General features: G+C 43.0%; 2 protein-coding genes and 2 pseudogenes across 8 annotated transcripts in view; 1 reads left to right on the top strand and 3 right to left on the bottom strand.

Annotated features, from left to right (window-relative positions):
- The first annotated feature begins 261 nt into the window (after positions 1–261).
- Positions 262–19963, top strand: LOC311117140 (F-box only protein 5-like; annotated as a pseudogene). Its single transcript has 5 exons — positions 262–453; positions 18008–18683; positions 18812–18899; positions 19161–19359; positions 19552–19963. The product of its transcript is annotated as an F-box only protein 5-like (transcript).
- Positions 19964–28494: 8531 nt separating this feature from the next.
- On the bottom strand, positions 28495–30524 carry LOC311117142 (solute carrier family 35 member E3-like; annotated as a pseudogene). Its single transcript has 2 exons — positions 29974–30524; positions 28495–28790 (listed from the first exon to the last, which is right to left on the bottom strand). The product of its transcript is annotated as a solute carrier family 35 member E3-like (transcript).
- A 282-nt stretch (positions 30525–30806) lies between these two features.
- Positions 30807–57129, bottom strand: LOC311117139 (uncharacterized protein). 5 transcript variants are annotated; one of them, XM_084192124.1, is made up of 12 exons: positions 57043–57129; positions 54092–54231; positions 53816–53869; positions 52348–52437; positions 52153–52227; positions 45192–45269; positions 44313–44390; positions 43433–43510; positions 42424–42474; positions 42152–42320; positions 41977–42042; positions 30808–31035 (listed from the first exon to the last, which is right to left on the bottom strand). In XM_084192124.1, exons 2-12 carry the CDS (start codon positions 54116–54118, stop codon positions 31019–31021), a joined length of 783 nt encoding a protein of 260 aa, XP_084048250.1. In that variant the 5' UTR covers positions 54119–54231; positions 57043–57129; the 3' UTR covers positions 30808–31018. The 5 variants fall into 5 exon arrangements, with proteins under 5 accessions (XP_084048251.1, XP_084048250.1, XP_084048249.1 ...); XM_084192123.1 differs by lacking the exon at positions 57043–57129 and having other exon boundaries at positions 54092–55011; XM_084192126.1 differs by lacking the exon at positions 57043–57129 and adding an exon at positions 52765–53012 and having other exon boundaries at positions 53816–55010.
- Positions 57130–70864: 13735 nt separating this feature from the next.
- Positions 70865–72089, bottom strand: part of LOC311117138 (uncharacterized protein) — a gene marked incomplete at its 5' end in the record, with an annotated part of 1413 nt that continues 188 nt past the window's right edge. Inside the window, 2 exons of the mRNA XM_084192122.1 lie at positions 70865–71215; positions 71438–72089. The exon at positions 71438–72089 is cut by the window's right edge and continues 188 nt beyond it. Coding sequence (XP_084048248.1) covers positions 71102–71215; positions 71438–72089 — 766 coding nt within the window. The remainder of the gene's footprint in view (positions 71216–71437) is intronic.

Consider the following 72089-nt stretch of genomic DNA (forward strand, 5'->3'; position numbering starts at 1 on the left):
TAAGAAACTCTATAAAAAAAAGCTCTATAAAATGGGAACGTAATTGAGTTTATTACATTGCTAGGTGTTTTTTCGAGCGTGGTTATTCTACAATAATAGATTCAGTTAATGACAGTGGAACATCTGCTAATTCATACAAAAGTTAACAGTTATTATCATACCTGTGCAGATGTTAATAGGAAATGAATTGAATGCAGGCTGGTATATAAGGAGACATGAAAATACCTAGAAATGTCCTGTTCTGCCGTTGTTGTTGTTGTTGTTGTTTGGGATGTAAGTGATACATGAAATGTCTCTTTAATCAGACGTCTGTCAATCCAACAGGAATTACTCTGGGTTTCAAGTAGGTCTGGAGTTTGGGGAACCCCGGTTAGCTAGCTAATGTCATTAGCAAAGGTTAAACAGTAGACAAAGGTGGGAAACAAGGAGTCATTTTTAAAGTTAACGTTACAGGTATGAAATATTTTGTTACTTTACCTCAATTAAGCTTGCTATTATAACTAGATATTGTGTTAGGCTATGATGTGTCGCATTTCATTTGATGCAGGCTGGCTAGTTTGTTGCAATGTTAGTGTAGTGTAGGTTATTTGTAGGTGTTGTCGTCAATCAAGAAGTCTGCTTAAGTTGGATCGTGTTCAAAGGCCTTTATTCAAACCACGAGGTTCCAGCGTAAGTACGGACACAATATCCGGAGAACCAGACCCCAAATAAATCTTGCTGCATTCTAACTCTTCGTCACCGCTCCCCCCTTTATATAGCCTTCCAAGAGTTGAATAGCTCCCTCTACTGTTCAATCCCCGTATCTTACCACCCACTTCCTGTTTGTCATATGTGACGTCACGCTAAAACCTTCCCTCTGGATAGCAATAATCAACCTTCCATTTCTTCATGAAAAACCTTTAACAAAGACATAATTTTAATATACTACATATTCCCCCCTTCGAGACAAAACTAAAAAGTCTCGACAACAATAGGATTATGACCAGTATCAATTTATCTTATTGAGTATCTTTAACCTTAAACCAAAAACATTCTTCTCTAGAGTGTAAATACCTTTCTATGAAATAACTGTTTATGAAGTGTAAATACATTACTATGAAATATGAACAACTGTTTGTGAAGTATGAATACATTACTATGACATATGAAGAAATCTCTATGGAGTGTAAGAGCGAAAAACTGTCCGGCAGCCATCTTTTCAGATATCCATCCATCAATCAAGACAGTAAAATTCTCTCACGGTCCCTCTGCCCCAGGCAACCACCGTCGGTACTCCAGATAACCTCATAAACCATGTAAATACATTTGAAACTATAATACAATTAACTACACATGTAAACCCCTGTAAACAAAATCCTATCCAAAAATATCCATTGTACGGCTGGTCAACCCATCGAATCGTACAATGAATCTCTCCCTTCCTAAACCTTCTGTCCCTAAACCCATCGAAATAAACAAAAGCATCTAAGATCCTCATCTGCATTCAATAACATCAAACATCATTCTACTAAAATCAATACCTAAGAATATGACACAATTATGTATTACACATGTCTATATTTCATTGCCAACACTGGAATGTAGTCCACTACACTTCATCTCCCTGTAGTGTCCCCTTCCAATGGACTTGTTGATGATGGAATCAGCCACACCCTCCTTGTTTCATCTCCTCCAGTCATATTGTCCCTTCATATTGTCTTTGTTTGAGTATTCCAATCTCCACATGTTCTCCCAAATGCCTCTGGAAGAAAAAGAAAAAGACCAAACAGTATCTTTTCCAAAAAAAACACTTTCAAATTAAACATCACTATCCACTAAGACTATAAAACTGATATATAAATGATGCATGAATCACATAAACCCATTCCCCCCTTGATTCATAAATCATACTAAAAATCACACTAATATTGAAAAAAACAGTGTAAAATGATCAAATAATCAAAAAGGATATTTATCCATCAGTAGTCCATCTAGACCCCCTCGTCCATCTTCGTCCAGATCAGGAACAATCAACAACGGCATCTGAGTGTTGTCTCCAGGCATCACAACACCAACCCATCTTAATATCATAGCTTTTGCAAAGGTCAGTAACAAAGTACAAAAGCAAAACATGACACACAACGCTATCAGAGCTGCGACTAAAATCTGAACCATCACTGCTCCTATTGGGCCTAACTGATCTTGCAACCAAGACTTCGCCGACCATCCAGCTTTCTCAGATCTTCCAAATGCATCCCTGATATTCTTCAAGGCATCGATAACACTCGTGATATTATCGGAACTATCTGGGATTAAAGTATAACAATCATCCCCCGTCAGATTCATAGCCAAACATAAGCCACCTTGTCTTGCCAAAATATAATCAAGAGCCATGTCATGTTTCAACAACGTCAGTCTGTGACTTCTTTGAGCATTTGACAGAAGGTGAAACCCTCTTATTGTTTCATTTGCAAAGCCCTGCAACGTATATGTAATATTATCAATATGATCTGCTAAGAATGTTACACCATACCATGGAAAAAGACCAAGTCCCCACTTCTCTCCCAGACTTATTCTCCAATGGTAGGCTTCAAGATTAGTAAATTTAGCCATTTCTCTTTTAACCCTATTTTCACCAGTAGTTTCAGATTGATCTGGGATCGGTGCTACTCCTCTTCTTATTGTAAAAACCTCATATGGAAGCTTCAACGTGGACATGTAACAACACCCTTTCCATCCATAAGGTAAAAATATATATGCTCTATCGCCACAAACCCACCAAATATCTCTAAAATTCCCAATAGTTGCATTGATAGGGAAAAATTGATCCATCACCATCAAAGTCCTGCCCTTCTTACTACCTGGAGCATAAAAAGTTACATTATATTTGTCACCTTTACCCTTTCGTCCGTGTTTACCCAAAATCAACATATACCCATCACAATCTGATATTCCCATGAACATACCATTTACCTCATCTGTATTATTAGAACAAATACAAGTTTTAGCTCTCACTGCTCTCACCTCAAATGCTTCAGGGATCACTGTCACCTGACTTTCTTTACCACCCACCATATGCACATAGGGAAATTCATTTAACCAAGAACACTTACTAGGCTTATACAAATGGTGTGACAACGACATATCTTTATCTGTCAATACTCGTTGATGATACAACAGCCATCTCAACGCATAGGCCTGACACCCACCCGCCAATGGTTGAGCAATCGTCTGTAAAATTGAACCCCACGTCTCTGGTGCTGGAATTCTCAACAGACATGGACCCTCAAGATTCCTCACTGATCTTACAGCATGAGTTAATTGCTGAAACCAAAGATTTCTCCCTGCCCATTGATCTTTAATTTTCAAAACCGCCGAATCAAATCCATATGCTTTCCATTTAGCGTCTCTTTTCCCTACCGAGCGGGATTGATCAGATGTATCTTCTGATGTTAAGTTGAACCCAAAAAACCCATCCTGTTCTTCCATGATATTATCCTGTACTATTTCAGATGAACCTATGTTGTTCTCTACCACTATTTGCTGAGTCATTTCAGTTACATCGTTTACTTTTAGAAAAGTTGTTGTTGGTGTCGGTATCATACCTCCTACATTTGTTATTGCCGTCATATCCTTAAATCTTTTCAAAGTTAACATTAAAGTAGTTGATTTAGTTGATGTTTTTTGTTCTAAAATTGGTGCTGACACTATCGGTTCCCTTGTAATCGAATACGATATATTTATGGCTTTACCACCTGTCAATGTTGAAAGAGTTAAATTGCTTCCCATTGTTGTTCTAACAGACTGACGTGTTGGTGTTGTTGTTACTTCATTCCTAGTTTTCGTAACGTTTTGGTCTGACTTTTCTCCTAACTGGTCTAGGCCTATTTTGTCCAATCGAATCACTAGCTTCTCCTTTAACCGAGTTGCCCTTGGTGATCTCTGCTGCTTCACATCCCACTGAAATATTCCCTGTTGCTTCTGGGACGTATTGGAAGTCAATTTCCCCAAATCCTCCTTCCTTTCCATCCCCTGCATAGTCATCCCTGGCATAATCAGAAGTGTCATCATTATCAACGTTAATCCCAACATTGACAATCTCTCCCTCTTCCCGTTCTCCCCTATCTCCATCTTCTCTCTCTACGCGTGGCACCTCTTCTGTAGGCGCTTTAACACAATGTGACAAATGATACCACGTAGGAGACCCCTTAACCTGGACAGCTGTTCCAGTACTACGAACCACTTCAAATGGTCCGTCACGACGTTCGTTATACCACTTCCTCCTGAATACCTTTACGAATACTTTGTCTCCCGGTTGTACTGTATTCCTCTTATCCTCCTCAGGCGCCTTCTGCACCTCTCCTTGTCTTTGCCTGTCAGAAACATATGTGGACAACTTTTTATGAAAATTGGCCATATATGTAACGTACGCTCTCATTTCATCGTCCAACAGGGCCAAGCTTGGACCCTTTCCACTTGTTCGTAAACAAGGCGTTGGCATCCTTCTTCCTGTTAACAACTCATGGGGTGTCATACGTAGATCACGTAGCTCACTTGAGCGACACACCATTAGTGCTAACGGAAGCGCCGCTATCCAGTTTAGACCTGTATGTTGACAAATCTTCACAATGCGGTTCTTCAAGACACCGTTCATTCTTTCACACATCCCCTGACTTTGTGGGTGATAAACTGCTCCAAGACGTTGCTTAATTCCCAATTTTTGCAACATCAATTTTACTGTTTTATCCACAAATTCTCTTCCATTGTCTGAGGATATTCGATCGGGTAATCCCCACCTGCTTATGACTTCTTTACATAAGAACTTGGCAACCGACTGAGCATCCTTACGCTTGGTTGGACAAGCTTCCGTCCATCGTGAAAATCTATCTACAACCACCAACATGTATCTTTTCCCATCAACTGGTTGTATCATATCAACAAAGTCAATGACCAACTCACGCATAGGACCCCTTGGTGTAGGAATGTAACCTGGATGAACAGGTATCCCTCTTCGAACATTATTTTTAAGACAGATAGTGCATCTTCCTATCAAATAATCAATTTGTTCAAACAAATATGGAGCCCAAAAACCATATTCCTTTGTGATCTTTCTGTGAACCTCCCCCCTCGCAACATGAGCTAAGCCATGTGCTTCTTGAATCATCAGACCTAAGAGGTCTAGAGGCGCTACTATCAACCCCTCATGGTTTCTCCACAGACCAGTAGCATCTTTGACCGCTCCTCGGTCTAGCCATAGCTGTTGGTCGATCATAGAAGCGGCTTCTTGCATCAAAATTACATCTCGAAGCGTAATTTTGTCTTCCAAGTCCACTACATGAGTGACCAGAAACACTTTCCCCAATTTGTCCGCTCCTGCAACGGCTTTTGCAGCTTCATCAGCAGCTTTGTTCCCTTGTGTCACTCTTGACATATCTGTCTTGTGAGCTGCACACTTAGCTATCGCTATCTCTGTAGGTTTCATCATAGCATGCAACAATTTCATGATTTGTGCATGATGCTGTATCGGAGAACCATCCGATTTCTTGAACCCTCGACCTTTCCATACCGCCCCAAACAAATGACATACACTATGTGCATATGCTGAATCAGTGTATATGGTTACTCGCTTACCTTCTGCTAACAAACATGCTTCTGTTAGCCCCACAAGTTCAGCAAGTTGTGCAGACGCAGGCTGTGGTATTACTTCAGCCTTTTCAACAACAAATCCCGTCCCTCTGCCTCTAACTACTGCATAACCAGCACATAACTTATCTCCTACCCGATAGCAAGACCCATCAGTCCAATACTCCAGGTCTGCTTCACGTAATGGAAAGGCTTGTAAATCTGATCGAAGCCTCGAATATCTCTCTGCTTCTTGGACACAATCATGTGGCTCACCATCCTCGGAAGTTGGTAAACTCTCGGCTGGATTTACTGTATCACATCTCACAAGGGTGACATCCTCCTGCTCTAAGAGTCTATGATAGTCTCTGAGCCTAGGCATTGTCAATGTATACTTCCCATAGTTCAAAAGATTTCTGAGACTATGATGGGTAAGAATTGTCACGGGGTAGCCCATCGTGACTGATGATGCTTTGTCATACATGGAATACACCCCCACCATTGCTCTGTAGCATAGTGGTAACCCTAGTTCTACCTCTGAATAAGCAGTAGAGTAGTAGGAAATAGGCTGAGGATTCGTCCCCATGCCTGTCGGTTGACAAAGAACCGCGCATGCATATCTACCTCCAGTAGAAGTAGACACATATAACAAAAAGTTCTTTGAATAATCTGGTAGTGCAAGTGCAGGTGCCTCCTGCAACCTCTGTTTGATAGTTTCAAATGCCACATGACCTTCCGGTGTCCAGGAAAGATTGCTATGAAGTTGACCACTCTCAGTACCCCTCACCATAGCCCTCAATGGGGCCATCAAACTAGTATAATCCTCTACCCAAGCGGAGGAATAACCAGCAATACCCAGAAATGTCATCATTTCTCTGACTGTTCTAGGTTTTGGAGCCTTACGAATAGTTTCCACCTGCTTGTCTGAAATGTTTCTGTGGCCATGAGTTATGTTTTGACCTAAATATACCACTTTCTCCTGACAATATTGCAACTTTTTCTGTGACACCTTGTGTCCCTTTTCTGCCAATACCTGTAGTAATTTAATTGAGTCCCTATGACATGTTTCCTTATTTTGTGAGCAAACCATTATATCATCCACGTACTGAATGACAGTGCTCTGCAATATCTGATCTATCCCTACCAAATCCTCCTTCAATACTTTATTGAAGATATGCGGCGAATGCCGGTACCCCTGTGGCATTCTATTGTACTCATAGAACTGTCCCTTATAGGTGAACCCAAATAAATCCTGACTCTCTACACTAAGTGGAACACTGAAAAATGCTCCACATAAGTCCAGTACTGTAAAATGTGTCGCATCTGGAGGAACTTGAGCTAACAAGGTATGAGGATCTGGCACATCCGCTGGAAAGTCAATCACTATTTCATTCACTGCTCTCAAATCATGAGCTACACGATAACTTCCATCTGGTTTTTTTACAGGCCACAAAGGCGTGTTACTCCGAGGGTGTTTTGTTGTCCTTAAAACCCCTACTGTCGAAAGTCCATCAATTTGTGGTTCAATCCCTTTGATTGCTTCCTCTGTCAATGGATATTGATTTTTCCATGGAGGTTTGGCTCCTGGTCGAAGTTCAACCTTCACAGGTTGAGCTGATTTTACAAGTCCAATATCAGTACTATGTTGAGACCACAACCCTTCTGGAACTTGTTGCAACATCTCCTCTTTCATAGGATCTGAATCAATCTTCATATTGCAAATGGATTCATGTGTCATTCCTACAGCCTGTGGCTCTCCTTGTCCTTGAGCCGAAATCATTATTTTGAGAAATCGTTGATCTTCACTTCTCCAAATCGCCAAATTTTCTTTCGTTGGTCTGAAAGTAAGTTTCTCTGCTTCTGTCATCATTTCTCCCATTTGCTTTTGCTCATAGCCTTCTGAAACCAACAAGGTAACATGTGGCACACTCTTCTCAATCTCAAATTCTCTATTCAGATAATCATCGGTGTTTATCTTCATAGCTGCTCCTTGTGGTCCTAAAATAATGCAACTTGAGCTAAGTTGAACATTCTTCGGTTGATGACTCAACCATTCCTCTGATTGTGGTTGAGCAGCCTTCTTGAAATACTTAAGCGTACAATGGAATGGATATTCCGGAAGCTTTGCATCAGGCATATTTGCAACAATAAATTTTTCCCATATCTTAGCCTGTTTCATAAAATCTTCACTGAGATTTCCAATCCAGAATACTGAAGACGAATCCATCTCCGTCATCATCGACAATTGGTAAACCTTTTCCTTTGGCATTTCTATCAGACAGCCGTCTGGTGTACATCTGATTGTACAGTTCAACTTACACAAGGCATCTCTTCCCAATAATGCAACAGGTGTATGTTCTGATACCAGTATGGGTATCTTAATTTTGTGATCTTTATAGCAGAGCTCAATTGGTTCCGTAAGAGGAATCAGCTGTTTTACTCCCTCAAATCCGATTGTCCTAACGAGTTGATTGGACATAGGGAGATGTGTAGCATCTTCAGGTCGAACACAGGTGAACGCTGCTCCGCTATCCGCCATTACTTCCAATGGTCGGTTGTTTATTTTCACCTCAATTGTTGGATCTCTTTCCGATCCTGACGCTACCAGCTGACACCTCCCTTTCGGATCATCTAGGCACCTCTAGAATCCGTGCTCCGGACCCCTGTAGGGGTTCACTGGTCCTCCAGATGATTTTGCCTGGCCCCTGTATCTTCCTCTGAAATTCCCTCTAATGTTTTCTCCTGCCCAATTGCACTCCCGGAAAAAGTGACCAACCTGTCCACAATTATAACACACCTCTGGAGACGGCGGGAAGTATGTCTTAACTCTTCCTCCCCTTTCTAATCCTTCTCGTCCTCTTCCTCTCCAATTCTGTGTCTGCCCAGAAATTGGCTGTGGGTATGAATTAACTGGTGCCGCCATTGGTGGCTGGTACAATTGCGGTTGGAACTGTTCTGGTGGAAGCTGTGGCAGTGCTTGTTGGTTCGGTACACACGGACTCTGCATAACCAAAGCTTGTTTCTTATCCTTTTTATTCTCTCCCAGTTGTATCAGATTAAGTTTCCGGAGAGTTTCTTCGTCCTGCTCTTTCTGATTGAGTTCCTTCTTCCTGTACAGATCCACTTGATGAGCTATGTGATCTGTATAGACCCCTTTTGTCATGCTTCCAAGTCCAACTACTTCTGCCAGTTTGCTTCTTACTGGTGCGGGCAGTCCCATTTGCAGTTTAGCTCTCAAAATTGACTGCTCAATTTGACTCACATCTGGATCATTTCCAGTAATATTTCTCCACACTTGATGAACTCTTGACACATAGGCTCTCGGATTTTCTTGTTGTCCTAGTGGGTCAATCAGAATATTATCAGGATGCACATTCGTTGGAAATGTATCTTTCAATGCTCTCCACAGACGATTCCTACTTGCAGCCAACAATTCAGGATCGTTCACTGCCGTCCCAACATATCTCATGAGTCCAGCCCTCTGGAAGACTTCTTCCATATCCGGAATCCCAATGAGATTAGCCAACAGTCTCTTAACGTCTCCTATGGCAGACTGTGTTCCCACCGTAATTTCCTCCAATTTCGAAATCCAAGGATAGGCCCCATTCTGAAGAATAGGCAGCTTCTCCAGTATGTTCGACATATCGGTATTTTGCAACGGCTTATATTCAAAGTTTTGACCTCGAATGATAACTGGTACCATTTTGCTCGGGGTATCTTTCCTTGACCTTAATGCATATTTTGTCTCATCTTTTTCAGATTCTCTTCTCAGCTGTCTCTCCTTCCGTATGGTCAGCGACTGAAGTTGTTCCTGTACCTCTCTTACTTCTCCTGCAGTCCTTGCACTCTTCAGTTCTGATAAGCATTGGTCTATATCTCCGTCTATTTCTTCTGCGACAGTCTTTGCAGGACAAACTCCCTTCAAATACGCAGCACCGTCAGTCTCCTCTTTATCGCTGTCTTCATCTTTGCTTCCCTCAGCACTCGAAGATATTGTATCCTTCTTCTTCGAATCTTCCTCAGCACTGTAATATCTTGTATCCTTCTTCTTCAAACCTTTCTCAGAATATCTTGTATCCTTCTTCTTCAAACCTTCCTTACCCCTTCTCTCCGTTCTGGCCAACCTCCGTTTGATGACCGGATCATATCCACCCATGATCCCCTCTAAATCACTCTGATCATCATCGTCCTCCTCCAATTCCATCCTACTTAACCTCATACCACCCTTAGTTTTCAGACCTCTCGTTTTCTTTCCACCTTTGGTGCTTGGATGCATTTTTACGGTCGTTTCTGCTTGTCCTCTCTCTATAATTTGTTCATCCTCATCTCTGATGTAATAATCCCCCTGTTGGAGGATCACTGGAAGCTGAGGATAAGCATCCCTAAGCTCAACTTCCTTCTCATACGGTGGGGGTCTTCTCGCCGAATCCGTATGTGAGAAAGGTATACCGACCTCTACCCTCAGTTTCTCTGTCGACGTCTCTTCCTTTAGCTTCTTCTCCATACCTTTGCTTCCCTTGTCTTTGGTATCTTTCATCAGTTTTTGTCCTTCGTCTTCAAACAATTTAAGAACACCCAGCTCCCTTTGTCTCTTCTCTTTACGTCGTTCCTTTTGTTTTCCCTTCTTCTGATCTGCCTTGTAAATTGACAGAAGTACTTTCATGATGTTGATAACATCCGGATTAAGAGTCCCTTCCTCTGGCCAGGGTTGTTCAATGTCAGGCCAACGTTTGTTCCATTTGCCGGATAATCTCGCAATACCCTTAACTAAAGGATTACTATGTTCGACTATATTAACTGGTGTAATAACTTTCATAGCCTTGCTATCCTTTCTCCCCATTGTAAGTCCTCTTTTATCTTCCTTTATTGTGAACTATTTATTTTAGCCTATGGCTTCCCCCCCTTTAATTATTAATATAACCTAAACAACCAGAGAGAAAACAAATTTTTTTTTTTTTTTTTTTAAATCACTAAATAAAACGAAAAATTAAAAAATATGACTATTAAAATTTTTTAAAAATCTGAATATCAATTTTTTTTTTTGAAAAATATGAATAATTAAAAAATTAAAATATGAATATTAAACCTTTGGAAAAATATGAATAATTAAAAAAAATTAAAATATGAATATTAAAATTTTAATTAAAAATAAACCCCCCCAAAAAAATCCATTAAATTATTCAATTAAAATTTTAATTAACAACTATGAATAATTATAAATAATTAAGACCAATTTTTATTTCTACACCTATTTTACCAATTTAGGACCCACTTACCTTAACCCCTCCGGAAAGTGAATACCAGTAGTCAACTTCCACAGCAATCCAAACAACATGGAATTCTAATCTACAACACCATCACCCCAATAAATTCCATTGTTTAATATGCACCCAGAAGTATTTTACTATCACCGAATAAAACAACATGCACCCAAGTATTTTAATATCACAGAATAAAAAGACTTCCAATCTACAACAATACCACACCAATATAAACCATTGTTTAATATGAAGCCAAATATTTCAATATCACAGAATAATGTCAGTACCTGCTTTCCAACCGAATCCCCCAGTCAGGCCCAGTAATGCACTGAGACCCAAAACTGCAACTTTTATTCCCTGATCAGTCTGTTGCCAAGCGTGTAAGAGAGTATCATTGCATCCAACATCCTGTTGAGAGACTTTGTAGACAAAAAAGTACTAGCCTGATTTTGGATGATCCTCTGTTTGCGTCACACCTTGTCACGTCACGCCACGCAACGCCGCGCACGTTAGCCCCCCTCTCTCTCCTTCGCTCCGTTCTACAGCCTCATATAACAAGGGAAGAAAACGATACAGCCAAGCATTTAAAGTTTACACTTAACCAAGGTATTCCCCACTCATATTTGCTACCAAACGGAACCTAGAAAGAAATAAATCAACACATTTTAAACCGGACCCCAAGAATAAATAAATCGCTCAAAACATTTTAATTTTATTTTAACCCGTCATTCAAATCAATGCATTATACTTCGTCACCATATATTTAATTTATAAATGTACTACATCTCAACAAATAGTTTAACGTTCACATAACAGTTACTTTAATAATTTTAAAAGAGTCGTGTTCACCTTTTCCGGTAGCCATTACCCCTGAAAAGAAACCTGAAACAATCATATGACCGTACTGGCCACCATTTTGTTCCGTCGCCTCAGCACGACCGCATGTCGTAGATTTAGTGCCGTAAACCAAAACGTGTCCTAATCTCGTGTCATAAACTCCCCCTTTCTGTAGTGTAGTGTCGCAAAATTAAACGCATGCGCACAACCATTCACAAATACTTTTCCCCATGAAAGAATGATTCTCTACCTTCTCTCCCCAAACAGAAAGAATAACAGCCAGCTGTAACTTCCCATTTCCCCCTTATAGTCAAACAACATTTAACAGCGCTCACAAAACATACAACCTGACTTACAGACAGTGACAAGTTTAAGAGACTTTAACCCATCGCAATGGAATCTCTAAGGATATCCGTTAGCATGTAGCACGCAACACAATTAGCATTCAACCTTAGCAGTTAGCTTAGCCTACGGTACACCGTGACACAAAACCCAATTAGCACTAGCATCCACCTCAGCCACCATGATGTAGCATGATTCACACTTTAGCCTTAAGCATTAGCATTTAGCATTTAGCCACGATGTACCACGTGACCCGAACCATACAATCAAGCCTTAGCCACGAGACACCACGTGGCCTGAAACAATCCAGCATTAACACCAACCTCCAGCTAACTGCAGCCTACTAGCTATACAAATGAACACCCCGCACCGCGGCCCAATCATTGTCCATGATTATCAATAATATCTCCATCTAACTTTTTGTTGCCTTGAAAGATGAATCTCATATCAAGCGGTTATCCCCAAACCAATTTCCCGTCGGCCAGAGGAGGAGTATAACATAAATACACCAATTCACTTCATAATTCCCGCTTAAGAAATCAACCTGATTCAGTCTAACTAAGCCCAGGATTTGTAGCCCATCCCTAAAGAATCGCCTCGATCAAGAGGTCTTGTCCAGATTCACGGTGCTCTAATTATGCAGATATCTCCCAACCTTTATTCTCTACCAATCCATTGTCCTAAACATGCTATTATTCCCCATTTACCCATCAACCCAATTTAGAATATTTGTTATCAGACTCCGAATCAACAACAACACCATACCTCAATAACGACCCAAGTACTTTTAACTGTACACCGTCAAAGCCCTCTCCCCAATCAACGAAATGACTAGTGTCCAAAGTTTGTGAATAATCTCACCTTTAGCCGGCTTGAACAGTAGTCAACTCGCGAATCCAGGAAAGGGACCAACAACGATGCAATCAATATCTCAGCGGAGCCTCCAAATTGTAGTGTAGGTTATTTGTAGGTGTTGTCGTCAATCAAGAAGTCTGCTTAAGTTGGATCGTGTTCAAAGGCCTTTATTCAAACCACGAGGTTCCAGCGTAAGTACGGACACAATATCCGGAGAACCAGACCCCAAATAAATCTTGCTGCATTCTAACTCTTCGTCACCGCTCCCCCCTTTATATAGCCTTCCAAGAGTTGAATAGCTCCCTCTACTGTTCAATCCCCGTATCTTACCACCCACTTCCTGTTTGTCATATGTGACGTCACGCTAAAACCTTCCCTCTGGATAGCAATAATCAACCTTCCATTTCTTCATGAAAAACCTTTAACAAAGACATAATTTTAATATACTACATTAGCTAACGTTAGTTAATGTCAACCAATTTGACTAGCTAACTAGCCATAACTGTCTGGCTTAGCTAACTAGCAATGGAGTTGAATATTCATTTAACGTCAGGTAACTAGTTAAACTGCTTAGTAGCTATACGTTTTCCAATAACGTTAATGTCAATATTACATATTGTCGTTTTAAGCGCAAAACGTACGCGCGTAAAATTAGAGGTTAGCTAGCGTTGGCTATCCTATGAATATAATATCCACAGAGTTAACATTACTATTATCTTTAATATAGCTAAGGTTAACGTTACTGGACTGATCTGATGCTGCCTACGATTAATGTTAACAATTATCGTTTAGTAGTGTCAAAGTCGCGTCAATTCAAATCTGGTATTAGGAACAAAAGAGGTCAACACGACTTCTAAGATATACTAGTTATTTTAATTAATGCAAAAACCTTCAATGGTAAACAGTGGAGGCTCCTGAAAAAATTCTCAGGGGGGGCAATTTTTCTGACGATTTAGGTGACCTACACACATTTAAAAAAAAGATACAGTGGGGAAAAAAAGTATTTAGTCAGCCACCAATTGTGCAAGTTCTCCCACTTAAAAAGATGAGAGAGGCCTGTAATTTTCATCATAGGTACACGTCAACTATGACAGACAAATTGAGAAAAAAATATCCTGAAAATCACATTGTAGGATTTTTTATGAATTTATTTGTAAATTATGGTGGAAAATAAGTATTTGGTCACCTACAAACAAGCAAGATTTCTGGCTCTCACAGACCTGTAACTTCTTCTTTAAGAGGCTCCTCTGTCCTCCACTCGTTACCTGTATTAATGGCACCTGTTTGAACTTGTTATCAGTATAAAAGACACCTGTCCACAACCTCAAACAGTCACACTCCAAACTCCACTATGGCCAAGACCAAAGAGCTGTCAAAGGACACCAGAAACAAAATTGTAGAGCTGCACCAGGCTGGGAAGACTGAATCTGCAATAGGTAAGCAGCTTGGTTTGAAGAAATCAACTGTGGGAGCAATTATTAGGAAAAGGAAGACATACAAGACCACTGATAATCTCCCTCGATCTGGGGCTCCACGCAAGATCTCACCCCGTGGGGTCAAAATGATCACAAGAACGGTGAGCAAAAATCCCAGAACCACACGGGGGGACCTAGTGAATGACCTGCAGAGAGCTGGGACCAAAGTAACAAAGCCTACCATCAGTAACACACTACGCCGCCAGGGACTCAAGTCCTGCAGTGCCAGACGTGCCCCCCTGCTTAAGCCAGTACATGTCCAGGCCCGTCTGAAGTTTGCTAGAGTGCATTTGGATGATCCAGAAGAGGATTGGGAGAATGTCATATGGTCAGATGAAACCAAAATATAACTTTTTGGTAAAAACTCAACTCGTCGTGTTTGGAGGACAAAGAATACTGAGTTGCATCCAAAGAACACCATACCTACTGTTAAGCATGGGGGTGGAAACATCATGCTTTGGGGCTGTTTTTCTGCAAAGGGACGAGGACGACTGATCCGTGTAAAGGAAAGAATGAATGGGGCCATGTATCGTGAGATTTTGAGTGAAAACCTTCCATCAGCAAGGGCATTGAAGATGCTCCGTGGCTGGGTCTTTCAGCATGACAATGATCCCAAACACACCGCCCGGGCAACGAAGGAGTTGCTTCGTAAGAAGCATTTCAAGGTCCTGGAGTGGCCTAGCCAGTCTCCAGATCTCAACCCCATAGAAAATCTTTGGAGGGAGTTGAAAGTCTGTGTTGCCCAGCGACAGCCCCAAAACATCACTGCTCTAGAGGAGATCTGCATGGAGGAATGGGCCAAAATACCAGCAACAGTGTGTGAAAACCTTGTGAAGACTTATAGAAAAAGTTTGACCTGTGTCATTGCCAACAAAGGGTATATAACAAAGTTTTAAGAAACTTTTGTTATTGACCAAATACTTATTTTCCACCATAATTTGCAAATAAATTCATTAAAAATCCTACAATGTGATTTTCTGGAATTTTTTTCTCATTTTGTCTGTCATAGTTGACGTGTACCTATGATGAAAATTACAGGCCTCTCTCATCTTTTTAAGTGGGAGAACTTGCACAATTGGTGGCTGACTAAATACTTTTTTTCCCCACTGTATGTCCAGCAACAACATGAAGACAGGGGCAGCATATAAGTCAATGCCAGAAGCATTTATTGACTGATCTCAAAAGTGTTGGCTTACAAAAGCAAAATAAGTTATCACAGTAAAAATAATCAAGGGTGTTCTTTCACATTCCTCAACACTGCATAAACAATATGCATTTCCATAAACAAATGAAATATCAGCTGAAAATACAGCATCTTGGTATTTGTTCAGATTGCAGGATCAACAAGAGCTTTTACCACATTTGTTGCCTCATGGTTGAATTGGAAATATGTGCACCTGAGCATAATTCACAACAAGCAAGCAGGAGCTTTTGATAGAGGCTACTGAAAACATTGATGCAAGTTATTGGTAATAAGACATTTTTATAGACTTCCATATTCTGCCCTCTTGTATAGATTTGTGAAAATGAACAGTGATAGACATTTTGCCTGAAAACAGAATTTGAAAATAATTTATAGAAAAGGTAAACACAGCTATCTGTATGGCTTTGTAAAAATGAACAACCATATTCTGGCCAATTGTATAGATTTGTAAAAATGAACATGAACAGATTATTATTTTTTTTTAAACTTTTTTAAAAATTAAAAATAACTATTTTAAACAACATCAACTGTGAACTGATTTGGGCGTGTGTGTGTTAAAGAGACAGACAGGGAGGGACAAAGAGAGAGAGAGGCTACATTACTTGTACTGAAACTGTTCTCTTCTCTCTTTCAATGCAGCAAAGCGGTTAATGACTTTTTCATTGAAATCAGGCATGCTGAGGACTAGTTCCCTCTCCATGGAAAGCATGGCCAGTGCATTCAGACGTTCCTGGCCCATTGAATTTCGCAGGAATGTCTTAACTCGTGTCAAAGTTGAGAAACATCTCTCAGCTTCAGCTGTTGTCATGGGAGTAGTTATGAGGATGTTCAACAGAGTCACAGTCTCAGAGAACGTCTCCTGGAGGTTGTAGCTCATGAGAACCTGGTACAGTGCCAGTGCACCACGGTTTGACTTTCTCGTCCTCGGCAAAAAGACCGTTCAGTCTCTCCAAAAGCACACTGGCGATTGAGACTGAGGTTGATTCCGAGATGGGAAGGAACTCAAAAAAGCGCTCCTGCACTTTGTGGTTGCTATCTATGTACCTCAGCACAAGCACCAGCTGTGTCTGTGTAGAAACGTCCGTGGTCTCGTCAGCTTGGCTAGCTACGAAGTTCGCCGACTTCACCTCCTCCACAATATGTTCCCTCATGACCGCTAGCATACAATCCAGTAGCTCTGAACGCTAGCCATCTTTTGATAGTAGTACGTGAATTGATTGACGCTGCTACCCGCTCTTTTCTTAGTTACGTTCATGGTTATGTTACGTATGACGAAAGCGCGTAAGTGCAAGCCCTCAGAAACCCATAGAGATTGTATTGAAAGCTCTGATATTTGAAAAAAATAAGATTTTACATGAGAGGCTATGACAGACTTCTGGGGCGATTTTCAACCTGACTGAAATCGCCCCAAAAGGGGCGGGGCCATTTGAAGCACGACTTTAGCCTGATTGGACATTTAGTGGCAGATCAGACGTCTAGATTAAAACACTGATAACTACTGTTGCCGTGATATAATTGATTAGAAAAAAAATCCCTTTTCCCGTTTGGCAGTGCGTCGCCCATATCGCCCTAATGAACACACCGCCCCTGATGGTAAATATGATGTTTCGTATATACGGGCTCTCTGAGATGTCTCGCAGGACACCCCAGACAACTAAAAACATTGTTCCAGATTCAATACTCAAATACTCCGACAGAGAAATTTTCCCACTTCTCTGCTGGCCAATTAGAGTAAAGACTTGAGCGTGGTTTAAACTTTCTCAGCCAATCCGTTGGTTCAGGGGTTGGTCTCATCTCCTCGGCGCCATTTGTTGTACACTTCAGCCAGGCACAAGATTATCATAACAACCTATCATAGTGAGAAGAGCCAGCTCCCTTAGACATCATTCCTACGTCCAAGGAAGGCTCACAGATCACAAAGAACCAGTATAGTCTAGCATTTGAAGACACAATCCTTATCTTATTTTACCCCCTAAAACAGCTCTTCACATCAATCACAGCCTGCCAGGTGTCACAGCCTACATTAGCCCAGTCAAGAATGCATTCTTTCTAAGTTAGTCATCCCATCAATTTAGGAGAATAATAAATCCCCAATAGTAGTTAACTATAATATTTTACTCTAAATTAGTTGGCTAGCCGGTTAGCTAACCTGGCTAGCTAGTTAGCTATGCTGCAAGCTAAATTGGGGGGAACTAGGGTAGGGCGCCCTTTGATTTGGAGGGATTGCAGCTCTAAATTGTCCTAACTTTTTGATCAACCAAAACAATATCTAGCTAATGTTACATTTTAGAGAATGTAACTAACTCTAGTATGAGTGTGCAATCCACGGTGGTGTGATACAACGTGTTATGTAGCTACTGTAGCTAGCCAGTTTGTCGCGTTTTGATTGAGATGAAACTGGCTAATGCACCGTTTTATTTTCTCTTCCTCAGGGCTACAATTTGTGACCACAATCAGTCATTTAAAAATGAAGTGTCCGTCCAACTACGAGGAACCCCGGTTTCCATGCAACATGGAGAAACATGTCACATACAAGGAGTCGGGCCTGAAAACCTCCCCACTAAAGGAATGCGTCCAAGTAGTAGTCAAACCACAGCTCTCACCATGTGTCACCACCGCTGCCAACTTTTGCCTCAAGGATGATGTGAAAGGTGTTCACAATAAGGAGAACAACCAACATGATGGGGTACTTGACGAGGTAAACCTAGGCTGTGAAGCATTCGAGGACATCGGTTTCCTCTCTTTACAGAACAGCCAGATAGAGGACGTTGATAACATAAAGGAACTAGAACAGTCTCCAGGACAGGATATATTCTCCCCATGTACTCCAGTTGCTGATTATCACAAGGCTAAGCATACTGCCTCAAAACTCCCCATACTGAAGTTTCAACACGCTGTATGCCAAGATCTCGCCAACAGTTTCAAGAGGACCCATAGCTATGACTGGTCTGTGATTAGCCGGCTAGCAGAGGACTCCGGCCTTGAAAGGGTTTTGGGTGGGAACATGGGCCTTGAATGTATGGCTGTTTTAAAAGCACTGCTGGAGAGGGACATGAAGCACATCCTCACCAGGATCCTGCATCTGCTAGGAGATGTCGACTTGATAAGGTAAATGACAAATGTAATAAGGTAAACATGTGACCTTTACTGGTCCTATGACAATTGTACAGGTTTTTCAACATGGAAATGTTTTTATACTCTTATCATGTATTCATTCATGGTGGTTTTCTTCACAGCTGTAGAAAAGTGAGCAAGACCTGGAGAAAAATCTACCAAGGCAAGTCTGCACTCCGTAGATGCGACCAGGCTAAACAGAGACTCAGGGTAAGCGCTAACATTTAACTGGGGTTCCTTTAGTCATTGTATACCCTTTATCAGGTGTCAATGGTTTTGAACCACATTGATGGTTTGTTTTTTTTAGCTTGCAGAGGCTCCAAACTTTGCTAATCCCTTATGCTGATATGTTCTTAATCTGGATTCATTTACAGGGGCTCCTTCAAGTACTTCAATCTTAATTACCTAACCATAGGGTAATCCACTGCATGAATATTGTTTGGTAAATGGCAATGTCCGTTTTTGTTGTAGGACCCAAGAACTTCTGTAGGACTGGAGAATGTCGGCTCTTTGACACGAGACGCCGCCCTGTCCCGGGTTGTAATGACCTGTATGCAGAGGGTAGCTTCAACCCCTTATCCATAAGTCTAGCTATAGGATGCTCTCCCAGAGAGAAGGCACACCGTCGCTGTACTGCTCCCAGCAATCTCGCTTCAGAGAATACCAAGCGGTGACGGTTGCGCTATTCACTTTGCATGTAAAGGTTCAGAGGACATGATGGTGCTCAGTGTGTGTACTTATTGAGAGTTGGTGTCACCCTTCAATCAGTTCTAAGAAAGTAATTGACATGTTCATGTTACAAATGATACAATGAGTGAGTTATGCTCCGTAGCCTTATACATTCTTTGCTTGTGTTCTCTAGGCTGCCAGTTTGCTGAAGCAGCACGAGTCGCTGAAGCCCTGTAAGCGCTGCGGCTCTCCTGCCAAGCACAACGCAGATGCCATGAGGGCCACCTGTACCCGCCTCAGCTGTGCCTTTGACTTCTGCACCCTGTGCCAGGGCCCTTTTCATGGCTCCTCAGCCTGCCACACAGGGCTGGCCCGGGGGCCTAGCAGCTCCAGAGCCATCCTCATCGGCAGCGCTCGCAGCAAGAGGAACGTCAGGCGCCTGTGAGATCAACGCCGCCCTGGATGAAGACTCAATAACGCACCTTTTTTAAAAACCAACTAAATTTTAACTATTATTTAGTAGTTTTATTCATGGACCTTTTAGCCCACTGCCTCCTCTCCACATACCAAAGGGATCTCGGCTATTGGAATACCCTGTATTAGAACACATTTGTATTCTGTGACAATCCCGTGATGCCAGGTATTCGGCATTTGTCGTCAGAAAGCGACAATCTTACTGGAAGCCAAAAACAGAATGTTTACCTGAATTGTACATTCATTTTATATTTCTTAATGGAATATCCGTCCGTAAATATATTTGTCTGTTAAATGTGAAATGTAAATATTTATATTGTTGAAATAAATTTATCTTTTGCGATTTTCTAAATTGTTTTGTTTTTCTCCCAATTTATTTTTCTAAGCTACATACCGCCAGAAAACGCGCATGCATGCACAAACTTATTTTCTGAATTTAATCAAGCCGAGCATGTCACAATGCCACTTGCTTCAAAAGAGCTGACAACTGGTGAAACTAAGCCATTCATCCATTGGTGCCATACTGCAATGTATTTTCCAATGTAATTGGTAGTCCAGTCTTGTGGCTTTAACAAAGGTCTTCGGCCTCAACATGTCACCTCTTTTATAAAGGAGTAATGAAGCCATTGATGCCAATGAATTCATGAAAATGCATTACTTTTTAATTACAAATGAATTTCCACCAAGCTGCAAATGATTAACCTCAACTATGGCTCTCTCCTCTTGCTCCTCTCCCACATACTGCACAGAATTTCATATGCTTCTCTGAAATCCTCCGATTACTCACTATCTGGAAAGATGCATTGTTAACCTTAAGGAGTTGAAGACTAGGCATAGCTGAAAACGGACATTCTTTACACATTGACACCAGTGATTCATACTCCCTTCATGGTCAATGATTTCAGGCAATTATGATATCATCAGTACATTGCTCAGGATAGCCGCTCAGTGGATTACTCTACTGAGGGTTTGATAATGTGCTATATCCGACTGACAACAGACCCATTATTCTAACAGTTTAGAATGAGGTGCAATTTGTTTTATGGTTCCTCTGTATGCCCATCTTAGTGGAGCCAAATCACACCTGTCTAAAAGCAACTCATGAGGTCCATGATAAGTTGACGACCCTCATTTTTTATGCAGACTAAAGGCTACATCATGTCAAACAAATTACTGGTATTCTCCAATAAAATCAAATTGGATGTGTAGGCTTATCTGTAAAGTTCATGTGTTTTTCACATATTGGGGGCATTTAATAATTGAGAAATGTAACAGCGATACTATACTGTACGTTCAATTAAAAAGTCTCTGGGTAATACAAACACAATTTCTCCCCAGTCTGACTAAAATTGATTTCATAGGCCTTATCTGCTGCCTGAAATAATCAGTGGTGCTTGCTCAAAGTCTATATGGTAAAGCAACAGGCCAACTTATTTCACAATTGTATCATCTTTCAATAGTGAAACATAATGCTCTCTGTGCATTAAAAGCATTTTGCTGTCACTCAAAAGAGATGCCTTTGTTTTTCTCCTGCAGACCCAATACATCAGTGGTTTTTCCAATTAGCCTTCCTCTCAGTGCACGTCCTCCCAGTCCATCGGTGTCTGGCCACAGTTGTGTCAGCTCCCTCTGTGCACCTCTATCCTGGGGTTGCTCTCTATTGCTGCCTGCTACACAAAATGTCAATGTGCAGTTGACCGTTCCGGCATGTGTCCTGCCAGCCGTGGTGACAAGTAGCCATTTTTGTGACTTCCCCCTCCTGCTCTGGGCAACGCCCTCGGGGGTGGAACTACACTGAACAAAAATATCAACGCAACATGTAAAGTGTTGGTCCCATGTTTAATGAGCTGAAATAAAAGACCCCGGAAATGTTCAATATGCACAAAAAGCTTATCTCAAAATGTGTGCACAAATTTGTTTACGTCCCTCTTAATGAGCATTTCTCTTTTGCCAAGATAATCCATCCACCTGACAGGTTTGGCATATCAAGAAGTAGATTAAACAGCATGATCATTACACAGGTGCACCTTGTGCTGGGAACAATAAAAGGCCACTCTAAAATGTGCAGTTTTCAACTGTACCGGACAGATGGCAGACAGCGTGTATTGCGCCTGTGTGGGCAGACGGTTTGCTGATGTCAACGTTTGTGAACAGAGTGCCCTGTGGTGGGGTTATGGTATGGGCAGGTATAAGCTACGGACAACGAACACAATTGCATTTTATCAATGGAAATTTGAATGCACAGAGATACCGTGACGAGATCCTGAGGCCCATTGTTGTGCCATTCATCTGCCGCAAAACCCTCATGTTTTAGCATGATAATGCACATCCCCATGTAGCAAGGATCTGGACACAATTCCTGGAAGCTGAAAATGTCCCAGTTCTTCCATGGCCTGCATACTCACCAGACATGTCACCCATCGAGCATGTTTGGGATGCTCTGGATTGACGTGTATGACAGTGTGTTCCAGTTCCTGCCAATATCCAGCAACTTCACACAGCCATTGAAGAGGAGTGGGACAACATTCCACAGGCCACAATCAACAGCCTGATCAAATCTATGTGAAGGAGATGTCGCGCTGCATGAGGCAAATGTTGGTCACACCAGATACTGACTTGTTTTCTGATCCACACCCCTACCTTTAAAAAAAAAAGGTATCTGTGGCCAACAGATGCATATCTGTATTCCCAGTCATGTGTAATCCATAGATTAGGGCCTAGTGACCAGATGCATATCTATATTCCCAGTCATGTGAAATCCATAGATTAGGACCTAATGACCAGATGCATATCTGTATTCCCAGTCATGTGAAATCCATAGATTAGGGCCTAGTGACCAGATGCATATCTGTATTCCCAGTCATGTGTAATCCATAGATTAGGGCCTAGTGACCAGATGCATATCTGTATTCCCAGTCATGTGTAATCCATAGATTAGGGCCTAGTGACCAGATGCATATCTGTATTCCCAGTCATGTGAAATCCATAGATTAGGACCTAATGACCAGATGCATATCTGTATTCCCAGTCATGTGAAATCCATAGATTAGGGCCTAATGACCAGATGCATATCTGTATTCCCAGTCATGTGTAATCCATAGATTAGGGCCTAGTGACCAGATGCATATCTGTATTCCCAGTCATGTGAAATCCATAGATTAGGGCCTAATGACCAGATGCATATCTGTATTCCCAGTCATGTGAAATCCATAGATTAGGGCCTAGTGACCAGATGCATATCTGTATTCCCAGTCATGTGAAATCCATAGATTAGGGCCTAGTGACCAGATGCATATCTGTATTCCCAGTCATGTGAAATCCATAGATTAGGGCCTAATGACCAGATGCATATCTGTATTCCCAGTCATGTGAAATCCATAGATTAGGGCCTAGTGACCAGATGCATATCTGTATTCCCAGTCATGTGAAATCCATAGATTAGGACCTAATGACCAGATGCATATCTGTATTCCCAGTCATGTGAAATCCATAGATTAGGGCCTAGTGACCAGATGCATATCTGTATTCCCAGTCATGTGAAATCCATAGATTAGGGCCTAATGACCAGATGCATATCTGTATTCCCAGTCATGTGTAATCCATAGATTAGGGCCTAGTGACCAGATGCATATCTGTATTCCCAGTCATGTGAAATCCATAGATTAGGGCCTAATGACCAGATGCATATCTGTATTCCCAGTCATGTGAAATCCATAGATTAGGGCCTAGTGACCAGATGCATATCTGTATTCCCAGTCATGTGTAATCCATAGATTAGGGCCTAGTGACCAGATGCATATCTGTATTCCCAGTCATGTGAAATCCATAGATTAGGGCCTAGTGACCAGATGCATATCTGTATTCCCAGTCATGTGAAATCCATAGATTAGGGCCTAATGACCAGATGCATATCTGTATTCCCAGTCATGTGTAATCCATAGATTAGGGCCTAGTGACCAGATGCATATCTGTATTCCCAGTCATGTGAAATCCATAGATTAGGGCCTAATGACCAGATGCATATCTGTATTCCCAGTCATGTGAAATCCATAGATTAGGGCCTAGTGACCAGATGCATATCTGTATTCCCAGTCATGTGTAATCCATAGATTAGGGCCTAGTGACCAGATGCATATCTGTATTCCCAGTCATGTGTAATCCATAGATTAGGGCCTAATGACCAGATGCATATCTGTATTCCCAGTCATGTGTAATCCATAGATTAGGGCCTAGTGACCAGATGCATATCTGTATTCCCAGTCATGTGTAATCCATAGATTAGGGCCTAGTGACCAGATGCATATCTGTATTCCCAGTCATGTGTAATCCATAGATTAGGGCCTAATGACCAGATGCATATCTGTATTCCCAGTCATGTGAAATCCATAGATTAGGGCCTAGTGACCAGAGGCATATCTGTATTCCCAGTCATGTGTAATCCATAGATTAGGGCCTAGTGACCAGATGCATATCTGTATTCCCAGTCATGTGTAATCCATAGATTAGGGCCTAGTGACCAGATGCATATCTGTATTCCAAGTCATGTGTAATCCATAGATTAGGGCCTAATGACCAGATGCATATCTGTATTCCCAGTCATGTGAAATCCATAGATTAGGGCCTAGTGACCAGAGGCATATCTGTATTCCCAGTCATGTGAAATCCATAGATTAGGGCCTAGTGACCAGAGGCATATCTGTATTCCCAGTCATGTGTAATCCATAGATTAGGGCCTAGTGACCAGATGCATATCTGTATTCCCAGTCTTGTGAAATCCATAGATTAGGGCCTAGTGACCAGATGCATATCTGTATTCCCAGTCATGTGTAATCCATAGATTAGGGCCTAATGACCAGATGCATATCTGTATTCCCAGTCATGTGAAATCCATAGATTAGGGCCTAGTGACCAGAGGCATATCTGTATTCCCAGTCATGTGTAATCCATAGATTAGGGCCTAATGACCAGATGCATATCTGTATTCCCAGTCATGTGTAATCCATAGATTAGGGCCTAGTGACCAGATGCATATCTGTATTCCCAGTCATGTGTAATCCATAGATTAGGGCCTAATGACCAGATGCATATCTGTATTCCCAGTCATGTGAAATCCATAGATTAGGGCCTAGTGACCAGATGCATATCTGATTTAAAGGTATCTGTGACCAACAGATGTATATCTGTATTCCCAGTCATGTGAAATCCATAGATTAGGGCCTAATGAATTTATTTCAATGGACTGATTTCCTTATATGAACTGTAACTCAGTAAAATTGTTGAATGTTGCGTTTATATTTTTGTTCAGTGTAACTAGCACTTTTCCTCCCCCTCTCAACCGCCCCCTGTTTATATCTTCCACTAATAGATTGTAGTGTAAAGGAGAAAAATATTATTCATATATGTAGAGTATACAAAGAAGAAGATGCGATGCCCTAGGCTACCACTGAGTCAAACAATCAACATGTTGGCCGCTCAAATGACTGATAACTGTTGATTGGGATTTTCTGTCCAATTGGATTATGGTCACTATTTCTCACCTTCACAGAAGCGTTCTTATTCTAGATAGGTTCTTAAAGTAAGGCCATACACATTTACTTAAATGTTGAACGGATTCCCCTCTTCAATTTAATAAAAAAAAAAAAAAAAAAAATATCTGAAAAAGTGATCCTGAGGCCCATTGTACTGAAAAAGTGCACGATTAGAGGATGCTTCCAGTAAAGAGATACACAACTTCCTCTTGGATTATGGCTGAATTATGCCTCTTTTAGCATCCCCAAGAGGCTATCATCTCTTAAAGTTGGTTGCCAGGTGTTGAACTAAGGTCACTATAGTATTTTAACAAGAAGGTCCACTTCTTGATTTGTATTTGCTTGCCACACAATCTGTTAAACATTTATTTACATTTGTATGGCCTAAATACTGAAAAAATGAACTAGGAATCTGTCTCATTCCATTATTTGTTGTGAACAGTTATTTGACTTATTAGTCCAAAAATAGTGTAGTGTAGGTTATTCGTAGGTGTTATCATCAATCAAGGAGTCTGCTTAGGCGGATCGTGTTCAAAGGCCTTTATTCAAACCACGAGGTTCCAGCGTAAGTACGGACACAATATCCGGAGAACCAGACCCCAAATAAATCTTGCTGTATTCTAACTCTTCGTCACCGCTCCCCCCTTTATATAGCCTTCCAAGAGTTGAATAGCTCCCTCTACTGTTCAATCCCCGTATCTTACCACCCACTTCCTGTTTGTCATATGTGACGTCACGCTAAAACCTTCCCTCTGGATAGCAATAATCAACCTTCCATTTCTTCATGAAAAACCTTTAACAAAGACATAATTTTAATATACTACAATAGTTCTGACATTAAATGTGACATTTTGAGTATGACCCACTTCTGATGTATTCCTGATCGGTCCTTATACTAAAGTCAGTTGTAGAGATTTAGATTTAGTGAATAGCGTATCGCCCATCCTGAATTTGAACATTTTCCAAAATCACATCTTTAATTTTCTCAGTGCATCTTGTGACCTCAGGGTATAAAAAAGGGTTGGAATTCTGTGAAACCAGCCAACATGGACAGGAATGACTGTGAGTTGAAAGGAGACAGCCTTTGACTGTGAGTATGTATCAGATGGCCTTTGTGCTCTAAGCACACCAGATGATAAATCTTTTAGCTGCCCTTTCCAGGACAGATTATCACATTGGTCATTTATTTCTCTGATTTATTGAACTCCAGCAACACTGGGACACTTCTCCTAATGAAACCTCACAATTGAAGTCATTAGACTTTCACACAATCAGGTGTTTACCTACCCTGTTTAGGTCAACAGTGGTCGTGTATGAGTCATACGAGGCATACTACAGTAACTTACTTTAATTGATCTGATTCGGACAATTTTCAGATATTCTCTTTTTTTCCCATGCCAAATCAGGCCAGTTCCATGATTGTGTTTGCCAACATCTGCAGCGAGTGTCTTCTGTACCTGATAACAGCAATACCTTCCCTGTGTCCACAAAGATGCAGAGGTCGATATGATGTATGTGTCGTGACCATCTTTGTATCTGTGCCATTATAGCGGCTTTGACAGCATGGCAAGTGCCATTGAGGCTATCTCCATTTTGAAGTAGGACATTTTCTTCTTCACGATTGGCTGATCCCTCCTGATGACCCGGTTGGACGTGACTCCAACAGGGTCACCAGGAAGGATCAGCCAATGAAGCTGGAAGTCCCACCCAGTTGACTACATTAAAATGATGGAAGCCCTCAATGGCGCTGCACATGCTAAGACGGCCTTTTGGCCACTAGATGTCTCTATCATTCATTATGACCATGACCTTCAAGTCTGCCATGGCCTTTTAGAGCAGTTTGACACTGAAACCCAGCGGCCAGAGACAACAGCTTATACAATGAGCCTGAAGGACAGTTTCATGAGTCCCAGAGGAATTCTGAACATATGCCTCTGTAGGGTGGCTGAAGGAGCATTGTGATCTACAGATCTTCTACTCTACTAGAACATTGGTAATGCTGGCTCTTTGATTGGGTCATTTTCCCATCAAAGAGCCATTTCGCTAGCCTGACTACCCACCCACCATGGCTCTGGCCCAACGCCACGCCCACTTGCGTTTCTTCTCTACCACGAGTCTGGATTTGTTTTCCTCTCCGACGTCTTCTAGCGATCACATTCTGACCATTCTGATTGGTCCAAGAAACCGACAGGTTGGGCCAACATGATTCATAAATCACGTCACTGGCTTGTATACTCTGATTGGTTAGAGACGATCCAATTGCTCATGACTTTGTTTTGTACAATGGCCCACATTTTCTCGTCAGGCAACCATTTCACTACCTTTCGCTCTTCTCTGCTTCTCTCAACCCCATATCTCTCAGTATGAGATGGTGACACACACACACACACCATTTACATAATATACATAATATATCACAAACAGTGGTTGTTGCACATGCACATGTACAGACACAATCTGCGGGTTGGTGTATGACAAAGCTCTGGACCATGTGACACTGATAAGGAGTGACTGGCTCCTGTCGCCCAGCCATATGTCACACAGACAAAGGTAGACCCCATGCTCTCACAGAAACAGGAGTGGGGTGGCCAGGAAGCAGCACTTTTCCCCCCTGACATCAGCAGCCCCCCCCCCTTACCAAACACTCTGATCCTTTGAGAGTCAGTACTGAATCACCACACACAGACAGTATCATTAGCGTATGAAACTGGTCTAGGAAGAGTGGTCCAACACTCAGCTAAGTAATTACCAAGATACACTACATGACCAAAAGCATGTGGATATCTGCTCGTCAAGCATCTCATTCCAAAATCATGGGCATTAACATGGAGTTGGTCTCCCCCTTTGCTGCTATAACAGCCTCCACTCTTCTGGGAAGGCTTTCCACTAGATGTTGGAACATTGCTGCGGGGACTTGCTTCCATTCAGCCACAAGAGCATTGGTGAGGTCGGGCACTGATGTTGGGCGATTAGGTCTGGCTCGCAGTCGGTGTTCCAATTAATCCCAAAGGTGTTCGATTGGGTTGAGGTCAGGGCTCTGTGCAGGCCAGTCAAGTTCTATCTCGACAAACCATTTCTGAATGGACCTCACTTTGTGCACAGGGGCATTGTCATGCTGAAAGGTGAGGAATCCCCTTTAAGAGGAATAAATAACGTGTTCTAGTCTATGTCTGCATTCCAACTAGCACCCTATTCCCTTTCTAGTGCACTACTTTTGACCAGGGCTCATAGGGAATAGGGTGCCATTTGGGAGACAGCCATGTTTGTTGAATCCCGGGTTCACCAGGTCCCAAGTGCACTTCAAAGCATCACTACTTACCACCTGATAGAGGGAGGTGACCAACACCCCTAGTGTGGCAGAGACCATCCCCAGGAGGTTGAACTTCACATCATAGTAGGAGTTCAGGATCACACCTAATGTTATGGGCACCTAGTAGTGGGAAAAGACAGACACATCAGGTAAATAGCGTTACTGTAACTGTAATCATAAAAATTAATGAAAAAAGTTTGGGTTAGGCATTAGGGTTAGTGTGGTTAGGGTTAAAGGGATACTTCGGGATGTTGGCAATGAGGCCCTTTATCTACTTCCCCGGAGTCAGATGAACTCGTGGATACCATTTTTATGGCTAATGCATGCAGTTTGAAGGAAGTCGCTAACTAGCATTAGCGCAATGACTAGAAGTCTATGGATATCTGCTTGTGAAAGTACCTCTAATGTCCTTCATACTGGACACAGAGATTTTCTCTGCAGAGCTGCCTCCAGTATATTCAGTATATACTAAGCTACCTGCCGGACCAGGGGCGGCAGGTAGCTTAGTGGTTAAGAGCGTTGTGCCAGTAACCGAAAGGTCACTGGTTCTAATCCCTGAGCCGACTAGGTGAAAAATCTGTCGATGTGCCCTTGAGCAAGGCACTTAACCCTAATTGCTCCTGTAAGTCGCTCTGGATAAGAGCGTCTGCTAAATGACTAATTATTATTATTAATTATTATATCGATCATCTCTATTCATTGTAGAGCGTAATCCCTGTACATTTTTGTGGGAATGACATTGGAACTACGGAACATAATTTATTTAGTTGTGATCATATTACCAATTTCTGGGTGGTTATGATTTATTATTTTCAAATTATATTATTATTGCCAATTTCACATAGGTCGTCAAATTTGGTTTATTCCAAGATGGTCAAAAATGTATTTGTATTAACCAAATTCTTTATACACAAATACAGATTTTTGAAGGCTACCCCCTTATTTATTTTTTGAAAGACAGCTTGATATTTTTTTGCAATCATTAAGATTGGTTAAAAACAAACATGACCGGAAACTCACTGCTACCTTTGAAACATACATATGTCTAATTTTATGTATATAAGACCTATGTGATCTTTGTAAAATTTTGTTTTCTTAAACCTGTGTGCTTGATTATGTACTTTGCTAAATGTTCATTTTGAATGTATAATTCAACTTCGGTATATGTTTGTACAATTAGAAAAGTATTTAATTTTTTAACAAAAAAAAGTCATCTCAATAAATGCCAATCTGACCATTCTGTATGGAATGCTAGCTACATTGTAGCAGGCAGCAGCATTGGTACATTGTAACCACTACATACCAAAGTCAATTTGATCTTGGTGGAGAATGTCTTCTTGTAACACAGTCTGTATGACAATGATCACAGGAGTTGTCATCGCTTTGGCCAGCTGGTAAGTGCCAATGGTGTTGTTTTGTAAGGACATATTGGTGAAAGCCACGAAGCCACAGAAGCTGAGAGCGAGCCAGATAATTTTGGTGGGTTGGAGACTCTTTGGCGCAAATATGTCCATCTTCTGGCATACCCATAGTCCAAGCCATGTCACCACGAAATGGATCAGCGTTAGAGTCATGTTTGGGAAGCCATAGTGAACATAGATCCATTTGTTGATGAAAACGATGCATATCGACGACAGCAAATTGGCCAATAATCCAATGACGAGGCGGCTGTTCGAGAAAAGGTGTGAAAGTCGGTTAGCCATGGTCCTCTTGATAACCGTCCTGTAAAATCTACCTATAGGGTTCAGTAGTACTGTATAGTATGAAGCTAGCTTGCTAATGTAAACCAACAAATTCAAGTAAAAATGTCTACCCTCTGCCAGTTGTGCAACGCTTTCATACTTTTCCCATCGCATGTTGATCATATAGGAAAAAAAAAGAGCCTGGCTGCAACTTAACGGGAGTAGTGACGTCAGATGAAGAGACCTTTACTTCCGTTTTTTCTGCGAAGAGAACTAGCCACGTCAGTGCCCTACAGCGCCTCCCCGTGGAGACTTTGGAAAGTTGAAGGCGATAACCTAAACTATTTATTCTAGACATATACAAGGTCTCTCAAACCTTCCTTATACTCTTCTAGATTCAGATACGGATTTGCATCCAGCCTGTGCACGGTCCAAAGACAAACAATATTTCAGTCAAGTCACTTTTATTGTATACAAAAATGCAGAAAATCATTCACTCCATTACATCAAATTTGGCAAAAAATATAAAAAGAACACAAAAAAGAAAAGAAAACAAATGTCCAGGTGGGGTGTATTTATGGTTGGATCTCGTACCCCAGCGGGTCCAGACTCTTATCCAATAAGAGAAGAGACGACTCCCTCATCTTCTGAAGGAACTTCCTCAGCTCATCTTTGGAGAACACCTGAGACAGAGAGAGAGAAGAGACAGAACATAGTTAGCAAAAAGAAGAAGAGGATGGGAAAGTAGAAGAGTGGAAGAGGAGACAGCAAGGAGAGCCCCTGAATGTTACTTTTGAAGCTTGCCCTCTTATGAAGTTCAATGCAACCACTGAGCAAGAGACCTGTGATGGTACCACACAACCTCTGAACAATACTTTTCAAACTGACCCTTGTTTGAAGCTCAATGCAACTACTGAGCAAGTGACCAGTGTTGGCAATGCACACCCTCTGAGCAACAATTTTCAAACTGACCCCGAACCAACAAAAAGCTCTGAAGTCGATGTCAGTGAACACACGGTACAATCCCAACCAGGCCCGTCTGGGAGAGATCGGTGCTCTGACAGTCTTTGTAATCAAAGTGTTGATTTGGAGAACAAATTAAGTGACACCTTCACCTTTGACAACACCCTTGAGTTGGATCCCAACTTGCTGGTCACATCCACTCCCATGGTTACGTCTAAGGCTTTTAGGAAACCAGAGAGACCCTCGGATGTGCGGAAAAGGTTATCTCCGGGCTTCCTGCCAAAACCAGCCAAACCACCAGCTATCTCTAAACTTGTCACTAATAGGAAGACGTTCCTTCAGCCCCAGAGTGTCACCTCCAATCCCAAATCACTGCTACCCCCACCGAGATCTGTGTCCCAGCTTCCGTCGCTGACTGGCCTGCCAAAGACCAAGCCAGCCCCTGTCGCTTTAGCCCCCTCGAAGCCATCCTCCTCTGCCATACCCAGCACCAGACGCAAAACACTAGCAGATGCTTCGGGACATGCTGCAGTCACTGTTTCTCAGCAGGTAGGCTATTGGGAGTGCTAAGTGTGGTTACATCTCAACAGGATATTATATTATTGTATTTTTTAAATGAATATTAAGGCGATATTTATCAGTTTGAGATGATCCTCTACCAATCCATCCACTGTATTTAGTTAAGAGATGCAACATTGAATCAACAGACTGTACAAAGCTATTCAGTCAATGTTTTTTCCTCCATTTCTCTCCTAGGCCTCAACAGATAATACTTCCAGTAGTAGGCGTAGCACAATTCCAGGTGAGCAGCTGTTCCAGTTCCTTTGAATCTGTCGGGTATGTATGGCTCTGTCTCAAAGTTTAAACCTTTCATCGTATCCTATCCTCTGCAGATTTCTGATCTGGCAGGACATGGCAGGGGAAAGCAATATAGTGGAAACGTATCTTTTCCTTTTACCCCTGTGTTCACAAAGAAAAGGAGATAAGGAGAAGAAGCCATTTTAGAGTACTGAGCCTAAAGGGAATCTCAATCATACTTCCCGCATTCCTTAAATCCTCTCTCCTCGCCTCCTTCTCAAACGCATTTGATGAAAATGTTCTTGGGGAGGAAATTATGCGAAGAATCAAGAGATACAATTAAGATTGACGTCTTTTGGTAGACCATCACGCTCTTCCAAAAAAGTTTGGTTGGTGTGTAAAACCGAAGAATCTAGATTAGCAAAAATGGAAAGGTTCCGCATAAAGCTCACTTAATTTAAATATATATATATACACACACACAGTGCATTCGGAAAGTATTCAGACCCCTTGACTTTTTCAACGTTTTGTTACGTTACAGCCTTATTCTAAAATGTACTAAATTGTTTTTTCCCCCCACACACAAGCAAAAACAGGTTTTTAGAAATGTTTGTTAAAAAAATAAAATAATGAAATAACATTTACACAAGTATTCAGACCCTTTTCTCAGTACTTTGTTGAAGCACCTTTAGCAGCGATTACAGCTTTGCACACCTGTATTTGGGGAGTTTCTCCCATTCTCTGCAGATCCTCTCAAGCTCTGTCAGGTTGGATGGGGAGCATCGCTGCACAGCTATTTTCAGGTCTCTCCAGAGATGTTCAAGGCTGGGCTCTGGCTGGGCCACTCCTGCGTTGTCTTGGCTGTGTGCTTAGGGTCGTTGTCCTATTGGAAGGTGAACCTTTGCCCCAGTCTGAGGTCTTGAGCGCTCTGGAGCAGGTTTTCAACAAGGATCTCTGTACTTTGCTCCATTCATCTTTCCCTAGATCCTGGCTAGTCTCCCAGTCCATGCCGCTGAAAAACATCCCCACAGCATGATGCTGCCACCACCATGCTTCACCGTAGGGATGGTGCCAGGTTTCCTCCAGACGTGACGCTTGGCATTCAGGCCAAATAGTTCAATCTTGGTTTCATCAGACCAGAGAATCTTGTTTCTCATGGTCAGAGTCCTTTAGGTGCCTTTTGGCAAACTCCAAGCGCGCTTTCATGTGCCTTTTTACTGAGGAGTGGCTTCTGTCTGGCCACTCTACCATAAAGGCCTGATTGGTGGAGTGCTACAGCAATGGTTGTTCTTCTGGAAGGTTCTCCCATCTCAATAGAGGAACTCTGGAGCTTTGTCAGAGTGACCATCGGGCCCTTCACCCCCGATTGCTCAGTTTGGCCCGGCGTCCAGCTCTTGGTGGTTCAAAGTTCTTCCATTTAAAGAATGATGAAGGCCACTGTGTTCTTGGGGACCTTCAATGCTGCAGACATTGCAGTGACACATCCATAACCTGAGCGGAAACCAGATAGCATACCAGAGAGAATACTACAGACATCAAGAAAGCCAGTCAGTTGATTATTGATAAGTTTTTCCAACACTTTTGATAAACAGGGCAAAATAGAAATTGGCCTATAACAGTTAGGATCAGCTTGATCTCCTTCTTTAAATAAAGGACGCACCGTGGCTGCTTTCCAAGCAATGGGAACGCCCCCAGAGAGGAGAGAGGGTCAGATAAGCTTGGCGATGATAGGGGCTGCAACCTTAAAGAAGAAAGGATCTAAACCATCTGACCCAGATGTTTTTTTTGGTATAAAGTTTAAGGAGTTCCTTCAGCACCTCAGACTCAGTGACCGCCTGCAGGGAGAAACTTTGTAGCGGGGTAGGGGAAAAAGAGGAAGGAGCATTGAGGCTAGTCCCATTAGAATGGCTGGAAGATGAGGAAATGTTGGACGAGCAAGGAGGCATGGCTGAGTCAAATAGGAATCCTGACATAATGAAGTGGTGATTAAAGAGCTCAGCCATGCGCTCCTTGTCCGTAACAACCACATCATCAACATTAAGGGCCACGGGCAGCTGTGAGGAGGAGGGTTCTCCAGGTCTTTAACCGTTTTCCAGAACTTCTTGGGATTAGACCCACAGAGCGAGAACTGCTCCATAAAGAAACTAACTTTACCCTTCCGGATAGCCTGAGTGCACTTATTTCTCATTTGCCTGAACGAGAGCCAGTCAGCCTGAGTAAGCGTGTGCCGAGCCTTTCGCCAAATGGAATTCTTGAGGTGGAGTAACTCTGCCAGATCACAGTCAGGGGCTGAACCTGTTTTTAATTCTCATTTTGTTTATGGGGTTGTGTTTGTTAACAATACCACTGAAAATATAAAAAAAGAAGGTCCAAGCGTCTTCAACAGAGGGGATCAAGCTGATTCTATACCAATTTACAGAGGCCAGGTCATGAAGGAAGGCTTGCTCATTAAAGTTTTTTAGCGCCTATGACAAATCAGGACAGGTCGTTTAACTGAGCAGCCATTACGAACACAGGCTGTAAAACAGTGATCACTAAGGTCATTACAGAAAACACCAGACGGATACTTATCAGGATTATTTGTGAGGATAACTTCAAGGAGAGTAGCCTTTTCTGGGTGTTTGGAGTCATACCTTGTGGGATTGGTAATACCGTATTTTCCGCACTATAAGGCGCACCGGAGTATAAGCCGCAGCAGCTAAAAAAAGCATTTCACAGGGATGCTGGCCCATGTTAACTCCAATGCTTCCCACAGTTGTCAAGTTGGCTGGATGTCCTTTGGGTGGTGGACCATTGTTTATACACATGGGAAACTGTTGAGCGTGAAAAATCCAGCAGCATTGCCATTCTTGACACAAACCGGTGCACCTGGCCTACTGCATCGCAGTGCTTGAGGTGTTAGGTCCCAGGCTGGGTCACAGCCGCCCGTGACCGGGAGACCCATGAGGCGGCGCACAATTGGCCCTGCGTTGTCCGGGTTAGGGGAGGGTTTGGCCGGCCGGGATTTCCTTGTCCCATCGCGCTCTAGCGACTCATTGTGGTGGGCCGGGCACCTGCAAGCTGATTTCTGTCGCCAGCTGGACGGTGTTTCCTCCGACACATTGGTGCGACTGGCTTCCGGGTTAAGCGAGCAGTGTGTCAAGAAGCAGTGCGGCTTGGCAGGGTCGTGTTTCGAGGACGCATGGCTCTTGACCTTCACCTCTCCCGAGTCCGTAGGAGAGTTACAGCGATGGACAAGACTGTAACTAGCAATTGGATATCACGAAATTGGGATGAAAAAGGGGTAAAAGTAAAGAATTACAATTAAACGGTGCACCTACTACCATACACTGTTAAAAGGCACTTAAATATGTTTTCTTGCCCATTCACCCTCTGAATAGCACACATACACAATCCATGTCTCAAGGTTTAAAAATAATTCTTTAACCTGTCTTCTCCCCTTCATCTACACTGATTTTAAAGTGGATTTAACAAGTGACATCAATAAGGGATCATAGCTTTCACCTGGTCACTCTGTCGTGGAAAGAGCAGGTGCCCTTAATGTTTTGTACACTCAGTGCCGGTTTTCCAGACACAGATAAAGCCTAGTCCTGGACTAAAAGTGATTTCAGTGGAGAATGTCCATTGCGAATGCTTGTTAGTCCAGGACAAGGCTTAATATGTGTCTGCGAAACCGTCCCATAGTGTATACAGTAAGTGTTTTCTAGTAAATACATTAATCGAGGTTCAGCTCCATGGACAGCATCTAGCCAGTTTGGACTATTGATTACCCTCAAACTGGACCACCAGTGGTTATTAGCAAGATGTGATGATTTATATAACAAGTAGCTTATGAAGATACTGGTCCCGTTCCAGGCTGATTTATATTGCAGTCCTGCCGCATGCAGCAACCAAAGGTTGCATGCAACGTCGTGAATGTACACAGTCAGGCATGAGATTGCTATATAATATGATGTGGTTAGCTAATATGTAAACCCCTATCCAGGTGTTGCGATATCTGGACGGAGACTGCAATGTAGAGGCCATGATATACCTCTTGGTACTAACACTAAAATAAGTGGAACATTTCAGGGCCTATAAACTATGCATGGTTGAATAGTCTACCAGGGTCTGGAATACTGTTGGGAGGAATGCACCTCTCATGTGGAAGTCAATTAATCTCATAGCTTTTTGATTGAGTCATGTTTGCATACTTATTGACCTTTTTTTGTCCACTACCTGTAGGTCATAGACTACAATGTAGTGAGGACTGGTTGAGTTATGATAATGCAATGGAGTCTACAAAAGGAAGATGGAAATGTAATCAGTGGCTGTTCCCAAATCGCTCCCTACCCCTCGGCTCTGTAACCCTTCGTTTCTGCAGATCTGTAAGGCGTAAAGCAATATGGTGGAAGCTTTACCACTGTACTGCTTATAGCCATCCAGACCCTACAGATCTGCAAGTGACTTGAATTGGGGAACGATTTTGGGACCAGCGTGTGTTTGAGAGCATCTAGATTCTCCTACATGGTGATGGTGTCCAGTTCGTGATTAACCAATAGTGTAAATTGGTTATATGCTGTCCACGGTTCTGAATCCTAGAATTGCTATATTGCAGGTAAAGAATTATGTTTACATTTTACATTTTAGTCATTTAGCAGACGCTCTTATCCAGAGCGACTTACAGGAGCAATTAGGGTTAAGTGCCTTGCTCAAGGGCACATTTACGTCATTTAGCAGACGCTCTTATCCAGAGCGACTACAAATTTAAAAAAAAAAAATTTGGGGGGGGGGGGGGGTAGAAGGATTACTTTATCCTATCCCAGGCGTTCCTTAAAGAGGTGGTGTTTCAAATGTCTCCGGAAGGTGGTTAGTGACTCCGCTGTCCTGGCGTCGTGAGGGAGCTTGTTCCACCATTGGGGTGCCAGAGCAGCGAACAGTTTTGACTGGGCTGAGCGGGAACTATGCTTCCGCAGAGGAAGGGGAGCCAGCAGGCCAGAGGTGGATGAACGCAATGCCCTCGCCTGGGTGTAGGGACTGATCAGAGCCTGAAGGTACGGAGGTGCCGTTCCCCTCAATATATTTTAATATTCTGAGTGTACAAAACATTATGAACACCTGCTTTTTCCGTGACATAGATTGATGAGGAGAATCCAGGTGAAAGATATGATCTTTTATTTATGTATGTTGTTAAATCAACTTCAATTAGTGTAGATGAAGGGGAGGAGACAGGTTAATGAATGATTTTTAAGCCTTGAGACAATTGAGACATGGATCGTGTAAATGTGCCATTCAGATGGTGAATAGGCAAGACAAAAGATTTAAGTGTCTTTGAACGGGGTATGGTAGTAGGTACCAGGCACACAGGTTTTTGTCAAGAACTGCAACGCTGCTGGGTTTTTCACGCTCAAAAGTTTCCTGTGTGTATCAAGAATGGTCCACTACCCAAAGGACATCCAGCCATTTTGACACAACTGTGGGCCGCATTGGAGTCAACATGGGTCAGCATCCCTGTGGGACGCTTTCGACACCTTGTAGAGTCCATGCCCCGTCGAGTTGAGGCTGTTCTGAGGGCAAAAGAGAGGGGAGGTGCAACTCATTATTAGGAGGGTGTTCTTAATGTTTTGTATACTCAGTGTATGCTTTTTGCTTTATGTAATGGCATATGTTTTATTGCTTCATGTAATGTATTTTATCTATTGAAATATAGTTTTGAAATATTTTTAAATGTAGTTTCATGGGGATTTATTATGTTTTCCAGAATCTCCAACCAAATTCGGAGATCAGTCTCTCCAGTACCCAGTCATCTGTCCATGAAGAGTGACTTCTCTATGGATCGTCCTATACATTTTAGTGATGGACCAGTGACCTTTGACCCTAGGTAAGTTACTGGTCAGAATTGATGATATTACTATTGAAGAGGAGAATCTTCTAGATCTGAAACCAGATGTATTTTGTGTATCTGAGTATATACTGTAAAGCATCTGCTTATAATTATTTGTTTATGTAATATATTTTAATACACTGAGTGTAGAAAACATTATGAACACCTGCTTTTTCCGTGACATAGATTGATGAGGTGAATCCAGGTGAAAGATATGATCTCTTATTTATGTAAGTTGTTAAATCAACTTCAATCAGTGTAGATGAAGGGGAGGAGACAGGTTAATGAATGATTTTTAAGCCTTGAGACAATTGAGACATGGATCGTGTAAATGTGCCATTCAGATGGTGAATAGGCAAGACAAAAGATTTAAGTGCCTATGAACGGGGTATGGTAGTAGGTACCAGGTGTTGGGTTTTATTTTTCTCATAATTGGATCTGTATGTGATGAATAGCTTGGAAGGAATGCATTAATGAGGAGCACTGTACTGATATGGATTGTTTCACATAACAGGCTGTTATTCATGTAAGGAACATTAGGGGTAGGACAGATAAGACTTGTATTTCTTACAGATACGAACACTCTCTCTTTGATGTCTGTGAAACTGTCCTTGAACATGGAGTACAGTGGAATGGTGTCTTTTGGGTGCTGACTCCACAGGTTATAATGATAGCAACTTATGCCTGGCAACAAATGGAATGCCGAGGAGTTGGGACCAACCCCTGCGCCAACGGATTGGCTGAATGGAGTCTGGACCACACTCAGTCCTTTGTTCTGGTTGGCCAACAGAAGAGGTGGAGGCTTTCTGTCAGAGTATTTTGCTAGTTCTAGCCTGCTGGTAGCCTGGTTCTAGCCTGCTGGTAGCCTGGTTCTAACCTGCTGGTAGCCTGGTTCTAGCCTGCTGGTAGCCTGGTTCTAACCTGCTGGTAGCCTGGTTCTAGCCTGCTAGTAGCCTGGTTCTAACCTGCTGGAAGCCTGGTTCTAGCCTTCTGGTAGCCTGGTTCTAACCTGCTGGTAGCCTGGTTCTAGCCTGCTGGTAGCCTGGTTCTAACCTGCTGGTAGCCTGGTTCTAGCCTGCTGGTAGCCTGGTTCTAACCTGCTGGTAGCCTGGTTCTAGCCTGCTGGTAGCCTGGTTCTAACCTGCTGGTAGCCTGGTTCTAGCCTGCTGGTAGCCTGGTTCTAACCTGCTGGTAGCCTGGTTCTAGCATGCTGTTACCCTGCTGGTAGCCTGGTTCTAACCTGCTGGTAGCCTGGTTCTAACCTGCTGGTAGCCTGGTTCTAGCATGCTGTTACCCTTCTGGTAGCCTGAATATAGCCTGGCTCCAGCCTGCTGGTAGCCTAGTTCTAGTCTGGTGCTAGACTGCTGGTAGCCTGGTTCTAGTCTGGATATAGCCTGCTGGTAGTCTGGTTCTATTCTGCTGGTAGCCTGGTTCTAGCCTGCTGGTAGCCTGGTTCTAGCCTGCTGGTAGCCTGGTTCTAGCATGCTGTTACCCTTCTGGTAGCCTGAATATAGCCTGGCTCCAGCCTGCTGGTAGCCTAGTTCTAGTCTGGTGCTAGACTGCTGGTAGCCTGGTTCTAGTCTGGATATAGCCTGCTGGTAGTCTGGTTCTATTCTGCTGGTAGCCTGGTTCTAGCCTGCTGGTAGCCTGGTTCTAGCCTGCTGGTAGCCTGGTTCTAGCCTGCTGGTAGCCTGGTTCTAGCCTGCTGGTAGCCTGGTTCTAGACTGCTGGTAGCCTGGTTCTAGCCTGCTGGTAGCCTGGTTCTAACCTGCTGGTAGCCTGGATCTAGCCTGCTGGTAGCCTGGATCTAGTCTGGTTCTAGCCTGCTGGTAGCCTGGTTCTAGCCTGCTGGTAGCCTAGTTCTAGCCTGTTGGTAGCCTAGTTCTAGCCTGTTGGTAGCCTAGTTCTAGTCTGGTGCTAGACTGCTGGTAGCCTGGTTCTAGTCTGGATATAGCCTGCTGGTAGTCTGGTTCTAGCCTGCTGGTAGCCTGGTTCTAGCCTGCTGGTAGATTGGTTCTAGCCTGCTGGTAGCCTGGTTCTAGCCTGCTGGTAGCCTGGATCTAGTCTGGTTCTAGCCTGCTGGTAGCCTGGTTCTAGCCTGCTGGTAGCCTAGTTCTAGCCTGTTGGTAGCCTAGTTCTAGCCTGTTGGTAGCCTAGTTCTAGTCTGGTGCTAGACTGCTGGTAGCCTGGTTCTAGTCTGGATATAGCCTGCTGGTAGTCTGGTTCTAGCCTGCTGGTAGCCTGGTTCTAGCCTGCTGGTAGATTGGTTCTAGCCTGCTGGTAGCCTGGTTCTAACCTGCTGGTACCCTGGTTCTAGCCTGCTGGTAGCCTGGTTCTAGCCTGCTGGTAGTCTGGTTCTAGCCTGCTGGTAGCCTGGTTCTAGCCTGCTAGTAGCCTGGTTCTAACCTGCTGGAAGCCTGGTTCGAACCTGCTGGTAGCCTGGTTCTAGCCTGCTGGTAGCCTGGTTCTAGCCTGCTGGTAGTCTGGTTCTAGCCTACTGGTAGCCTGGTTCTAGCCTGCTAGTAGCCTGGTTCTAACCTGCTGGAAGCCTGGTTCGAACCTGCTGGTAGCCTGGTTCTAGCCTGCTGGTAGCCTGGTTCTAACCTGCTGGTAGCCTGGTTCTAGCCTTCTGGTAGCCTGGATATAGCCTGCTGGTAGCCTGGATCTAGCCTGCTGGTAGCCTGGATATAGTCTGGTTCTAGCCAGCTGGTAGACTGGTTCTAGCCTGCTGGTAGCCTAGTTCTAGCCTGCTGGTAGCCTAGTTCTAGTCTGGTTCTAGCCTGCTGGTAGCCTGGTTCTAGCCTTCTGGTAGCCTGTATATAGCCTGCTGGTAGCCTGGTTCTAACCTGCTTGTAGCCTGGATCTAGCCTGCTGGTAGCCTGGATCTAGTCTGTGGATTTAGTGTCAAGAGAACACTTTTGGCAGAACACAATGCAGTTTTTCCTCCAGTATTTCTTACATTTTATGCAATTTTGCAAACTAGCATATCGAATAACTCTCTGCAGAATGTGTCCTACCAGGTCTGAAAACAGTGACGAACATAGCACATAGAAGCAACGGGCATGTGGGGGGAGGGTTCTTGAAATGTTACATCCACTTCCAGCGGACCAGGTTAACATTCACAAGGCCGCAGGGCCAGACGGATTACCAGGACGCGTACTCAGAGCATGCGCTGACCAGCTGGTAAGTGTCTTCACCGACATTTTCAACCCCTCCCTGACCCAGTCTGTAATACCTACGTTTCAAGCAGACCACCATAGTCCCTGTGCCCAATAACACCAAGGTAACATTTACATTTTCTTTTACATTTTAGTCATTTAGCAGACGCTCTTATCCAGAGCGACTTCCAATTAGTGAGTGCATATATTTGTCATACTGGCCCCCCGTGGGAAGCGAACCCACAACCCAAGCGTTGCAAGCGCCATGCTCTACCAACTGACATACAGGAGGGCCATAACTATCGCCCCGTAGCACTCACTTCTATAGCCATGAAACGCTTTGAAAGGCTGGTCATGGCTCACAACAACACCATCCCAGACACCCTGGACCCACTCCAATTCGCATACCGCCCCAACAGATCCACCGATGACGCAATCTCAATCGCACTCCACACTGCCCTTTCCCACCTGGACAAAAGGAACACCTACGTGAGAATGCTGTTCATTGACTACCATAGTGCCCACAATGCTCATCACTAAGCTAAGGACCCTGGAACTAAACACCTCCCTCTGCAAATGGATCCTGGACTTCCTGACGGGCCGCCCCCAGGTGGTGAGGGTAGGCAACAACACATCTTCCACGCTGATCCTCAACACGGGGGCCCCTCAGGGGTGTGTGCTTAGTCCCCTCCTGTACTCCCTGTTCACCCATGACTGCGTGGCCGCGCATGACTCCAACACCATCATTAAGTTTGCCGACGGCACGACGGTGGTAGGCCTGATCACCGACATTTATGTGACATAACTTAAAGATATTACCACATATATACAAGTCAGGATACCTTTGCATTGATGTAGGTCAGCAATGGTTTCTTCGCTGGAATCATCATCACTCATTTCTACTTCATCTGGTTAGGTAAAAAACATTTACGGCCAATTATTTAAATTAAGGACTAACAACACTTATAATAGTTATATTTGAAGTGACTAAAAACTATATTTCAAACAAAATGTTACCTTCAGGATTGACCTCAATGTCATCCAGCCCTTTCCCCTGCAGGTAAGGCAGTCTTCCTTTTTCGATTGACCTCTGTCTCTCAGCTATCTCTTTTTTAGCCTTCTCATAACGATCCTCACAACGATCATGATGGCGCCTCAGATTTTGCAGATGGCGTCTTTTTCTAAGCTGTACAAATCAAAAATTAATTTGTATAAGTCTTACTTGAAATTTCTGTGTTAACAAAGAACATTAACTATTTTATCTAATGAAAATAATGCAGCTTTCTTACCTGCTTTGCAGTAGGACACTGGAAGGGTACAAATCCACTGGACTTGCTTGCCTTGAATTAAATGATGAAAAATAAATATTTGTTTGTAATAACACAGTACCGTAACAGTAAATTAGGATATTATACATTATACTGTATGTGAAAATAATTTGGCTTAAGAAATTGACAATACTGTTTTTGGATCTGGGGTTTTTAAGCAAGATTCTATAGAAATGGTTAAAACTGTACAATATCTGCTAACCAACAATATGAGGACCTGGGATCTTGTCAATTGTTGTCTGCAACAAAATACAACAATAACATGTCAGAAATATTGTGTTATATAATATAGATCATATCTAATTAGTAAACAGATGATCATACTCAGTTCAGTCACAATATATTCCTACCACCTGTCTATCATAATCGCCTTTGGGGTGAGACTCATTGCTGAGGTCAAGGGCTGCATTGACCACAGATGTTAGGAAAGATAATTCATATGTGGATCTGGGCTTTTTATGCAAGACTCTGGTTGGGTCATACCATATCGGGACGTCATCTGAAACACATTTACGTCTTGAACAGACTAAGTACGAAATGAGGACATGACGACTGAACACTTCTAGAGTCAAGGTTCCAGACTTTGAGTTATCCTTTTGTGGTCAAAGACAGCTCACAGCCTGAAAAGTAATGTAAATGGATCTACTGCCATATAAATTAAATCACGCAAATTGATAAGAAGTATGTTAAATGGGCAAAAACATTGCCCCCCCCCCAAAAAAGAAAAACAGGCATTAGAGAGAATAAAGATTAATTTTATGTTTTGAGGGGCGGTTAGTTCTGTCAAATGGTCGGGCTAATTTTGTTTACGCAATGATATCGAAACAAGTTACGGGATGTTGATATTGTGAACATTTTACAAAAAAAGTTGGTTGTAATACAGTAAAAAGCCATTTAATTTATATATTGGAATGAACTGAGACATCAATTTAATTTAAATAGAAAATATCTACAATAAATGTTTAATAACCTGTTGGAAGGATGAAGTGGATTTCTGTCTCACTTCTGGGTCTGCTGAAGGTTGAGCTGGGATCTTGTCACTTGGTGTCTGCAACGAAATACAACAATAACATGTCAGAAATATTGTGTTATATAATATAGATCATATCTAATTAGTAAACTAATGATTGTACTCAGTTCAGTCACAATATATTCCTACCACCTGTCTATCATAATCGCCTTTGGGGTGAGACTCATTGCCGTGGTCAAGGGCTGCATTGACCAAAGATGTTAGGAAAGATAATTCATATGTGGATCTGGGCTTTTTATGCAAGACTCTATAGAAATTGTTAAAACTGTACAATATCTGCTAACCAACAATATGAGGACCGTGTAACACACACACTCTACTCTGGTTGGGTCATACCATATCGGGACGTCATCTGAAACACATTTACGTCTTGAACAGACTAAGTACGAAATGAGGACCTGACGACTGAACACATCTAGAGTCAAGGTTCCTGACTTTGAGTTATCCTTTTTTGGTCAAAGAAAGCTCACAACCTTAAAAGTAATGTAAATGGATCTACTGCCATATACATTAAATCACGCAAATTGATAAGAAGTATGTTAAATGGGCAAAAACATTGCCCAAAAAACAAACAAACATAGGCATTAGAGAGAATAAAGATTAATTTTATGTTTTGAGGGGCGGTTAGTTCTGTCAAATGGTCGGGCTAATTTTGTTTACCCAATGATATCGAAACAAGTTACGGGATGTTGATATTGTGAACATTTTACACAAAAAGTTGGTTGTAATACAGTAAAAAGCCATTTAATTTATATATTGGAATGAACTGAGACATCAATTTAATTTAAATAGAAAATATCTACAATAAATGTTTAATAACCTGTTGGAAGGATGAAGTGGATTTCTGTCTCACTTCTGGGTCTGCTGAAGGTTGAGCTGGGATCTTGTCACTTGGTGTCTTCAACGAAATACAACAATAACATGTCAGAAATATTATGTTATATAATATAGATCATATCTAATTAGTAAACTAATGATTGTACTCAGTTCAGTCACAATATATTCCTACCACCTGTCTATCATAATCGCCTTTGGGGTGAGACTCATTGCCGTGGTCAAGGGCTGCATTGACCACAGATGTTAGGAAAGATAATTCATATGTGGATCTGGGCTTTTTATGCAAGACTCTATAGAAATGGTTAAAACTGTACAATATCTGCTAACCAACAATATGAGGACCGTGTAACACACACACTCTACTCTGGTTGGGTCATACCATATCGGGACGTCATCTGAAACACATTTACGTCTTGAACAGACTAAGTACGAAATGAGGACATGACGACTGAACACATCTAGAGTCAAGGTTCCTGACTTTGAGTTATCCTTTTGTGGTCAAAGAAAGCTCACAACCTGAAAAGTAATGTAAATGGATCTACTGCCATATAAATTAAATCACGCAAATTGATAAGAAGTATGTTAAATGGGCAAAAACATTGCCCCAAAAAAAAAAAACATAGGCATTAGAGAGAATAAAGATTAATTTTATGTTTTGAGGGGCGGTTAGTTCTGTCAAATGGTTGGGCTAATTTTGTTTATGCAATGATATCGAAACAAGTTACGGGATGTTGATATTGTGAACATTTTACACAAAAAGTTGGTTGTAATACAGTAAAAAGCCATTTAATGTATATATTGGAATGAACTGAGACATCAATTTAATTTAAATAGAAAATATCTACAATAAATGTTTAATAACCTGTTGGAAGGATGAAGTGGATTTCTGTCTCACTTCTGGGTCTGCTGAAGGTTGAGCTGGGATCTTGTCACTTGGTGTCTGTAACGAAATACAACAATAACATGTCAGAAATATTGTGTTATATAATATAGATCATATCTAATTAGTAAACTAATGATCATACTCAGTTCAGTCACAATATATTCCTACCACCTGTCTATCATAATCGCCTTTGGGGTGAGACTCATTGCCGTGGTCAAGGGCTGCATTGACCACAGATGTTAGGAAAGATAATTCATGTGTGGATCTGGGCTTTTTATGCAAGACTCTATAGAAATGGTTAAAACTGTACAATATCTGCTAACCAACAATATGAGGACCGTGTAACACACACACTCTACTCTGGTTGGGTCATACCATATCGGGACGTCATCTGAAACACATTTACGTCTTGAACAGACTAAGTACGAAATGAGGACATGACGACTGAACACATCTAGAGTCAAGTTGATACCCTCCCTCCATATACTGATCCAGGCAGTTCTGTCCCAGTCTAGTCGATACCCTCCCTCCATATACTGATCCAGACAGTTCTGTCCCAGTCTAGTCGTTACTCTCCATATACTTATCCAGACAGTTCTGTCTCAGTCTAGTCGATACCCTCCCTCCATATACTGATCCAGGCAGTTCTGTCCCAGTCTAGTCGATACACCTCATCCCATACTGATCCAGACAGTTCTGTCTCAGTGTAGTCGATACACCTCATCCCATACTGATCCAGACAGTTCTGTCTCAGTCTAGTCGATACACCTCATCCCATACTGATCCAGACAGTTCTGTCTCAGTCTAGTCGATACACCTCATCCCATACTGATCCAGGCAGTTCTGTCCCAGTCTAGTCGATACACCTCATCCCATACTGATCCAGACAGTTCTGTCTCAGTCTAGTCGATACCCTCTCTCCATATACTGATCCAGCCAGTTCTGTCTCAGTCTAGTCGATACACCTCATCCCATACTGATCCAGACAGTTCTGTCTCAGTCTAGTCGATACCCTCTCTCCATATACTGATCCAGACAGTTCTGTCCCAGTCTAGTCGATACTCTCCATATACTGATCCAGGCAGTTCTGTCTCAGTCTAGTTGATACCCTCCCTCCATATACTGATCCAGACAGTTCTGTCTCAGTCTAGTTGATACCCTCTCTCCATATACTGATCCAGGCAGTTCTGTCTCAGTCTAGTCGATACTCTCCATATACTGATCCAGACAGTTCTGTCCCAGTCTAGTCGATACACCTCATCCCATACTGATCCAGACAGTTCTGTCCCAGTCTAGTCGATACACCTCATCCCATACTGATCCACACAGTTCTGTCTCAGTCTAGTCGATACCCTCCCTCCATATACTGATCCAGACAGTTCTGTCCCAGTCTAGTCGATACCCTCCCTCCATATACTGATCCAGACAGTTCTGTCCCAGTCTAGTTGATACCCTCCCTCCATATACTGATCCAGACAGTTCTGTCTCAGTCTAGTTGATACCCTCTCTCCATATACTGATCCAGGCAGTTCTGTCCCAGTCTAGTTGATACCCTCCCTCCATATACTGATCCAGACAGTTCTGTCTCAGTCTAGTCGATACACCTCATCCCATACTGATCCAGACAGTTCTGTCCCAGTCTAGTCGTTACTCTCCATATACTGATCCAGGCAGTTCTGTCTCAGTCTAGTCGTTAATCTCCATATACTGATCCAGACAGTTCTGTCTCAGTCTAGTTGATACCCTCCCCCCATATACTGATCCAGGCAGTTCTGTCCCAGTCTAGTCGATACCCTCCCTCCATATACTGATCCAGGCAGTTCTGTCCCAGTCTAGTCGATACCCTCTCTCCATATACTGATCCAGGCAGTTCTGTCTCAGTCTAGTCGTTAATCTCCATATACTGATCCAGACAGTTCTGTCTCAGTCTAGTTGATACCCTCCCCCCATATACTGATCCAGACAGTTCTGTCCCAGTCTAGTTGATACCCTCCCTCCATATACTGAACCAGACAGTTCTGTACAAGTCTAGTTGATACCCTCTCTCCATATACTGATCCAGACAGTTCTGTCTCAGTCTAGTTGATACCCTCCCCCCATATACTGATCCAGACAGTTCTGTCCCAGTCTAGTTGATACCCTCCCTCCATATACTGAACCAGACAGTTCTGTCCCAGTCTAGTTGATACCCTCTCTCCATATACTGATCCAGACAGTTCTGTCTCAGTCTAGTTGATACCCTCTCTCCATATACTGATCCAGACAGTTCTGTCTCAGTCTAGTTGATACCCTCCCTCCATATACTGATCCAGACAGTTCTGTCCCAGTCTAGTCGTTACACCTCATCCCATACTGATCCAGGCAGTTCTGTCCCAGTCTAGTTGATACCCTCCCTCCATATACTGATCCAGACAGTTCTGTCCCAGTCTAGTCGTTACTCTCCATATACTGATCCAGGCAGTTCTGTCTCAGTCTAGTTGATACTCTCCATATACTGATCCAGACAGTTCTGTCTCAGTCTAGTCGATACACCTCATCCCATACTGATCCAGACTGTTCTGTCCCAGTCTAGTCGATACACCTCATCCCATACTGATCCAGACAGTTCTGTCCCAGTCTAGTCGATACCCTCTCTCCATATACTGATCCAGGCAGTTCTGTCTCAGTCTAGTCGTTAATCTCCATATACTGATCCAGACAGTTCTGTCTCAGTCTAGTTGATACCCTCCCCCCATATACTGATCCAGACAGTTCTGTCCCAGTCTAGTTGATACCCTCCCTCCATATACTGAACCAGACAGTTCTGTCCCAGTCTAGTTGATACCCTCTCTCCATATACTGATCCAGACAGTTCTGTCTCAGTCTAGTTGATACCCTCTCTCCATATACTGATCCAGACAGTTCTGTCTCAGTCTAGTTGATACCCTCCCTCCATATACTGATCCAGGCAGTTCTGTCTCAGTCTAGTCGTTACCCTCCCTCCATATACTGATCCAGACAGTTCTGTCCCAGTCTAGTCGTTACACCTCATCCCATACTGATCCAGGCAGTTCTGTCCCAGTCTAGTTGATACCCTCCCTCCATATACTGATCCAGACAGTTCTGTCCCAGTCTAGTCGTTACTCTCCATATACTGATCCAGGCAGTTCTGTCCCAGTCTAGTTGATACCCTCCCTCCATATACTGATCCAGACAGTTCTGTCCCAGTCTAGTCGTTACTCTCCATATACTGATCCAGACAGTTCTGTCCCAGTCTAGTCGATACCCTCCCTCCATATACTGATCCAGACAGTTCTGTCTCAGTCTAGTCGTTACTCTCCATATACTGATCCAGGCAGTTCTGTCCCAGTCTAGTCGATACCCTCCCTCCATATACTGATCCAGACAGTTCTGTCTCAGTCTAGTCGTTACACCTCATCCCATACTGATCCAGACAGTTCTGTCTCAGTCTAGTCGATACCCTCCCTCCATATACTGATCCAGACAGTTCTGTCTCAGTCTAGTCGATACCCTCCCTCCATATACTGATCCAGACAGTTCTGTCTCAGTCTAGTTGATACCCTCCCTCCATATACTGATCCAGGCAGTTCTGTCTCAGTCTAGTCGATACCCTCTCTCCATATACTGATCCAGACAGTTCTGTCCCAGTCTAGTTGATACCCTCCCTCCATATACTGATCCAGGCAGTTCTGTCTCAGTCTAGTCGATACACCTCATCCCATACTGATCCAGGCAGTTCTGTCTCAGTCTAGTCGATACACCTCATCCCATACTGATCCAGGCAGTTCTGTCCCAGTCTAGTCGATACACCTCATCCCATACTGATCCAGACAGTTCTGTCCCAGTCTAGTTGATACCCTCTCTCCATATACTGATCCAGACAGTTCTGTCCCAGTCTAGTCGATACCCTCCCTCCATATACTGATCCAGACAGTTCTGTCCCAGTCTAGTTGATACACCTCATCCCATACTGATCCAGACAGTTCTGTCTCAGTCTAGTCGTTACTCTCCATATACTGATCCAGACAGTTCTGTCTCAGTCTAGTCGTTACTCTCCATATACTGATCCAGACAGTTCTGTCCCAGTCTAGTCGTTACTCTCCATATACTGATCCAGACAGTTCTGTCTCAGTCTAGTCGATACCCTCCCCCCATATACTGATCCAGACAGTTCTGTCTCAGTCTAGTCGATACACCTCATCCCATACTGATCCAGCCAGTTCTGTCCCAGTCTAGTTGATACCCTCTCTCCATATACTGATCCAGACAGTTCTGTCCCAGTCTAGTCGTTACCCTCCCTCCATATACTGATCCAGACAGTTCTGTCCCAGTCTAGTTGATACCCTCCCTCCATATACTGATCCAGACAGTTCTGTCTCAGTCTAGTCGTTACTCTCCATATACTGATCCAGGCAGTTCTGTCTCAGTCTAGTCGTTACCCTCCCTCCATATACTGATCCAGCCAGTTCTGTCCCAGTCTAGTCGTTACCCTCCCTCCATATACTGATCCAGCCAGTTCTGTCCCAGTCTAGTCGTTACCCTCCCTCCATATACTGATCCAGGCAGTTCTGTCCCAGTCTAGTCGTTACTCTCCATATACTGATCCAGACAGTTCTGTCTCAGTCTAGTCGATACACCTCATCCCATACTGATCCAGCCAGTTCTGTCCCAGTCTAGTTGATACCCTCCCTCCATATACTGATCCAGACAGTTCTGTCCCAGTCTAGTCGTTACCCTCCCTCCATATACTGATCCAGACAGTTCTGTCCCAGTCTAGTTGATACCCTCCCTCCATATACTGATCCAGACAGTTCTGTCCCAGTCTAGTCGTTACCCTCCCTCCATATACTGATCCAGACAGTTCTGTCTCAGTCTAGTCGTTACCCTCCCTCCATATACTGATCCAGACAGTTCTGTCTCAGTCTAGTCGTTACTCTCCATATACTGATCTAGGCAGTTCTGTCTCAGTCTAGTCGTTACTCTCCATATACTGATCCAGGCAGTTCTGTCTCAGTCTAGTCGTTACTCTCCATATACTGATCCAGACAGTTCTGTCTCAGTCTAGTCGTTACTCTCCATATACTGATCCAGACAGTTCTGTCCCAGTCTAGTCGTTACCCTCCCTCCATATACTGATCCAGACAGTTCTGTCTCAGTCTAGTCGTTACTCTCCATATACTGATCCTGACAGTTCTGTCTCAGTCTAGTCGTTACTCTCCATATACTGATCCAGGCAGTTCTGTCTCAGTCTAGTCGTTACTCTCCATATACTGATCCAGACAGTTCTGTCCCAGTCTAGTCGTTACCCTCCCTCCATATACTGATCCAGACAGTTCTGTCTCAGTCTAGTCGTTACTCTCCATATACTGATCCAGGCAGTTCTGTCTCAGTCTAGTTGATACACCTCATCCCATACTGATCCAGGCAACAGAATAAGAGTATTCTGGGTCCCATTTTAGACAGGCAACTGATAAGACACATAATCACTGTACTGAGTAGAAATATATGACTCTATCCCATATACTTCTCTAACTGACAGGAGGCTATTGTGATTGATCACTGCCATGAAGGCATCAGTTCCTTATCATAAAAGCAGATTACACAGACTGTAAACATATTCTCCAGCAATCAATGTGGACCAGTTAAACACTCAACACCCTATAAACTAAAGCATCAATGCAGCCTCTCAGTCTGAGATAACTGTCTCCCTGATGAACAACAGAGAGGAAGGAGTCCCAGACTAGTTTGTCATTCCAGAGGTCCATTTGAACCCCAGTGAGTCAGAGAGGAAGGAGTCCCAGACTAGTTTGACATCCCAGAGGTCCATTTGAACCCCAGTGAGTCAGAGAGGAAGGAGTCCCAGACTAGTTTGACATCCCAGAGGTCCATTTGAACCCCAGTGAGTCAGAGAGGAAGGAGTCCCAGACTAGTTTGACATCCCAGAGGTCCATTTGAACCCCAGTGAGTCAGAGAGGAAGGAGTCCCAGACTAGTTTGACATCCCAGAGGTCCATTTGAACCCCAGTGAGTCAGAGAGGAAGGAGTCCCAGACTAGTTTGACATTCCAGAGGTCCATTTGAACCCCAGTGAGTCAGAGAGGAAGGAGTCCCAGACTAGTTTGACATTCCAGAGGTCCATTTGAACCCCAGTGAGTCAGAGTGGAAGTCAAGAGGTGACTGAATGTTCTAACATTCTAACTAAGATAAACACCAATCTCTCTCTATGACTCAGACTTCCTCACAGACAGATAGACCCCCTGACAATTCTCCCCAAAGCTGTGTGACATGTCTTCAAAACCAAGGGGACCTGCTAGCCAATCATAGCTCACCATTTATGTTTAAAATAAGTAAATGACAGTGCATTTGTATTCTAGTTTAGCAGATGCTCTTATCTAGAGTGACAATCAGTTCATTCAACTAAAGTAGGTAAAACAGTATATCAACAGGAAAAACAACAGAACCAAGACAAAAGCCTTTATATTTTTTGAGAGCATCTACTGTATGTAGTACTTAGTTGATGAAAGCGACAACCAATAGTGAAACTAGTGTAAATCTAACTATGTGGAGAAGAATCCAGGTTCAACACCTACACAACTTCTATACCAGTAGTTTGGCTGCTAACAACACATGAAGAGGAACTATTCCTTCCTTAGAAATGAACTAATATCCACTATTCTAGGAGTAAACTAAGATATACTGCAATTGGAAATTCAAAACATCAAATATTTAAATGTAAAAAACGTAATTAAAATATGAGACTAGAAAATATTATGGAAACTGAAAAGTCTGGGATATAATGTCCATTGAGGGTCTTAACGGTTTTCATCTGTCTGCTTCACGCAAACAATAAGTTGATTAACTAAAGTTGAGCCAAAGACGTGTGGTTTCTATATCAGCAGGGTACAGGCAACAAAGACAGCCAGCTGTCAAGTCACTTCATACCTCTTTCATGGTGAAAACGTCTTTGTCTGCACCTGCCTGCTGTAATAAGATGTGCAGTTTCTCTTTTGGTCGTACCTGGGAAAAAATAGCACATAAAACAAAAACGTTATTTTAGATTCAATGTCATTGTAAACAAATATGATGTAAAATGTGTGATAGAGAGAGAGAGGGAGAGCTATTTAAGTTAATACTTACAAGTTTCTCATTGTCCAACGTATTTATTTGGGAACCAGTTCTATGCCATTCTGACATTCTCTCACAATTCTCTGCCATTCTGTCTTTCACCTGTTGAAGAGTAGAGCAAAAAATACATTTAAAATGTCAAAGTTAACATGCAATGCCTTATAAAAGTATACAATTACATACACGTCAAGACAAGCTTTGGAAGACAGAAACAAGCTTACCTATCTAAATAAATAGAAGTACTAAAGAGTAGACGTCCCTTATACACACACACACACATCTCTATAATACACCCTTCATATTCTGTACATAAAGTGTAGGAACCACTTCCCCGTCTCCCCGGGATTTAAATAGGCTCGGAAAGACATGTCAGGGCTAGCATTGCTCCGGCTGTTGACGCCGGTGTAGGGCTGAAGCCAGATTACTAACCTCCCTTGACATGTCGAAGCATGACGAGCACACCGCTTTGAGTCACCCACCTAGCGGCCACCCTGCGTCTGTGCACCCCCCTCCACCCTTAGTGCCGAGTTGGATATGCCCGGCATGTCCCAGTTTACTACAGCTCCGCATTATGTAATAATCAGCTGTCAGACTGATGTGGGCAGGTTTGGAGGAAGGGTGTCTCGAATGGTTGCTTTGTAGGTTCCTGGACTCTTATCTTCCATTTTGTTTTCGATCTTAAAAAATTAGTGTAGCAAATAGGGATTTGGTTAAAGAATCTGGCAATGTCTGTATATATATTTATTTTTTAAAGAAGTGAATGTCCAGGGTTTTCAATAACAAAATCTGGTCACTTATTTCCTTTCACATATTTCTTATTTTCATCCAAATTATTCCAACGGAAAAAATGGTATTTGGGTAAGAAAGGGCTATAAAAAACTGATGCAACTTAAATATATTAATTTAATGAGGGGATTTAATTAAATATTTTAGCACACATGCAGGCTTATAACTTGACAAAACAGATGAAAAGGAACTGGCTTTTCTAGCTAGCTTGTAAACCAATTCAAGTTACACTAGCAATTTTATTTTCCAATGCATGTAACATTGGGTTAACCACAGTGTATTGATGTATTCTGAATCAAAGACATGTTTACCAATTATGCTAAACTTATTAGCTAGCTTGCCAACATAGCTAGCATCGTTAGCATCGCTAGCACGCTAACCCTTAGCTAGCACGCTAACCCTTAGCTAGCACGCTAACCCTTAGCAAGCAGTAAATAAGTATAAGGTAGAAACATGCAAAGTAACAATTGCACATTTATGAATTGTTTGGATAAGCCTACCAATTTCAATGTCATGACGCAGTATATCTGACACAACATTGTCAATGCATGTTGGATTCCACCGAAAGACATTTGGGAGCTAACATTAATTAATTAAAAATAAAGACAACGGGAACATGCATTGCTTGCCAATACACCAAATACAAATACAATTTTAGCTAAAATATTGGTTAGCAGTTTAGTTAATAGCTTACCTTCTTGCATGAACGTAAACATCTGCAACCATCCTCCTCTTCCTTAAAAAGGTGCTGCTCAAGGCAGAGACAGGCTTGCCAGGTCAATTGCTAATTTCTAAGAAGTCACTCAAAACCTGCCTTCAAAGCCTGAAAACTAGCACAATTTCAGCAGATTACAGGGAAATTAATAAATGTTTTAAAATGCCATGTTGGTAAAGTTGCAATATAGAAGTAGTATAAAACCTTGCACCCAGCGACCAAAACCTTTCACCTGCAGCAAAGTTTCCAAAGTACCTCAATAAACCCCAAAAAAGCATACATGGCAACCCTGGGCAGAGACGTGTTGACCTGTGAAACTGTTGGTTGTGCACTCTGCAGAAGTCAGATATTTGTGGCTAATGTTAACATTCTGTGGAGGTCACCTGATCCTAGATCTGTGAAAAGGTTGACAACAACACAGTTTATGTTTGTGTTAGAGAGCACATTACAGGCCTGTCTGAATTTTATTTAGTCATTTGAAATCACATATTTTAATGTTAAGCTTTGATTTGTAACACTAAATGTTTTGTCAGTGCATAGTATTCTGCAAGACAATCTGTGGAACATTTTCATATTAGTGGTACATTTGAGTGAGATTTTGAGCTAGCAGTTGGAATTTTGATACATTGTATGACACACCCTACACTACAGCCAATCAATGATCAGCCTCCCATCCCCTTCTCTGCTCCCATCCCCCTCTCTGCTCCAAGTCAAACATATAAGCCAACTACAGTGGGGAGAACAAGTATTTGATACACTGCCGTTCTATATCGTGGAGCTCCGCCCCATAGGGGAGCTCTGCTCCTAGTGGTTTACCCTCTGCCCTAAGGCAGCAGCAGCCTGAGACAAAATTATGCACACACCTACAGCCAATAGGAGTACAGGTGTCCCTATAAGAGGGGGTGCCTCCCCTCAATCAGCCTCCCTTTTTCTTCAGCGACTGGACTAGACTGAAGAAGCCAAGAAGAGACGAAGAGAAGACTCAGGACGAAGAAAACGGCGTCGATTTTCCAGATCATCGATGTCGTCCTACAATGAGCACACCAAGCTTATCCATAGGGTAAGTATTTAACAAAAGCTCTTTTCAGAGCTCAATGTCGCTGTTCCCCTTGGCGGCTGTCGACCCCCCCGACATATGTTTCGTGGGTTGAGGGACACAGCACGCCAGGGACAGCTTCATTAATCCCCCACTATGTGCCAGCTGCGCCCTCCTTTTTGAAGGAGTGGAAGCAGCGTTGGGCATTTTTAGGGAGGATATTCCTCTTGAGGATGTGCTATCAGTGTTAGTCTCAGCTTCTGAGGCATCATCTGAAGGCGCTGACTCAGGAGATGACAGGGCTATTGGGGAAGAAATGAATATTCTATTGGAACAATTCATTACACTGACCCAGATGTTTAACACCCCTTTTCCTTCGGGAAATTGTGAGGTCATTACATCCCTGGATGATGACGCCACAGCCTCTCTGTGCCTGAATTCTCAGGTCTCATTGAGTGGGCTGCTAAACAGCGGGAGATTAAGCTGCCCCCCATTCCCTCCAACCCGGAAGTGGATATGAGGAAGGGCGGCCGTTACTCTCGCTACAGCTTGGCGTCAGACGGCGGCCTCAAGCAGCAAGGGAGCGGGCCTCGTCCCCCCCCCTGCAGCGCCAGAGGTGCCGGCGAGAGAGGTCATTAAAGCGTCATCCTGGCATCACCCGAAGGGCGGCCAGAAGAGACGCCGTTTATGACAGGCGAGGGGGAGAGAACGGAAGACGGCACAGCGCCTGCTGTGACCGAGCCCACTGCCCCCCCCCACTCTACCGTTGAGTGTATGGAGGAGAATGTTTTTTGTTGATGTGTGTAATAAAGGGTTGGCTCTACTTGACACTGTCAAAAAAGAGCCCCTTTTCCATAATACATCCGAGAGCGTTCGACCTTCCTCACTCTCGCTCTCTCTCTTACCACTATGAGTGCAGCTCAGCCCACCATGGTGCGTTGCTGAATGCACACATAAGGCAGGTATATAAAAGGTATTAAGTGTACCTTATAAAGACCTCACTTTACAGACTCCTAGGAGTGCTGTAGTGAGTGTCTCACATAGCAGGCTGCAGTCTCAGCCAGATAATGGCATGATGACGCGACCGCTATTCGGGACGGCGCTCTGTCTCAGGCTAACGCCTCAGTCAGTGCAGTTCAGACCCGTGCTGCGGTCACGGAGGGCCTGATTACTACGGTTACGGGCGTAACCAACGTATCGGCGCCCCCGTTTTCTCTCAGAACGCGCTGATAATAACCAAATTGGGGATGGCGCACTATCACAGACTAAGGTCTCTGTTAGTACGACCCAGACCCATGCTGCGTTCAAGAAGGGCCCGATTACCACGGTCACGAAGGTGCCCAGTGTATCGGCGCCCCCACTTCTTTCTGAACGCGCTAATACTCACCACACTGAGCGTAGTTCAGCCCACCAGAGGTGCAGAGCTGAACGCACACAGGAGGTGAAGTGAGGAAAGATACCAAGACACCATCTTGGCTTATCTCAAAGAGACCTCACTTTACAGACCCCAAGGAGTACTGTAGTGAGTGTCTCTCATAGCAGTCTGCAGTCTCAGTCAGGAGACATGATGACGCAGCCGCTATTTGGGGATGGCACACTATCGCAGACTAAGGTCTCGGTTAGTGCGATTCAGACCCATGCTGCGTTCACGGAGGGCCCGATTACCACGGTCACGAAGGTGCCCAGTGTATCGGCGCCCCCACTTCCCTTTGAACGCGCTAATACTCACCACACTGAGCGTGACTCAAACCAACAGGGGTGCAGAGTTGAACACACACAGAAGGTGAAAGTTAAGAAGGTATCAAGGCGCCGCCTTGTTTTTACCTCATAGAGACCTCATACTACAGACTTCACCTAAGATGACGCAATCGCTTGCTGGGGATGGTGCCCTGCCGCAGGCTGTGGCCTCGGTCAGCGCAATTCAGACCCGCGATGCGTTCAAGGAGGGCAGGAATACGACGGTTACGGGTTTAACCGATGTCCCTACTCCTCTTTCTTTCTCAGAACGCATTTCCTCTTGCATTGCCTGAACTCTGCAATCGACCATAAACACACGTTTCTACAATGAATCAGGAAACACCTATCCCACCCCCCTCCTCCCTCTCCCTCCAACCCTCCTCCCCCCTCCCCCTCTTGGGGTCCCCAGGTCGTGCCTCTCCTGGTAACTTACTGATGGGTCTGAAGAGGGTGTCTGTGCTGCTGGTCGACTGCAGGAAAACACCGGGACGGAGGGACAGCCCTAACCGTCGCTCTCTCAGTAGAAGGGGCTTATCATCTGGGGAGGCTAACCAACATCATGATGCTGACGAGGCAGAGAAGAGTCTCTCCAGATCAGAAGACCTCAAGAAACACCAGCAGAGACTTACAGGGAAGAAACCTCACCGCTGCTTTGACTGTGGAAAGAGTTTCACCTCTTCAGCAATACTTAAAACACACCAGAGAATACACACAGGAGAGAAGCCTTACAGCTGTGATCAATGTGGGAAGAGATTCACTCAGTCAGGACACCTGGCTGGACACAAGAGAATACACACAGGAGAGAAGCATTACAGCTGTGATCAATGTGGGAAGAGTTTTTCTATATCAGACCAGCTGGTAATACACCAGAGAATACACACTGGAGATAAATCTTATAGCTGTGATCAATGTGGGAAGAGATTCACTCAGTCAGGACACCTGGCTGGACACAAGAGAATACACACAGGAGAGAAACCTTATAGCTGTGATCAATGTGGGAAGAGATTCACTCAGTCAGGACACCTGGCTGGACACAAGAGAATACACACAGGAGAGAAACCTTATAGCTGTGATCAATGTGGGAAGAGATTCACTCAGTCAGGACACCTGGCTGGACACAAGAGAATACACACAGGAGAGAAACCTTATAGCTGTGATCAATGTGGGAAGAGATTCACTCAGTCAGGACACCTGGCTGGACACAAGAGAATACACACAGGAGAGAAACCTTATAGCTGTGATCAATGTGGGAAGAGATTCACTCAGTCAGGACACCTGGCTGGACATAAGAGAATACACACAGGAGAGAAACCTTATAGCTGTGATCAATGTGGGAAGAGATTCACTCAGTCAGGACACCTGGCTGGACATAAGAGAATACACACAGGAGAGAAACCTTATAGCTGTGATCAATGTGGGAAGAGATTCACTCAGTCAGGACACCTGGCTGGACATAAGAGAATACACACAGGAGAGAAACCTTATAGCTGTGATCAATGTGGGAAGAGATTCACTCAGTCAGGACACCTGGCTGGACACAAGAGAATACACACAGGAGAGAAACCTTATAGCTGTGATCAATGTGGGAAGAGATTCACTCAGTCAGGACACCTGGCTGGACATAAGAGAATACACACAGGAGAGAAACCTTATAGCTGTGATCAATGTGGGAAGAGATTCACTCAGTCAGGACACCTGGCTGGACACAAGAGAATACACACAGGAGAGAAACCTTATAGCTGTGATCAATGTGGGAAGAGATTCACTCAGTCAGGACACCTGGCTGGACACAAGAGAATACACACTGGAGAGAAGCCTTTTGGTTGTGATCAGTGTGGGAAGAGATTCACTCAGTCAGGAAGCCTGGCTTTACACAAGAGAAAACACACAGGAGAGAATTCTTACCACTGCTCAGACTGTGGAATGAGCTCAACCACTTCAAACGGACTTCTAGTCCTAGATAGAGGGGTAGTAGTTCATTGTAACCCTAGATAGAGGGGTAGTAGTTCATTGTAACCCTAGATAGAGGGGTAGTAGTTCATTGTAACCCTAGATAGAGGGGTAGTAGTTCATTGTAACCCTAGATAGAGGGGTAGTAGTTCATTGTAACCCTAGATAGAGGGGTAGTAGTTCATTGTAACCCTAGATAGAGGGGTAGTAGTTCATTGTAACCCTAGATAGAGGGGTAGTAGTTCATTGTAACCCTAGATAGAGGGGTAGTAGTTCATTGTAACCCTAGATAGAGGGGTAGTAGTTCATTGTAACCCTAGATAGAGGGGTAGTAGTTCATTGTAACCCTAGATAGAGGGGTAGTAGTTCATTGTAACCCTAGATAGAGGGGTAGTAGTTCATTGTAACCCTAGATAGAGGGGTAGTAGTTCATTGTAACCCTAGATAGAGGGGTAGTAGTTCATTGTAACCCTAGATAGAGGGGTAGTAGTTCATTGTAACCCTAGATAGAGGGGTAGTAGTTCATTGTAACCCTAGATAGAGGGGTAGTAGTTCATTGTAACTAGATAGAGGGGTAGTAGTTCATTGTAAACCTAGATAGAGGGGTAGTAGTTCATTGTAACCCTAGATAGAGGGGTAGTAGTTCATTGTAACCCTAGATAGAGGGGTAGTAGTTCATTGTAACCCTAGATAGAGGGGTAGTAGTTCATTGTAACCCTAGATAGAGGGGTAGTAGTTCATTGTAACCCTAGATAGAGGGGTAGTAGTTCATTGTAACCCTAGATAGAGGGGTAGTAGTTCATTGTAACCCTAGATAGAGGGGTAGTAGTTCATTGTAACCCTAGATAGAGGGGTAGTAGTTCATTGTAACCCTAGATAGAGGGGTAGTAGTTCATTGTAACCCTAGATAGAGGGGTAGTAGTTCATTGTAACCCTAGATAGAGGGGTAGTAGTTCATTGTAACCCTAGATAGAGGGGTAGTAGTTCATTGTAACTAGAGAGAGGGGTAGTAGTTCATTGTAACCCTAGATAGAGGGGTAGTAGTTCATTGTAACCCTAGATAGAGGGGTAGTAGTTCATTGTAACCCTAGATAGAGGGGTAGTAGTTCATTGTAACCCTAGATAGAGGGGTAGTAGTTCATTGTAAACCTAGATAGAGGGGTAGTAGTTCATTGTAACCCTAGATAGAGGGGTAGTAGTTCATTGTAACCCTAGATAGAGGGGTAGTAGTTCATTGTAACCCTAGATAGAGGGGTAGTAGTTCATTGTAACTAGATAGAGGGGTAGTAGTTCATTGTAACCCTAGATAGAGGGGTAGTAGTTCATTGTAACCCTAGATAGAGGGGTAGTAGTTCATTGTAACCCTAGATAGAGGGGTAGTAGTTCATTGTAACCGTAGATAGAGGGGTAGTAGTTCATTGTAACTAGATAGAGGGGTAGTAGTTCATTGTAACCCTAGATAGAGGGGTAGTAGTTCATTGTAACCCTAGATAGAGGGGTAGTAGTTCATTGTAACCCTAGATAGAGGGGTAGTAGTTCATTGTAACTAGATAGAGGGGTAGTAGTTCATTGTAACCCTAGATAGAGGGGTAGTAGTTCATTGTAACCCTAGATAGAGGGGTAGTAGTTCATTGTAACCCTAGATAGAGGGGTAGTAGTTCATTGTAACCCTAGATAGAGGGGTAGTAGTTCATTGTAACCCTAGATAGAGGGGTAGTAGTTCATTGTAACCCTAGATAGAGGGGTAGTAGTTCATTGTAACCCTAGATAGAGGGGTAGTAGTTCATTGTAACCCTAGATAGAGGGGTAGTAGTTCATTGTAACCCTAGATAGAGGGGTAGTAGTTCATTGTAACCCTAGATAGAGGGGTAGTAGTTCATTGTAACCCTAGATAGAGGGGTAGTAGTTCATTGTAACCCTAGATAGAGGGGTAGTAGTTCATTGTAACCCTAGATAGAGGGGTAGTAGTTCATTGTAACCCTAGATAGAGGGGTAGTAGTTCATTGTAACCCTAGATAGAGGGGTAGTAGTTCATTGTAACCCTAGATAGAGGGGTAGTAGTTCATTGTAACCCTAGATAGAGGGGTAGTAGTTCATTGTAACCCTAGATAGAGGGGTAGTAGTTCATTGTAACCCTAGATAGAGGGGTAGTAGTTCATTGTAACCCTAGATAGAGGGGTAGTAGTTCATTGTAACCCTAGATAGAGGGGTAGTAGTTCATTGTAACCCTAGATAGAGGGGTAGTAGTTCATTGTAACCCTAGATAGAGGGGTAGTAGTTCATTGTAACCTAGATAGAGGGGTAGTAGTTCATTGTAACCCTAGATAGAGGGGTAGTAGTTCATTGTAACCCTAGATAGAGGGGTAGTAGTTCATTGTAACCCTAGATAGAGGGGTAGTAGTTCATTGTAACCCTAGATAGAGGGGTAGTAGTTCATTGTAACCCTAGATAGAGGGGTAGTAGTTCATTGTAACCCTAGATAGAGGGGTAGTAGTTCATTGTAACCCTAGATAGAGGGGTAGTAGTTCATTGTAACCCTAGATAGAGGGGTAGTAGTTCATTGTAACCCTAGATAGAGGGGTAGTAGTTCATTGTAACCCTAGATAGAGGGGTAGTAGTTCATTGTAACCCTAGATAGAGGGGTAGTAGTTCATTGTAACCCTAGATAGAGGGGTAGTAGTTCATTGTAACCTAGATAGAGGGGTAGTAGTTCATTGTAACCCTAGATAGAGGGGTAGTAGTTCATTGTAACCCTAGATAGAGGGGTAGTAGTTCATTGTAACCCTAGATAGAGGGGTAGTAGTTCATTGTAACCCTAGATAGAGGGGTAGTAGTTCATTGTAACCTAGATAGAGGGGTAGTAGTTCATTGTAACCCTAGAATAGAGGGGTAGTAGTTCATTGTAACCCTAGATAGAGGGGTAGTAGTTCATTGTAACCCTAGATAGAGGGGTAGTAGTTCGTAACCCTAGATAGAGGGGTAGTAGTTCATTGTAACCCTAGATAGAGGGGTATTAGTTCATTGTAACCCTAGATAGAGGGGTAGTAGTTCATTGTAACCCTAGATAGAGGGGTAGTAGTTCATTGTAACCCTAGATAGAGGGGTAGTAGTTCATTGTAACCCTAGATAGAGGGGTAGTAGTTCATTGTAACCCTAGATAGAGGGGTAGTAGTTCATTGTAACCCTAGATAGAGGGGTAGTAGTTCATTGTAACCCTAGATAGAGGGGTAGTAGTTCATTGTAACCCTAGATAGAGGGGTAGTAGTTCATTGTAACCCTAGATAGAGGGGTAGTAGTTCATTGTAACCCTAGATAGAGGGGTAGTAGTTCATTGTAACCCTAGATAGAGGGGTAGTAGTTCATTGTAACCCTAGATAGAGGGGTAGTAGTTCATTGTAACCCTAGATAGAGGGGTAGTAGTTCATTGTAACCCTAGATAGAGGGGTAGTAGTTCATTGTAACCCTAGATAGAGGGGTAGTAGTTCATTGTAACCCTAGATAGAGGGGTAGTAGTTCATTGTAACCCTAGATAGAGGGGTAGTAGTTCATTGTAACCCTAGATAGAGGGGTAGTAGTTCATTGTAACCCTAGATAGAGGGGTAGTAGTTCATTGTAACCCTAGATAGAGGGGTAGTAGTTCATTGTAACCCTAGATAGAGGGGTAGTAGTTCATTGTAACCCTAGATAGAGGGGTAGTAGTTCATTGTAACCCTAGATAGAGGGGTAGTAGTTCATTGTAACCCTAGATAGAGGGGTAGTAGTTCATTGTAACCCTAGATAGAGGGGTAGTAGTTCATTGTAACCCTAGATAGAGGGGTAGTAGTTCATTGTAACCCTAGATAGAGGGGTAGTAGTTCATTGTAACCCTAGATAGAGGGGTAGTAGTTCATTGTAACCCTAGATAGAGGGGTAGTAGTTCATTGTAACCCTAGATAGAGGGGTAGTAGTTCATTGTAACCCTAGATAGAGGGGTAGTAGTTCATTGTAACCCTAGATAGAGGGGTAGTAGTTCATTGTAACCCTAGATAGAGGGGTAGTAGTTCATTGTAACCCTAGATAGAGGGGTAGTAGTTCATAGTTCATTGTAACCCTAGATAGAGGGGTAGTAGTTCATTGTAACCCTAGATAGAGGGGTAGTAGTTCATTGTAACCCTAGATAGAGGGGTAGTAGTTCATTGTAACCCTAGATAGAGGGGTAGTAGTTCATTGTAACCTAGATAGAGGGGTAGTAGTTCATTGTAACCCTAGATAGAGGGGTAGTAGTTCATTGTAACCTAGATAGAGGGGTAGTAGTTCATTGTAACCCTAGATAGAGGGGTAGTAGTTCATTGTAACCCTAGATAGAGGGGTAGTAGTTCATTGTAACCCTAGATAGAGGGGTAGTAGTTCATTGTAACCCTAGATAGAGGGGTAGTAGTTCATTGTAACCCTAGATAGAGGGGTAGTAGTTCATTGTAACCCTAGATAGAGGGGTAGTAGTTCATTGTAACCCTAGATAGAGGGGTAGTAGTTCATTGTAACCCTAGATAGAGGGGTAGTAGTTCATTGTAACCCTAGATAGAGGGGTAGTAGTTCATTGTAACCCTAGATAGAGGGGTAGTAGTTCATTGTAACCCTAGATAGAGGGGTAGTAGTTCATTGTAACCCTAGATAGAGGGGTAGTAGTTCATTGTAACCCTAGATAGAGGGGTAGTAGTTCATTGTAACCCTAGATAGAGGGGTAGTAGTTCATTGTAACCCTAGATAGAGGGGTAGTAGTTCATTGTAACCCTAGATAGAGGGGTAGTAGTTCATTGTAACCCTAGATAGAGGGGTAGTAGTTCATTGTAACCCTAGATAGAGGGGTAGTAGTTCATTGTAACCCTAGATAGAGGGGTAGTAGTTCATTGTAACCCTAGATAGAGGGGTAGTAGTTCATTGTAACCCTAGATAGAGGGGTAGTAGTTCATTGTAACCCTAGATAGAGGGGTAGTAGTTCATTGTAACCCTAGATAGAGGGGTAGTAGTTCATTGTAACCCTAGATAGAGGGGTAGTAGTTCATTGTAACCCTAGATAGAGGGGTAGTAGTTCATTGTAACCCTAGATAGAGGGGTAGTAGTTCATTGTAACCCTAGATAGAGGGGTAGTAGTTCATTGTAACCCTAGATAGAGGGGTAGTAGTTCATTGTAACCCTAGATAGAGGGGTAGTAGTTCATTGTAACCCTAGATAGAGGGGTAGTAGTTCATTGTAACCCTAGATAGAGGGGTAGTAGTTCATTGTAACCCTAGATAGAGGGGTAGTAGTTCATTGTAACCCTAGATAGAGGGGTAGTAGTTCATTGTAACCCTAGATAGAGGGGTAGTAGTTCATTGTAACCCTAGATAGAGGGGTAGTAGTTCATTGTAACCCTAGATAGAGGGGTAGTAGTTCATTGTAACCCTAGATAGAGGGGTAGTAGTTCATTGTAACCCTAGATAGAGGGGTAGTAGTTCATTGTAACCCTAGATAGAGGGGTAGTAGTTCATTGTAACCCTAGATAGAGGGGTAGTAGTTCATTGTAACCCTAGATAGAGGGGTAGTAGTTCATTGTAACCCTAGATAGAGGGGTAGTAGTTCATTGTAACCTAGATAGAGGGGTAGTAGTTCATTGTAACCCTAGATAGAGGGGTAGTAGTTCATTGTAACCCTAGATAGAGGGGTAGTAGTTCATTGTAACCCTAGATAGAGGGGTAGTAGTTCATTGTAACCCTAGATAGAGGGGTAGTAGTTCATTGTAACCCTAGATAGAGGGGTAGTAGTTCATTGTAACCCTAGATAGAGGGGTAGTAGTTCATTGTAACCCTAGATAGAGGGGTAGTAGTTCATTGTAACCCTAGATAGAGGGGTAGTAGTTCATTGTAACCCTAGATAGAGGGGTAGTAGTTCATTGTAACCCTAGATAGAGGGGTAGTAGTTCATTGTAACCCTAGATAGAGGGGTAGTAGTTCATTGTAACCCTAGATAGAGGGGTAGTAGTTCATTGTAACCTAGATAGAGGGGTAGTAGTTCATTGTAACCCTAGATAGAGGGGTAGTAGTTCATTGTAACCCTAGATAGAGGGGTAGTAGTTCATTGTAACCTAGATAGAGGGGTAGTAGTTCATTGTAACCCTAGATAGAGGGGTAGTAGTTCATTGTAACCCTAGATAGAGGGGTAGTAGTTCATTGTAACCCTAGATAGAGGGGTAGTAGTTCATTGTAACCCTAGATAGAGGGGTAGTAGTTCATTGTAACCCTAGATAGAGGGGTAGTAGTTCATTGTAACCCTAGATAGAGGGGTAGTAGTTCATTGTAACCCTAGATAGAGGGGTAGTAGTTCATTGTAACCCTAGATAGAGGGGTAGTAGTTCATTGTAACCCTAGATAGAGGGGTAGTAGTTCATTGTAACCCTAGATAGAGGGGTAGTAGTTCATTGTAACCCTAGATAGAGGGGTAGTAGTTCATTGTAACCCTAGATAGAGGGGTAGTAGTTCATTGTAACCCTAGATAGAGGGGTAGTAGTTCATTGTAACCTAGATAGAGGGGTAGTAGTTCATTGTAACCCTAGATAGAGGGGTAGTAGTTCATTGTAACCCTAGATAGAGGGGTAGTAGTTCATTGTAACCCTAGATAGAGGGGTAGTAGTTCATTGTAACCCTAGATAGAGGGGTAGTAGTTCATTGTAACCCTAGATAGAGGGGTAGTAGTTCATTGTAACCCTAGATAGAGGGGTAGTAGTTCATTGTAACCCTAGATAGAGGGGTAGTAGTTCATTGTAACCCTAGATAGAGGGGTAGTAGTTCATTGTAACCCTAGATAGAGGGGTAGTAGTTCATTGTAACCCTAGATAGAGGGGTAGTAGTTCATTGTAACCCTAGATAGAGGGGTAGTAGTTCATTGTAACCTAGATAGAGGGGTAGTAGTTCATTGTAACCCTAGATAGAGGGGTAGTAGTTCATTGTAACCCTAGATAGAGGGGTAGTAGTTCATTGTAACCCTAGATAGAGGGGTAGTAGTTCATTGTAACCCTAGATAGAGGGGTAGTAGTTCATTGTAACCCTAGATAGAGGGGTAGTAGTTCATTGTAACCCTAGATAGAGGGGTAGTAGTTCATTGTAACCCTAGATAGAGGGGTAGTAGTTCATTGTAACCCTAGATAGAGGGGTAGTAGTTCATTGTAACCCTAGATAGAGGGGTAGTAGTTCATTGTAACCCTAGATAGAGGGGTAGTAGTTCATTGTAACCCTAGATAGAGGGGTAGTAGTTCATTGTAACCCTAGATAGAGGGGTAGTAGTTCATTGTAACCCTAGATAGAGGGGTAGTAGTTCATTGTAACCCTAGATAGAGGGGTAGTAGTTCATTGTAACCCTAGATAGAGGGGTAGTAGTTCATTGTAACCCTAGATAGAGGGGTAGTAGTTCATTGTAACCCTAGATAGAGGGGTAGTAGTTCATTGTAACCCTAGATAGAGGGGTAGTAGTTCATTGTAACCCTAGATAGAGGGGTAGTAGTTCATTGTAACCCTAGATAGAGGGGTAGTAGTTCATTGTAACCCTAGATAGAGGGGTAGTAGTTCATTGTAACCCTAGATAGAGGGGTAGTAGTTCATTGTAACCCTAGATAGAGGGGTAGTAGTTCATTGTAACCCTAGATAGAGGGGTAGTAGTTCATTGTAACCCTAGATAGAGGGGTAGTAGTTCATTGTAACCCTAGATAGAGGGGTAGTAGTTCATTGTAACCCTAGATAGAGGGGTAGTAGTTCATTGTAACCCTAGATAGAGGGGTAGTAGTTCATTGTAACCCTAGATAGAGGGGTAGTAGTTCATTGTAACCCTAGATAGAGGGGTAGTAGTTCATTGTAACCCTAGATAGAGGGGTAGTAGTTCATTGTAACCCTAGATAGAGGGGTAGTAGTTCATTGTAACCCTAGATAGAGGGGTAGTAGTTCATTGTAACCCTAGATAGAGGGGTAGTAGTTCATTGTAACCCTAGATAGAGGGGTAGTAGTTCATTGTAACCCTAGATAGAGGGGTAGTAGTTCATTGTAACCCTAGATAGAGGGGTAGTAGTTCATTGTAACCCTAGATAGAGGGGTAGTAGTTCATTGTAACCCTAGATAGAGGGGTAGTAGTTCATTGTAACCCTAGATAGAGGGGTAGTAGTTCATTGTAACCCTAGATAGAGGGGTAGTAGTTCATTGTAACCCTAGATAGAGGGGTAGTAGTTCATTGTAACCCTAGATAGAGGGGTAGTAGTTCATTGTAACCCTAGATAGAGGGGTAGTAGTTCATTGTAACCCTAGATAGAGGGGTAGTAGTTCATTGTAACCCTAGATAGAGGGGTAGTAGTTCATTGTAACCCTAGATAGAGGGGTAGTAGTTCATTGTAACCCTAGATAGAGGGGTAGTAGTTCATTGTAACCCTAGATAGAGGGGTAGTAGTTCATTGTAACCCTAGATAGAGGGGTAGTAGTTCATTGTAACCCTAGATAGAGGGGTAGTAGTTCATTGTAACCCTAGATAGAGGGGTAGTAGTTCATTGTAACCCTAGATAGAGGGGTAGTAGTTCATTGTAACCCTAGATAGAGGGGTAGTAGTTCATTGTAACCCTAGATAGAGGGGTAGTAGTTCATTGTAACCCTAGATAGAGGGGTAGTAGTTCATTGTAACCCTAGATAGAGGGGTAGTAGTTCATTGTAACCCTAGATAGAGGGGTAGTAGTTCATTGTAACCCTAGATAGAGGGGTAGTAGTTCATTGTAACCCTAGATAGAGGGGTAGTAGTTCATTGTAACCCTAGATAGAGGGGTAGTAGTTCATTGTAACCCTAGATAGAGGGGTAGTAGTTCATTGTAACCCTAGATAGAGGGGTAGTAGTTCATTGTAACCCTAGATAGAGGGGTAGTAGTTCATTGTAACCCTAGATAGAGGGGTAGTAGTTCATTGTAACCCTAGATAGAGGGGTAGTAGTTCATTGTAACCCTAGATAGAGGGGTAGTAGTTCATTGTAACCCTAGATAGAGGGGTAGTAGTTCATTGTAACCCTAGATAGAGGGGTAGTAGTTCATTGTAACCCTAGATAGAGGGGTAGTAGTTCATTGTAACCCTAGATAGAGGGGTAGTAGTTCATTGTAACCCTAGATAGAGGGGTAGTAGTTCATTGTAACCCTAGATAGAGGGGTAGTAGTTCATTGTAACCCTAGATAGAGGGGTAGTAGTTCATTGTAACCCTAGATAGAGGGGTAGTAGTTCATTGTAACCCTAGATAGAGGGGTAGTAGTTCATTGTAACCCTAGATAGAGGGGTAGTAGTTCATTGTAACCCTAGATAGAGGGGTAGTAGTTCATTGTAACCCTAGATAGAGGGGTAGTAGTTCATTGTAACCCTAGATAGAGGGGTAGTAGTTCATTGTAACCCTAGATAGAGGGGTAGTAGTTCATTGTAACCCTAGATAGAGGGGTAGTAGTTCATTGTAACCCTAGATAGAGGGGTAGTAGTTCATTGTAACCCTAGATAGAGGGGTAGTAGTTCATTGTAACCCTAGATAGAGGGGTAGTAGTTCATTGTAACCCTAGATAGAGGGGTAGTAGTTCATTGTAACCCTAGATAGAGGGGTAGTAGTTCATTGTAACCCTAGATAGAGGGGTAGTAGTTCATTGTAACCCTAGATAGAGGGGTAGTAGTTCATTGTAACCCTAGATAGAGGGGTAGTAGTTCATTGTAACCCTAGATAGAGGGGTAGTAGTTCATTGTAACCCTAGATAGAGGGGTAGTAGTTCATTGTAACCCTAGATAGAGGGGTAGTAGTTCATTGTAACCCTAGATAGAGGGGTAGTAGTTCATTGTAACCCTAGATAGAGGGGTAGTAGTTCATTGTAACCCTAGATAGAGGGGTAGTAGTTCATTGTAACCCTAGATAGAGGGGTAGTAGTTCATTGTAACCCTAGATAGAGGGGTAGTAGTTCATTGTAACCCTAGATAGAGGGGTAGTAGTTCATTGTAACCCTAGATAGAGGGGTAGTAGTTCATTGTAACCCTAGATAGAGGGGTAGTAGTTCATTGTAACCCTAGATAGAGGGGTAGTAGTTCATTGTAACCCTAGATAGAGGGGTAGTAGTTCATTGTAACCCTAGATAGAGGGGTAGTAGTTCATTGTAACCCTAGATAGAGGGGTAGTAGTTCATTGTAACCCTAGATAGAGGGGTAGTAGTTCATTGTAACCCTAGATAGAGGGGTAGTAGTTCATTGTAACCCTAGATAGAGGGGTAGTAGTTCATTGTAACCCTAGATAGAGGGGTAGTAGTTCATTGTAACCCTAGATAGAGGGGTAGTAGTTCATTGTAACCCTAGATAGAGGGGTAGTAGTTCATTGTAACCCTAGATAGAGGGGTAGTAGTTCATTGTAACCCTAGATAGAGGGGTAGTAGTTCATTGTAACCCTAGATAGAGGGGTAGTAGTTCATTGTAACCCTAGATAGAGGGGTAGTAGTTCATTGTAACCCTAGATAGAGGGGTAGTAGTTCATTGTAACCCTAGATAGAGGGGTAGTAGTTCATTGTAACCCTAGATAGAGGGGTAGTAGTTCATTGTAACCCTAGATAGAGGGGTAGTAGTTCATTGTAACCCTAGATAGAGGGGTAGTAGTTCATTGTAACCCTAGATAGAGGGGTAGTAGTTCATTGTAACCCTAGATAGAGGGGTAGTAGTTCATTGTAACCCTAGATAGAGGGGTAGTAGTTCATTGTAACCCTAGATAGAGGGGTAGTATTTCATTGTAACCCTAGATAGAGGGGTAGTAGTTCATTGTAACCCTAGATAGAGGGGTAGTAGTTCATTGTAACTAGATAGAGGGGTAGTAGTTCATTGTAACCCTAGATAGAGGGGTAGTAGTTCATTGTAACCCTAGATAGAGGGGTAGTAGTTCATTGTAACCCTAGATAGAGGGGTAGTAGTTCATTGTAACCCTAGATAGAGGGGTAGTAGTTCATTGTAACCCTAGATAGAGGGGTAGTAGTTCATTGTAACCCTAGATAGAGGGGTAGTAGTTCATTGTAACCCTAGATAGAGGGGTAGTAGTTCATTGTAACCCTAGATAGAGGGGTAGTAGTTCATTGTAACCCTAGATAGAGGGGTAGTAGTTCATTGTAACCCTAGATAGAGGGGTAGTAGTTCATTGTAACCCTAGATAGAGGGGTAGTAGTTCATTGTAACCCTAGATAGAGGGGTAGTAGTTCATTGTAACCCTAGATAGAGGGGTAGTAGTTCATTGTAACCCTAGATAGAGGGGTAGTAGTTCATTGTAACCCTAGATAGAGGGGTAGTAGTTCATTGTAACCCTAGATAGAGGGGTAGTAGTTCATTGTAACCCTAGATAGAGGGGTAGTAGTTCATTGTAACCCTAGATAGAGTGGTAGTAGTTCATTGTAACCCTAGATAGAGGGGTAGTAGTTCATTGTAACCCTAGATAGAGGGGTAGTAGTTCATTGTAACTAGATAGAGGGGTAGTAGTTCATTGTAACCCTAGATAGAGGGGTAGTAGTTCATTGTAACCCTAGATAGAGGGGTAGTAGTTCATTGTAACCCTAGATAGAGGGGTAGTAGTTCATTGTAACCCTAGATAGAGGGGTAGTATTTCATTGTAACCCTAGATAGAGGGGTAGTAGTTCATTGTAACCCTAGATAGAGGGGTAGTAGTTCATTGTAACTAGATAGAGGGGTAGTAGTTCATTGTAACCCTAGATAGAGGGGTAGTAGTTCATTGTAACCCTAGATAGAGGGGTAGTAGTTCATTGTAACTAGATAGAGGGGTAGTAGTTCATTGTAACTAGATAGAGGGGTAGTAGTTCATTGTAACCCTAGATAGAGGGGTAGTAGTTCATTGTAACCCTAGATAGAGGGGTAGTAGTTCATTGTAACTAGATAGAGGGGTAGTAGTTCATTGTAACCCTAGATAGAGGGGTAGTAGTTCATTGTAACCCTAGATAGAGGGGTAGTAGTTCATTGTAACTAGATAGAGGGGTAGTAGTTCATTGTAACCCTAGATAGAGGGGTAGTAGTTCATTGTAACCCTAGATAGAGGGGTAGTAGTTCATTGTAACTAGATAGAGGGGTAGTAGTTCATTGCAACCCTAGATAGAGGGGTAGTAGTTCATTGTAACTAGATAGAGGGGTAGTAGTTCATTGTAACTAGATAGAGGGGTAGTAGTTCATTGTAACTAGATAGAGGGGTAGTAGTTCATTGTAACCCTAGATAGAGGGGTAGTAGTTCATTGTAACCCTAGATAGAGGGGTAGTAGTTCATTGTAACCCTAGATAGAGGGGTAGTAGTTCATTGTAACCCTAGATAGAGGGGTAGTAGTTCATTGTAACCCTAGATAGAGGGGTAGTAGTTCATTGTAAACCTAGATAGAGGGGAATGTCTTGCTGGTTTAGATGTAGTTGTCTTGTTATTCTGTTTGGACTTGTTGTCTGTCTCTGTGAGCTGTGTGTTGACAGGACTGATGAGCCACCAGGGACCAGGCTTGGTCCTCTTCCTCTTCCCTGCTAACTGGGAGGAGTCAGCCTCACCAGTAGGGGCGGGGCAGACCTCCTGGGCCTTACAATTGGCTGGAACCTTAGAGATGACTCGTCTCTGTCCTGTTGGTGCCAACTGTAGAACTGTGGAGGAAAGACAACATTACATCTAGCCTTTTATGTAAACTACATTTTTTCCCATTGATTGTTTTGTGAATGTTTTTTATATATTTTTCTATTTGTTGAGAGCTCTTACAAAACATATTCCTATACCTACAAATGGCATGATACAACTTGAACTTGTGATGAACGTTGTAGTCAGAAAAACCATCATGATGTGTGATGTCAGCTGTCAGGGGATATTACCTGGAGAAACATCCTGGTCTTCAGCTGATGATTGGTCTGCAGCCGCTTCACTCTCCTCCTCCATGGTGACGGGCTCCTCCCCAGCTCGACCTGACAGTCTCCTGGTCTTCCCAGACTGCCGGCCTCGTCCCCAGCTCGACCTGACAGTCTCCTGGTCTTCCCAGACTGCCGGCCTCGTCCTCGGCTCGTCTTGGGGTTCACCTTGTCACCTTGGATACCAGCTTTGGATTTAGAGATTCTGGGAACTTTCTTTTCTGTTTTGGTGTGGCTAGGTTTAGGCTTGGCCCCTCCTCCTGGTGCCTCTTGTTCCAGGTCACCTGCTGTCGTTGGTTCAGATAACAGGTTGTTGACTTTCTTCTTGTCTTGTTCTATGTGGTCTGCCTCGAGGTCAACATGATTAACAGGCCCATCACCCTGAGGTCCTACCCCCGGGGGACTAGAGTCCCTCTCCTTCCTGGTTGTAGGATTCTTTCCCTTCTTCTCTTTAGTTGTCCGAGGTCTGTCTGTCCCTCCTGATCTCTGATTGGCTGTAGCCTTGGTGAGTATGTCTGCTGAGGCATTGTCACTACTGTGTGATTGGTTCTGCTGCTTTGGTCGTGGTTTGGCTGTGGTCCTGATGGGGTCAAACTTCCAGCGATGGGAGAACCAGGGA

The sequence above is a fragment of the Coregonus lavaretus genome (assembly GCF_964263955.1).
Source record: "Coregonus lavaretus genome assembly, contig: HAP1_SCAFFOLD_820, whole genome shotgun sequence".
Taxonomy (NCBI): domain Eukaryota; kingdom Metazoa; phylum Chordata; class Actinopteri; order Salmoniformes; family Salmonidae; genus Coregonus; species Coregonus lavaretus.

What these genes read in the sequence shown, in the direction of transcription:
- LOC311117139 (XM_084192124.1), bottom strand. Translation starts at nt 54,118, where the DNA reads ATGTATGCTTTTTTGGGGTTTATTGAG. An exon ending in CCACTTCATCCTTCCAACAG is followed by an intron (nt 43,511 to 44,312) that starts GTTATTAAACAT and finishes ATTTCGTTGCAG; the next exon opens with ACACCAAGTGACAAGATCCC. An exon ending in AGTGTCCTACTGCAAAGCAG is followed by an intron (nt 42,321 to 42,423) that starts GTAAGAAAGCTG and finishes TGATTTGTACAG; the next exon opens with CTTAGAAAAAGACGCCATCT.